Source organism: Cyclopterus lumpus, chromosome 1 (genome assembly GCF_009769545.1).
Source record: "Cyclopterus lumpus isolate fCycLum1 chromosome 1, fCycLum1.pri, whole genome shotgun sequence".
Classification (NCBI taxonomy): domain Eukaryota; kingdom Metazoa; phylum Chordata; class Actinopteri; order Perciformes; family Cyclopteridae; genus Cyclopterus; species Cyclopterus lumpus.
The window spans coordinates 9,112,011-9,165,811 of NC_046966.1; the positions used below are offsets into that span (position 1 = coordinate 9,112,011).

Here is a 53,801-nt window from a genome sequence, read left to right on the forward strand (position 1 = left end):
TTTTAATTCTAAGAATTGTCAAATCCTTCTTGCTTATTGGAATGGAAGTTCAGCTTGCAGTGTATTGCGTGACTATTATAACAAACCAGAGTCAAGGAAGCATAACAGCACTAATAGAATTATGCAAAAGATGCGCTGCAAAATGAAATAAAAAACAAACATCTGTTTAATAAAGTCAATTCCAGCCAAGTTTAAAACCACAAAAATACAAATCAGTAAAATAAAACGATTATAATGTATGAATTGTTTTTATCTAAAGCAGATAATTCAGGAGATGTAGGTGCAGAAATAATCCTAAAGACAAAAGAGAAGAGTGGACCAATGAAAACCACACATGCACACAGTTGTGAAACAAACTGCTGCTGTCCTTCACTCACTCAGTCAATTACCTGTTTTATGACATACTGACTTTTCTCTGAGTAAACAATGTAATCTCTCTCAAATCAAATATCGCTGCGGGCCTCGTCGAGAGAAGATACATCCACACTACTGAAAACTGCCTTGTCCAGCCATGTTTATTTGCTTTTTGAAATAATAGAGTTATTTCTCGCCACGTTTACTCCAAAGCTGCAATTGTTTTTCTACCACAGAATATCTAGCTCGGTGAAGCCTTGCAATATTAAGTACTCTTTGTGAATGTGCCCGTTTATATTGCGTCTCTTCAGCGTCACATCGGAATGATAAGTTTATCATCCCCCTGCAAAATAACTGTAATGGGAGTATGGGTGCAGCACCGTTAGGAGGCCCTTGAAAATTACGCACAAGGTCCCTGCAATTGAATCCCCCTCTGGTAATACTATAATTCCTTTTCACCACATGCAGCAGCTAGTTGCCTGCTGCCGTACTTATAGCGTTTCTGTGGCGTTAAAGGACTCCAAAAGTCGCAGACAGTTTTTCTCTTATCTCCAGGCAGCAGTCACGTCCCTCTTCCTTGTGTGTGGCTTGTTTTCATATTTCTGCAACAAGTTCCCACTTAGCCAAACGGCCGCTGGGGAAGAGAGGTCACCAGATGCAAGAGGAGGAGGGAGGGTGACGATAATATGTAATGACAGGGAAGGAAAGTAAAGGAAAGTTCGAGGAAATAAAAAAGAAATTAGGATGAAAATGGAAGGAGAGGAGGAAATGAGAGACAGAGCAAGTAAAGAAGAGCAAAGGAAATGAAGAGAAATGAGACACGGTGAGGAAAAGAAACAGGAAGGATAGGACAGCAAAGGAGAGGAGAAAGAAAGAAAAGGAATGACGAGGAGAGAGGAAAAGGAAAAGTATAAGGAAAGGAAACAAGATTTAAGGTGCTTTATACAAGAATGGGACCATTTATATTGGCTCTCAACAGCTCTCAACATTGCTGTGATAAATAAGGCAACAGTGCTGTAACAGTGTTTACCTGAGGGGAAACCACATGCCTTGGAGGCAGCGCCACCATTAATTCCTATGAATTTGATCATCCATCCATCCATCCATTATCACCCGCTTATCCGGGGTCGGGTCGCGGTGGCAGCAGGTTCAGCAGGCCGACCCAGGCTTCCCTCTCACCCGCAGCACTTTCCAGCTCATTCTGGGGGATCCCGAGGCGTTCCAAGGCCAGCCGGGAGATATAATCCCTCCAGCGTGTCCTCGGTCTTCCCCGGGGCCTCCTACCAGTTGGACGTGCCCGGAAAACCTCTAATGGGAGGCGTCCAGGAGGCATCCTAACTAGATGCCCGAACCACCTCAGCTGACTCCTTTCGACACGAAGGAGCAGCGACTCGACTCCAAGCTCCCCCCTGATGTCCGAGCTCCTTACCCTATCTCTAAGGCTGAGCCCGGCCACCCTACGGAGGAAGCTCATTTCGGCCGCTTGTATCCGAGATCTCGTTCTTTCGGTCACGACCCAGAGTTCGTGACCATAGGTGAGGGTTGGAACGTAGACCGACCAGTAAATGGAGAGCTTTGCCTTCCGGCTCAGCTCCCTCTTCACTAAGACGGACCGGTACAGCGCCTGTTTTACTGCTGCAGCCGCACCGATCCGCCTATCGATCTCCCGCTCCACCTTACCCTCACTCGTGAACAAGACCCCGAGATACTTGAACTCCTTCGCTTGGGGTAGGCAGTTTGCCCCCACCTGGAGGGAGCAATCCGCCGGTTTCCGGCAGAGCACCATGGCCTCAGATTTGGAGGTGCTAACTCTCATCCCTGCCGCTTCGCACTCGGCTGCAAAACGCCCACTGAATGCTGGAGGTCACGGTCCGAGGAGGCAAACAGGACCACATCATCCGCAAACAGCAGAGAGGCGATCCCGAGACTCCCGAACCGGATCCTCTCCGCCCCCTGGCTGCGCCTAGATATCCTGTCCATGAAGGTCACGAACAGGACCGGTGATAAAGGGCAGCCCTGGCGGAGGCCAACACCCACCGGGAACGTGTCTGACTTACTACCGAGGAGACGAACACAGCTCCTACTGCAGGCATACAGAGACCGGATGGCCCGTGCCAACGGGTCCGGCACCCCATACTCCCGCAGCACCCCCCACAAAAACCCCCGAGGGACCCGGTCGAAAGCCTTCTCCAGGTCTACAAAGCACATGTAAACTGGTTGGGCAAACTCCCAGGACCCCTCCAGTAATCTTGCGAGGGTAAAGAGCTGGTCCACTGTTCCACGACCGGGACGGAATCCGCACTGTTCGTCTGAATCTGAGGTTCGACAAGCGGTCGGAGCCTCCTCTCCAGCACCCTGGCATAAGCTTTTCCCGGGAGGCTGAGCAGTGTGATACCACGATAGTTCGAGCACACTCTCCGGTCCCCCTTCTTGAAGATGGGAACCACCACCCCGGTCTGCCAGTCCATGGGCACTGTTCCCGACCCCCATGCGACACTGAAAAGGCGTGTCAACCAAGACAGCCCAACAATGTCCAGCGCTTTCAGCATCTCAGGGCGGATCTCATCCACCCCTGGCACCTTGCCACCAAGGAGCTTTTGACTACCTTAGCGACCTCTGCCAGGGATATGGGTGAATCCACCCCAAAGTCTTCCGGCGCTGCCCCCTCTCCGGGGGACATGTTGGCCGGGTTTAGGAGTTCCTCAAAGTGCTCTTTCCACCCGCCCGACGATGTCCCCAGTCCGGGTCAGCAGTTCCCCCCCCCTGCTGAGAACAGCCTGGGGTAGACCCTGCTTTCCCTTCCTGAGCCGTCGGATGGTTTGCCAGAACTTCCTTGAGGCCAACCGAAAGTCCTTCTCCATGGCCTCCCCGAACTCCTCCCATGCCCGAGTTTTAGCCTCCGCGACCATCGTCGCTGCAGCCCTTTTGGCCCGCCGGTACCCGTCAGCTGCTTCAGGAGACCCCTGGGCCAGCCAGGCCCGAAAGGCCTCCTTCTTCAGTTTGACGGCTACCCTCACCCCCGGTGTCCACCACCGGGTTCTAGGGTTGCCGCCACGACAGGCACCGATGACCTTCCGGCCACAGCCCCGAGCAGCCGCGTCCACAATAGAGGCTTTGAACAAGGTCCACTCGGATTCCATGTCCCCAGCCTCCCTCGGGATTTGTGAGAAGTTCTTCCGGAGGTGGGAGTTGAAGACCTCCCGGACAGGATCCTCTGCCAGACGTTCCCAGTTCACCCTCACTACACGTTTGGGCTTGCCAGGTCTCTCTAGCCGAGTCCCCCGCCATCTGATCCAACTCACCACCAGGTGGTGATCAGTTGACAGCTCTGCTCCTCTCTTCACCCGAGTGTCCAAGACATACGGCCGCAGATCAGATGATACGATTACAAAGTCGATCATTGATCTCCGGCCTAAGGTGTTCTGGTACCAGGTACACTTATGAGCCACCTTATGTTCGAACATGGTGTTCGTTATGGACAAACTGTGGCTAGCACAGAAGTCCAACAACAAAACACCATTCGGGTTCAGATCGGGCAAGCCGTTCCTCCCAATCACGCCCCGCCAGGTTTCTCTGTCATTGCCCACGTGAGCGTTGAAGTCTCCCAGGAGAACTATGGAGTCGGCAGGCGGCGCCCTTTCCAGGACCCCTCCCACCGACTCCAAGAAGGCCGGATACTCCGAAATGCTGTTCGGTGCATAAGCACAAACAACAGTCAGAGCCTTACTCCCCGCAACCCGTAGGCGCAGGGAGGCGACCCTCTCGTTCCCCGGGGAAAACTCCAACACAGCGGCGCTCAGCCGGGGGCTCGTGAGTATCCCCACTCCCGCCCGGCGCCTCTCACCCTGGGCAACTCCAGAAAAGGACAAAGTCCAACCCTTCTCCAGGAGCTTGGTTCCAGAGCCCATGCTGTGCGTGGAGGTGAGCCCAACTATATCTAGCTGGTACCGCTCCACCTCCTGCACCAGCTCCGACTAGAGCTAGTCTATGCTGCCGGCGATCGGCCCGCCCAGGTCTCCCGCCTGGCCCGCCGCCCGGTCTACATAGCACCCGACCCCGATAATTCACCCTGCGGGTGGTGGGTCCACAGGGTGACAGCTGCTCCATGTTGTTCTTTCGGGCTGAGCCCGACCGGGCCCCATGGGCGAAAGCCCGGCCACCAGACGCTCGCCGACGAGCTCCCCTCCTGGGTCTGGCTCCGGGAGGGTGCCCTGGTTTCCCTTGTCCGGGCAAGGTGGCTACAATCCGTGGGCTGCTATTCATCAGGGTTTATTGAACCGCTCTTAGTCTGGGCTCTCCCCCGAGACCTGTTTGCCTTGGGAGACCCTACCAGGGGCTGACGCCCCGGACAACATAGCTCCCAGGATCACTGAGCCACTCAAACTCCTCCACCACGTTAAGGTGGCGATTCATAGGAGGAAATTTGATCATTCAGATGAAAATGTCCTGATCTTCTAGGGATCTTCCGCAAAATGGGGATCGAACAAAAGCACATAGTGTTTCCTTTAACCCCGTCTCCCAGTCCAGCCTCATTCACTGGCTCATTCACATGAACAAAGGAAGAAAGGAAATGTGCTCAATTGTAATTCCACTGATGGCCACTAAGTAAAGTTTGCCTCAAAGCCCGGCACTTCCTGGGGGCTTGGGGAACCGGAGGGTGGGTGTCAACTGTCACCTTAAGCTGAAAGGAATTGTGAGAATTACAGAAGAGAAGAGAGTTAGAGATGAGGACGAAAGGAACAGTGGAGAGGAAAGAGGAGGAGGAGGGAAGAAGGAGGCGGAGAAATGATGGGAGGAGGAGAGCAGAGGAAGAGGGCGAGGAGTGGGGGTCGGCAGTTCCAGAATAAGCTTCACTGTTTATCGTTTAATTCCCCCGGGATGGTTGAAATCCTGTGAGAAGTGACTACTGTGGATCCCTGGACAGACTCCATGTTGAGAGGGTGGGAGACAAACACACACACACGCACACACACACAGACACACACACGGACACACACACACACACACACACACACACACACACACACACACACACACACAAAGAGCCTGAAGAAGCCAGCCATCACATCTCAGCAGGGTGCTAAGTGTTAAGAACTTTAATACAGCAACTTGCCACCTGCTCAGTCAAATCCATTTTGACAGCAGAGATATTGATATAAATATGCTCAGCGACAGTTTTATCAAGGCGTTAAGTCGTAAGAAATGGATTTTTCTCGCTGTCAGGAGGTTAATGATGAATAATGATGACTGATAGTCAAAGCGTAAACATCCGCTCGCTGGGCTTGATCGACGTTTCAAGAAGAGCTGGGTGAGATTGTGACATTTTATGAAACGGAATACAAGTGTTGTGAACAGTTTTCCCATGCATCTGTAGTAAGAGGGCGTGTATTTTGAGTGTCATATCACGTAAAAGAAAATGTTGAGAGCCCTCCTTTGATGTGTTTCTATTCCTCCTGCATGTTATGGGAGATAGATGTCTCTATTTCCATCAGACAACTCCCCGACGGCTTGAGTAATTCCCCCAAAAACAAACAAGGACCCGGAGAACGTGACGAGGACAGAGTGAGAGGCCACGCCAGATGTCGTCCTCCCCGAAGATGGACTCCCGCTGTCTTTTTTCTTCGTCCCCTCCTCAACGCTGGCTAGCTCTTTTAAACACCATAGAAAATACAAATGATTATCCCATCAGTATTCACAGCCAGGGCCTCTCCCCAGTGCTGTCTCTCTGTTGCCTATGCATAGCCATCTCTTTCAGTCTCATTTTTCACATTTTTCACATCTTATTCAGCCTACCTCCAACTCCCCAGCTGAAAGGCTGGATAAATTAAAGCATGAAAGGTTTGCATAAATTAAAGCCGAAGTTTGACATGAAATCTCCGCTCCTATGTGTCGGGTATTTTGGAGATTCCCTACATAATATATCCACATGGGAAGGGAAGGAACGAGGCCAATGGAGGAGAAGGTTAAAGGGGAAATACAGTGGGCATTCTTCAGGGCAGAAACACAATCCTTTCTTTCTTTTACTACTAAAATCAAAATGCAAAGTCCCACATGCACGGAGAACTGAACACACCAAGACACCTTGTTGTGTTGATTTATAATGCCCTGTGAAACTGAGAGCAAACAATGTGGCTCCCCGCATACTTGCTCAGAGAGACATTTGAAGCAGACTTTTGTTGGGAAAGGGATGCAATGAAGTCATTGACAAAGTGTTACATGTTTTTTGTTGAGCAATACCTGAACATTTCTCAGATGTGGTTATGTAATTGGCTCTGTGACCTTAGAAGACTGTTGTGTAATAGACAACCGTCTCCTTTAAAACAAGCACTTCTTTGAGTGAATATTGGGTTTTTGGAACAATGCTGCATGTTCTCTTTCCCAAATAATAGCCGATTATTTACACAGTGTAATGCAGTCTAATGTGCTGCAACAAGCCTGTGTTATCACTTCATTTGAAAGAACAATGCCGACATGGTGGCAAAGTCCAGCTGTAGCCGCCACTTTTCCCTTGATCCAACAAAAGAATATTTGTCTCCCACCAGATTTCTCTTAAGCAATTGTGCTTTGGCTCAATATTTACAAATGCACAGTCCCAGGGGAGCATTAGACTCCATTTAAACGCTCTCCAGGAGGAAAAGAGTTTTTGTGTGTAATTTTTACAAAACACAACACGGGTGCTGTTTTTGCTTCAAAAAAAAAAATGAATGAAGGCAGTCAGGCAGTCAGAGTGAGAAAGCACAGATTTGCTGTTGCTCTATTTTGACACACTACGATATGCAGCTGTTTTTGTAATGACTTTTAATAGTGCACAATGTCCCTGGGTTTCCAAACCATTCTCCCAGCCATGCCACTGTTTAATGTACACATGATGATTCGCTCGGAACGTTCCAGAGAGAATACCGCTGGTTTTCTGCCATTTGTGTTTGCCAGCCACATAACCCAATTCACCCATAAATATGGGCTATCATGTCCATTTTCCATGCCTGGGCCTCAGACTAATTTACCACTGGCAATGATATGAAAGATGAGCCTTTAGTCTCAGGGAAATAGGATTATTCGTATTGATGGGCAGAGGCAGAATCACATCAGCTTTGACAAAAAGGGAACTGCTACATGGGAAGATGGCAGTCAAAATGCAGTTTGGATAGGGTGCAATACATCCAGCATTAGCAAGCCAGAGCTTGTAGAGGTCTCAACATCTTGTAATGCAAATAGAGCGAAAGGCTTTAGCATATAGATGAGATAGACTTTGTGTTCCAGCCAAAGTGGCTTGTGTGCCACTTCACTCTCTCTGAATTTCTTTCGCCCACTCTCTCAGACACACAACACACACCTGCTGCTCGTGCACCTTTGGCTCTCACTTTATTAGCTGTTTATTTTCTCAATATTGAATCAACCCTGGAGTTTACCAGGTAGTCTGTCTCCTTTGTTCTGTCTTTCTTCTTCCTTATCCACTGTCTCTGTTATCTCATTATTTCATTTTCATCAACATTTTCATCCATCCGCCTCCAATGAAGGAAATGGGATCTATGTGATATAACACCCACATTTTAGATCGGGTCTACACCAGTTAGATTCATGCCCACTGGTACACCCCAACCAATTTTCCATAATTATGATAGTTACCTAAAATGCATTTATTTTCTGTGATTTGCCGGTTCAAGTCAGTCTAGTTCCGTGGGAATGTCACTCAAATTACGTGGGAATGTCACTCAAATTAAGATTAGGAGCTCAGATACAGCTGCCGACTAGAAAACAGTGAGCCTGCTCTTTGTTAGATGAAAGTAAGAACAAGAATGTGGAGTCAAACAAACCACAAAAACTTGGCATCTACAAATGTACTGATACCTGAACACAAAAAGGCTTTTTTTATGGTCATGACCATACCTGATGAGCCAAACAGTATAATCTACTTTATTCACCTAATATTGTCTTTCTGTTGCTCTGTTTTAATTATACTGTCTGCTACTCCAGTGTTAAAATGGACTCTGAACTGTTTGCCGTGGTTATTTGTATAGTTAAAAAGGAAATGTGGATTGTTGTGAGCTGTCATGGTGACAACACAGCTCAGTAAAATGTGTCACGCTCACACATTTGAGAACTTTGTTTCGGCCTACCGCCCACAATTTTCTTTTGTCCGTCTCTTGTTGATGCTCATCATGTAGCCTTAATAATCCCATTCATAATTATTAATGCTTGTGAGTCGAGGTGTGTTACCGAGCCAACAATAACCCAACACTATCTCACTACACTTATCATGTGCAATATGTGACATATTATTACTATCTGTAATTTAAAACATATTATTATTATCTGTAATTTAAAACTATTAAAAACTGTACATATTAGCACCTTTCTTGTTATTGTACATATTACCACCTTTCTGTACACACTACCACCTTCTTTACAGTGTTTTCTTTTATATTTTGTATGTTTTCTTTCTTATTATAGTGTTATTTCTAAACTGTTGACTCGGAGAGCCCTGCACAAGATTTCCAATGTGTCTGGACCGTTGGTCTAGACATAAATTGCAAGTATAAGGGTAAAAGGTGTTGTGATGTTTAAGAACTATGCAACACAAATGTATGCAACACAAATGTATGATTCGACTTGTACAACCCCAATAATAATTTACAATGAACTGGAGATTTACAATGAATGAGAAACATAATTGATCATTGTTCCTATGGCAACTTTCTTTCCGCCTAACAAATTCTGTTTTTCAATGCCTCTTCATAGTTCTACAATTCAATTCAATTCAGTTTATTTTGTATAGTCCAATATCACAAATTACAATCTGTACACATACGACATTCCTGTCCCAGGACCTCACATCGAATCAGGAAAAACTCCCCAAAAATAACCTTTCACAGGGAAAAAAGGGAAGAAACCTTCAGGAGAGCAACAGAGGAGGATCCCTCTCCCCGGATGGACAGAAGCAATAGATGTCATGTGTACAGAATGAACAGCATTTACAAAGTTACATAAACACATTACATGAATATGACAAGCTAGGTTTTGGATGTATTTCATGGCTACATCTCAAAGGCCCATAATATAATGTTTTGTTGCCAAAGTTAGAGCCCTGTTGGTTATTTCACATGAGAGATGTCCTTGTTTATGGTAGTTTCTCTGTGCCGTTCCTTGCATGTTTAAAGTGTGAGCAAAGTGATGTAATGACATATATGCATCACATTTAAGCAGCTTTTGAATCAGAATATAATGGAAGTTGTGTTTCGCCACCATCATTGAAATCGCATCAAACCTCAAAGTGCTAAAACAGATATAGCTTTTTAAAATAAAAAAAACATCACTTCTCTTTAAGTTGAATTGCTTATTTATTCATGAATATTTCATGCTACAGAGAATAGTTAGATTTCCCAATTTTTTTTTTGGACCAAAAATTTGTGAAATACAACACAGTGAGTGAGCTGGACTTAAGAGATGTTAAGCATGGAGCATCTATTTGATAGAAAACACCACGGCCTCGTCAGGTTGTATCTGTGTGTTCAGTTTAGGCAAACCAAAGTTAGCATTTTTTAGTAGCCTGTCCTTTAGATCCATAATGGATGTGATTTCCCAAAGTGGCTTTGAAATGTGATGACTTTTTCATAGTAAAGAATTTACTTAGAAAATTACAAGCACTGTAGTAGACTCCCATACGTTGTAAGGAGGTATAGCCCCTCTAAAATGGCATATTCTGATCTATTGTGCTGCACAGGATATTATGCATTCGTTAGTGAACGAACACAAATGATAAACAATTTTACCATTCCACAAGAGAAATCCATTCAAAATAACCTGCAAGCACCAGACAGCAGAAGCGTAAAACAAGTGTCACAAACCGTGCCGCACGGCCATGACAGAAGAGGGAGCTGCACACAACCAAGCAAATTATTTATTAACTAGGTTATTAAGTAGGTTCAGCAGTGTAGGTGGGTGCATAAGCGGAAAGTGTGTATGCAATGTAGTATGGTGTCGAAAAACATACCATAATGTCAACCAAAAACCAAATGGGTGTCTCGAGGAGGAGCGAGGGGCCGGCTGAGCTCAAATAGTGTTTCTGTAAGAGAGCACTGGCACAACCTCTGTTTCCAGCGTTGCTGATGAGCTCAGGTGTGTCCACGCTGCCGGTGACCCTCGGCCACGCCCACCTCCGATACCTGCTGGGAAAGCAGCCACACAAACAGTAACATACAGACAGGGCAGAGAGGTATGAATAAGCTATTAATAACATCAATAAAGCACCACTGTTATGCTGAGTTCTTCTCACATAATTAAAACACAATAAATCCGTCTTGCAATGATCATGTGATTATGAAGACTCGTCGCAGTCAAAAGATCACATGATCAAGTCAGTCCCACATCAGCACACAAACACACACACAAGCATTTTGGTACAGCTTTGTGGTGTTGTACATTTGTGTTAGTTGTGTATTGTGAATATAAAGTCTATATAGTGTGTTGTCTGTATGAGTTGAGGTGTTAAAAGATGTTTAACATAGTTCAAATCAATAAATTAATCAAGTGTTCTAATCCAATCTACACACACTGAAACAGTCCAACTGGCAGAGAAGCAATAAACTGTAGAGCTGCAGTATGAAATAACCAAAGATAAACATCCAAATAATCAGTTGGCCAAATTCCCAACAAGCTCACTGACCATCTTACTCACCATCATTAAGTGCTGCGGCGATGAAACATCAGAGTACTCGGGTATAATCTCCTTGAAACGCCCACTGGCCTGTCCATCGGTACACACTAGACAGTCATCACACACACTACAGCAACCCACTTCCACTGCCCTGCCTGCCTCACACTGACTTTGCTGCTCCTGTGTCACCAAACAGATATTCTTCTCTGCTGTCCGCCACTCATTGAGGGACATAATTCCAGAACAAAGAGCCTGAATAATGGACGGCTCAACTCCTTGTCTCTTTTATCTGCCATAATTACAGAGCCGCGGTGTGCCAGGGGCTCTCAATGTGTTGGTTGTTTTTTCAATCTTCCACCTCTGTTAAATGCTCTCTTGTGAAACTTTTTTCAGATAAATAAAGGGACAAATACAGGTGACGGAAAATGCATTTACTTTTAAAGATAAAATAACCAATTAAAAACAATTTTCATTATTTAGTTTTTCTGAGCTCATATTCAAGTGTACATTTTGGAGAAATATGGACAGCAATGATTCAGGTACAAATTAGAGCCCCTGCAGCTCTGGTAGTGGAACCACAAACCCTGTGCTGTCTCCTTTCCTTCAACCACCAGCGAATTACCTCGCAGGTCTAATAATCACGCCGCATAATGCTGTGAGGTCTCGGGGGAATGATGGGAGCTGATTGCTCTCGATCATAATAAGCTCCTGGAAAATAGATTTGTCTACACAACTTATTTCCCAGGGAAATATCCACAGCCCGGCATAGTTGTGTGTGTCCAATCAGACCCAGAAACCTGACAGCTAATCAACCCCGTCGTCAATGAGACTCCGTTTTAAATTATACCTCTGAAACACTTTAAAGAGTAAGGAGCTACCATCACCATCCAAGTGATGGTGATGGTAGCATGAGAAAAAAAGAGTGAGTCCTCAGTTTAACTGGGAATAATAATGTATACCGTAGCCACCTCAAATAGGCGGATGTCACAGTAAAAAAAAAAAAAAAAGGTGGGTGCCTCATCGTCATCATAACCTCTTCACCCGGCCACCACGTGTACAAAGCGAACGCGCCCATCCTCCCACATTTACATGCACACACACAGACACGCACACAAGCAAACACAGACTCTCATCTCAAATGCGAGGCAGCCAAGTCAAATGCAACTTCATCCCCACACAACGCGCACACCCCCCAACTAAAAAATAATGTTTGTCCTGTATAATTTTTGCGGCCACTGACATTTTGTCCCTGTCTCTTTGAATGGTAGCTGCACTTAGACGCCATGATGAGCCTTCTGGAGACGGATGTGCACTCTAACCTGATGATCCATGCCCCCTATTCCCAGAGGCTAAGTGTGTGTGTGTGTGTGTGTGTGTGTGTGTGTGTGTTGAGAGACTTCAACAGCTGGATTCTTCAGGCTGTCAGCAAGCACATGATAATGATATCACTGCTGCTTGTTGATTTGTGAGGTACAGAGAGGAAAAGGAAGAAAAGACGACACAAACATATTTTTCACTAAAAGCCCACCTCCCTATGCTGCATCACATTTTTTAAGTTTTGGTTTATATTTTTCTCAAGTACGTCTTAAAGCAATACTTACATGCCCATATGTACTTGGAAAGTTTTTATTCTTTGAAATTGTTCCTCCTGTCTACACAGGCCTGGGCGAGATCGCTTCTTAGCCTTTTTCAAATGTATGTGATGGGGGACCAAATCAACAGACCTCGTCTGTTGATTTGGTCCCCCATTCAAAAGCCATTCAAACTGAGGCTTCAGACTTGCTTGAAGTTTTCTCTTTGCTCTCATATCCCCGTGCCACAGCCAGGGTCAAACTGGGAACACATTTTGACCGAGGCAATTTTCGCTTGGACCAGCCTCATCCCTAATTCACCTGTAACGTAACAGGATTTACATAGTACTTCGGCACAATTAACGCCAACATATAAACTAAGACATTCCCCTGTCTCAAAAGGCATTACAGTAAAGGAGCATTTAAAACCAACAGCACAATAACTAGGAATAAATTCACCTGTCTTTCAACAACACAGGATTTACAGTGTAGGTATATGCTACACTCAATTAAAGCCAACAATGCATTAACAAAATAGACACAAATAGGAGATAAGTTTAAGCCACCTGAATGGCACAGCAGTGGCAGTACTGCTGCTTTGTGGCTGGCTCTGTTAACAGTCACCACATGTATCACCTGCTGGGTGGTCCGCAGCAGCAGTCGGCTCTTGTTCTGCTCATCTGCCCAGACTCTTTCCTCCTCCTCCTCCTTTGATGCCGACTGACTGTTAATGCCACCACTGCCGCAGCAAGCAGGATTTCCCATGGCACTGGATCAAAGTTCTTTTTTAAAAATAAATGTATTATCGTAAAACTATTTTTTACATTTCTTTTCTCTGACCTTTTCTGCTTGACCTTTTTTGCTTGTCGGTCATTCTTTCTCTATTTAATCTGTATTTTCATTCTTTCTGTCTTGATTTCATTCCACTCAAGTGTTTTCCGGCTTGGTGAGGTTTCTTTTTACACAGAGAGAAATGCATCACTACAAATCACGTGAGATTGTTCAGATGCACCTGGGCACACAATAATGCAGTAAAAAAAAATACAGGAAGAAGGTCTTGTGTTTTGGATGAGTGTATATTTCTGTGAGCAAAACATTACAATCAATTTAACTTGCAAAAACCGTGGAGTTGGATTTCACTCCACGGTAATAATCTGGGAAAAAGACCCAGCAGAATGCTAAATGCACTTAAAAGCAGGACCAGGTGAGACCTGCGTTCATTCCCCAGCTAGCTGCTATTACCCAGAAAGCAAAGCACACCTGGTTACAGGAATAGTTTAGCCCAAACTTGCAGAGTACACCTGGTAGTTGGGTCAGATCACATTCCCACCACAAACAAGATGCTCCAGTCAAGGGTCTCAGTGGTTGTTGGTCTGTTTCGCACTTGCCCAAACAAAAATGAACCATAATCAAATTTAATTTGACTAAAGAATCCAGGTGTGAAAAAAATGCTTCAAGGCTTTTACTCCGGAATGAATTTGCTCTTTTTTGAATGGGGATGTTTCACATATCAGAATATCAGACTTCTATCTTGTCCCACAAGATAATTATGAAAGTACAAAAGTACATTTTTTTAATTATGTTTTTTGCAGTTGTAAACAATTTGCAGATGCTTTTCTCGTCTTTAAACTAACGAGATGCCAATCAAACATGTAAACAGGAGTAATATACCCTGAATTGTTTTTACATATCTGATGCTGTATTTTATTGTATTGAAGCATTGTATCGAAAACATTATCCCACTAATTTGTAATAACTGACACTTAACTATAGTAATGAATATAACATATACAAGTTATGTTGTGTGCACAAGATAATTAACTTGTTAAGATAAAAAATATATTTTGGGGGACATTAGGGCTCTGGGAGCTCCTAATGTTTAGAGTAAGTAATCAAGGATATTCTTTTTCCCCCACAAGATCTTCCACAACACTGGACGCGGAGCGTCGGCACAACTGCAAGCGTGTCTGTCCAGTGGGAGCTCACCTCGTCTGTTTATATGCACTGCAAATACACATGCACATTCTCACACACTCCCTCTTTCTTTCTTACAGACTCAAACACTTACACATGTTGTGAGCATGCTGGGAAACACTCTGCCAGCTGAATACGAACACACACCGGGCCACGTTGGACAAAGTGAACGAATTACTGAGAGAAAGATTCCCAGGAGAACCATTCAGCTTTCTGAGGACGGCGCTGTTCACCTGCCTTCCTCGCTGTCAAAAGGAACGCATTTACTTACACTCCCTCCGCTGGGAGAAGCTGCACTCTCTGTATTCACGCACAGATGATAGTCGCTCTTTTGTTTTATTCACCCATTCTTCTAGACTTGAGCAGAGAGCAGAGAGGGGAGAGAGAGAGCAAGAGAGGGAGAGAGCAAGAGAGAGAGAGAGCAAGAGAGAGAAGGAGAGAGAGAACAAGAGATAGAGAGAGAGGGGGGGGGGGTAAGGAAAGAGAGAGAGATAACAAGAGATAGATGAGAGAGAGCAAGAGAGGGAGAGAGAGATGGAGAGAGAGAAGGAAAGAGAGAGAACAAGAGAGAGCGAGGGGAGAGAGAGAGAGAGCAGTCGATCAGGTTCTGGTTTGACAGGCTCCGTGTCTTCTTAACGAAGCATACCGTGGTAACACAAAGCAGCAAATGAACCGTTACTTCTCCACTGCCCATGCCTCGCATTGCAACTGTATGTATCATTCGCAATTAATTTGGAAACTGCCTCCGAGAGCCGAAGCAAACATACACTTGTAAAATTAAAAAAGGTAAAACATGGAATTCAATTTTGGGAATCTGACATCTCAGATTAAAGAACTCCAACATTAATCTGAGAACCGAAGAACATTTGTGCGAATTCCATTCGGGGCCCATCACGGTAAAAACTGAGCTCCTTGTTAATCTCTTGCAAAGGTCAGATTCAACCAACCTCTCAGTGCGCAAGAGGACTCATGGGTCCAAAGGTGTTCACACCTTCCCATGGATCACAGTTAAAACAGGTCGGCATTTTGGGAATGTTCTATAACAGACTCTACTGCTGCCTTTCCGCATGTCCTTGTCTTTATAGCGTGTGTGTGTGTGTGTGTGTGTGTGTGTGTGTGTGTGTGTGTGTGTGTGTGTGTGTGTGTGCACGTGATGGAATGCACATATTGTTATGATCATGAAGTCTGTGTGTGACCACTCAGTACAATAAGATAACTCAAATTGATGCTTTAAATTGCTGTTGAGCCTTGAGACCAGTTCAGGAAATTGGTTTTATTCTTTAAAGAGCCAGCTTTCTTCCCCAACTGCATCATAATCATCACCATCATCATCATCATCATCATCAACATCATCATCTTTATCGTCATCAACATTGTCATCATCGTAATTGTCATTGTCATCCTAACCATCGGCACCATCATTATCATCATATTATACAAAATGGCAATACTGTATCCGTAACATCGAAAGAATAGACAAATATTCAGACAGGTCAATTTTCAACAACATGTTTGTCTTTAAGTACAACACCTAGCATGACTTCACTATGTGTGTTTCATTTATAAAAATAATAATAACAATTTTAAAAAAGCATGGGTTCACTGTGGTTGTGTGATCTGTTCTAGACTCTCTCTGTGATGGTTGTGTTGGATGTTTTGAAAAGATGCTGCACGTAAAGCTCATCCTGGGAAAACCTTTTCAAGCAGTGACACCGAGAGCGTACAAGCCATCGACCCATGCGCAATGGTCTATGTATTTTATATTTGATGTACAATATAGTAAAAAAAAAAAAAAGGTATGTACATGAAGATCAAGTCCATCATACATATCTTCTAGTGTCCCTCCTGTACAGTATCTTTTTGAATGACCTCCTGAAGTCATTGTTGAAGATGGTGTAAATGATGGGGTTCAGCGCACTGTTGCAATAGCCAAACCAGAAGAAGAACTTGAATAGGGTGTCGGGCACCAGGCAGGACTCGCACAGCGTCATCAGCATGTACGTAAAGAAAAAAGGAAACCAGCAGATGACAAACACGCCAATGACCACGGCCAGGACGAAGGTGAAGCGTTTCTCCCGATTCTGTCGACCCTTCCAGCGGCTGCCCTTGGTGCTTGATGTCCTCTTCTGGACGCCATCATCCCCCGGTTTGATTTGGCTCACTTTGGTTTTCCCCTTGGCCACTTTCTTTTTGATGGAGCAGGGATTGTTCACTTTGTGGTCAGAGGAGGATGACTCTTCAAGGTCCCCGTTGACCTCATCTTTCTCCTCATCGGCTCCTCCTTCTCCTCCCACTCCCTCCTTCAGCTCGATGTCCCGTTCCCCATTCAGATTCTCGTGGCACAGGCGCTCCTCAGTGTCACCTGCACCCACGCCGTTCTCCTTCTGGTTGGCGGCAGCAACCGTCGCCGTCTTCGGCCTCTCCTTCCGCTTCCGGTCTCCCGGTGGCACCCGCGTCCTCTTCTTGGCGATCTGGTAGATCCGCACGTAAACCAGGACCATGATGACACAGGGGAGGAAGAAGGAGCCGATGCACGAAGAAATGACGTACCATTTATCATTATTGATCTTACACACAGGCTCCTCCTCGCTGTTTTCTTTCTCCATGGTGATGAGAGGCGGGAAGGAGATAACTGCCGCAATGACCCACACGATGAAGATGATGCACTTGATGCGCCGCGGCGTCCTCTTCAGGTTGTACTCGATGGCCTGTGTGATGGACCAGTAGCGGTCTAAGCTGATGGCACAAAGATGGGCGATGGAGGCGGTGCAGAGAAGAACATCAAGTGCCAGATATATCTCACACCACACCTCGCCAAAGTACCAGTATCCCATAAGCTCATTGGCCAAGGAAAAGGGCATCACGAGGGTAGCAACCAAAATGTCTGCCGACGCCAAAGACACTAAGAATAAGTTTTGCGGAGCCCTCAGAGCCCGGCTTGTAAACACAGCTATGACCACGAGCACGTTGCCAAACACTGTCAGCGAGATCATGATTCCCACCAGCACAGTGAGCGGCAGGGAGACCCGGAGGCTGTATGGGGCCACGTCTGGAAGAGTCTGGTTGGTCTCGTTGTCAAACCCCATTGGAGTAGATTGGCCCACTTCCTATGTGAGTTCCCCTGAGGTTAACAAATATCATCACCTGGAACGGCAGAGCTAGTAACTCCCAGCAGGGCAGTGAAGGGAAGGAACCGAATCAGTCCTCTGAGGCTTTCCCGGATTTTTCTCTTTCATCATGTACAATCTCCTTAAGGGGAAGCTCTTATCATTAATAAGGCTGTCAATTCATCTGAAAATATGAGGCAACAAGAGGGAAAATCAGATAGCTTCAACGCTATTTACACTTTTCAATCAATTATGACACACTTTGCATTAATACAACTATAATTATAGCTCAAGCAGCATATCAGCTCTTTTTTCCCCTGAATATTTTAAAGGACATATAAAGTGCGAAATGATATTACCTGAGCCAGAAAGCGGTGACACAACCTCTCTGGTGCCAGAGACGCGCCGGCATGAAAAAAAGCTGTCAGTATGTAACTTCTTTAAACAGATCAATAGGAAGCAAATAGGATCCATGGAGCGGATCAGCCGTGAAGTCTCCCCCACCCCCCAGCGTGTCCTCTCTCTCCCGACACAATGGTCCCTGTGCCGCATCAAGCGGTGCTCAGTCGCGGACCTAATGGAGCGCTAATCATGTTATCCCGGGCGCTGCCGTGCTGTTGTCTGCGTGCGGACACTCTCTCCTCAGTGTTCACCAGTGCGCCACTCCCTCTCTTTATAACCCGCACGCTGCAAAAAGTGTCCCGCACACCGCGGGTCACTGTGCGTGTTGACATGTGGGTCTATCAGCATGTGACGCCACAGACACACAACGCCAATAGTGCGCTTGTAAAGCAGTGAAGGGGTTGCAGTGAGGAAAACACCATACAAAAATGAAATCAAGAAAAAACAATAACATGCACACACACACACACACACACACACGTGGACATACATAAAGGCCACATGCGGATGCAGGTGTTGAACTAACACACGTGCCACAACATGCCGTTCAACTCTGAATGTGTGTTAACATGTCCTAAAGTGTTTCTGTTCTTGTGTTCCTCCCAGTGCATATACTTCTGTAATGGCTACAGACCACGTACATAAATAACTAATGGAGAACTAAGTACAGGATCGAGGCAAGTGTATTTACATGAGGTAAAACATAATCGAAACCAAGTAGAATTAATATAATACAAATTAAAAATACAAAATAAAATACAAAAACATAACCAAAACAGTGCAGGCACATTCAAACAAATATTTAAAACATGAATTAAAAGGTATTGCTCACAGGACACAGGAAGAATGAAGGGTTTTTATTTGAGATTTGAGAGAGGATTAAAGTAGAGAGGTGTATTTATGATAATCAATAATAATGTACACCCTCGCCTTTAATTTAATAAAAAAATCTCTGCCAAAATGTGCTGGAATCTGTCTTTGTTTGTTTTTTTACACTGAGATGTCAGTACTTGATTGTTTCTGAAACTATATTATTATATGGTATTTCTGAAACTGAGCTGAAAACAATAAAACTGCTAATAAAAATAGACCATAATGAAAGAGTAAACTACAGGATCTGTTGGGACAGATATTTTTTGCAGTGCAGGTGCTCAGTTGCTAAGCAGCAGCCAGAGCCACACCACGTGGATATCAAGAGAGGCTCTTTATTTATTTATTCGCCTTTTTTTACACTTCATATACAACACAGGAGGGAAACTTTGTCAGGAGAAGACCTCAGACGGATTCTCAGACCTTAGATGAAGATTTGATCAGGTACTTTGGTGTTTACAGATCTGACTTGGGAGCAGTGATATTATTCATCCACACTTTACTATGGAGCCTGTTTGGGGAATTTGGATCTTCCCACTGTGTGCTTTTGCCAATCTATTTCCTTAAAACTGCTTTAAGAGTGCAGTTGAGACAACATTGTCATTGAACAGACCAAGAGGAGCCGGCCTCAATCGTAACCTTTTTGTTTACAATATAGATTTCATTATTATGAATGCATTTCTAAAGCAATGTGTGTCTTCTCTGTACAAATAGCTGTAGATTATGGTTTTTTTGTTTAAGTCAGTGTAACAATTGAAGACCATTTTAAGAAGGCAAATATTTAACATTTTCTGACGCTTCACATTATTTGCCCAGTGCTGCTTCACTGGGTGATATTTAGCTGTCAAAATTAAATAGTTTTTTAATGTTTACTTTCTCTGCATGCGTAAGGCGTCAGTGATGGCAGCAGACATACAACAAGTACATTTAAGTTTCTTTTCTTTGGTTGGTTTTGTTGGTTAAATAAATATGAAATAAACCAGCAGTATGTGAGACAATATGTTGTCATTTTTGTATTAGTTCTTATAAAATGGAGAATGTAAAACGTGCGTACAAACACAATATAATAGTTACTTCTTTTTGTATTATTGTATAATCAACTGAAACTAAGAAGCCTTTTGTTTTGTAACCTTTCAGTGAGCCGTTTATATCTAGGGAGCGTGTTATCGTCACCAAGTCGGCCATGTTGCAGAACAAACACTGGCTCTAGCGAGAGCCTTTCCCCTTTTTACGCTCCCTGCTTCTTGTGTTCTCCGACACGCTTGGAAAAGGAAGGGTGAGTATCAGCGCCAAATCGCTGCCAGCTGCTCCATCCATTCTGCCCATGTGCGGGCGTGTCTACCTTGTGGGTAGACCCGCCCCTACTCTACCCTCTGATTGGTTACTGGCTGTTAAATGGTCAAATTAGCCTAGCGGTGATGCTAACAGGCATGGTGAACTTGACAGGCCCGGGTTTCTTGTTTTTCTTTTCTTTTCACAATTTGTGTATGCTATTTTATCAAGAAATTAAATGAAATACTGACGGTGAGCGGAGGGTTATTGAGTCGGATGCAATCTGCACCCTCACCGCTAGAGGCCACTTATTCATACAACTCATGAACAGGTTCTGTTTTATCACAACTAATATCAGTGTCAGCCATGATAGGTTTTAGTTTTAGAGTGATACCAAAGTTGCTCTAAATTATAATCGCAAATACAAAACACTGCAAAAAGTACAGAACATGCAAATACTAAATTAAAAAGTAATTCCCATCCCTTTGAAAGGTGGAGTCCACTGATTGTTATTTCCCATCATTTTAGCAAATCAACCAAAAGAAAACATTTCTTCAAATTTCATCCATCAGGGGATTTATCCTTTTCCAAACTCCCAGCGTCTTCCTGGAACTGAAGCCCCTTCTTACCACAAAAGCTCTGACTCTGTCATACTAATTAATGCCCTGTTTGTGGTCTTCTCTGGAAAATTTAAAATCACTCTGGGAGGGTTACTTGGAGGGGGAAATTCCTGAGTGGGAGGCTGTGGTGTACCCTTTGACATCTGCACATGGTGTACACGACTTAGTGGTGTGTCCACTGGATCAGAATGCACTCTGGTTTTGTCATGACGTTGAATCAATTTAGTGCCGTTTAAATGCTGCCACTCTTTCACAAATCTTTGCCCCGTCATGGTCCAATACATTTTCAAAGCTCTACTGCAGACGTTTATGTTGCACGTTTTTTGTGGCACAGTTTATATGACATTTGTTATGACACTTACAATATTATTTTTCATTATGTTTTTTTTAATTAGTTATGACATACTATATGTGAAGCCTGAGACCCCAGGTGGATGGTCTGGGGGAAAGGCAGAGAAGGGAACCCGAGGCAAGCGGCCCGGGAGCCGGGCAGAACTGGCCCACGGTTGCTGCAGCTTAGCAAGAACGGGTGTCGGCCTGACCGCCGCCTGGAAGCCAGGAACAGGTGTCGGATCGCCAAACCTTGAGGCTTGAGGCTGACAGGCTAGCAAACTAGATGCTTGCAAGCAGAAGAGTTTACTTTCTGGTTGTTGGTGGGCTGGAGGTCAGCTGACTGGGAGACAGGTTGGTGGCTCGCGGACAAGGAGGGTCGAGTGGTTTGCAGGAAGCTTCTCATACGACATCCAGCTGGGAAACAAAGCGACTCACTCTCGGCTTCTCCTTGAAGTGCTGCCGCTGTGCCATAATCTCCTCCGGGAGCAAAGTACGCTAAGGGGGGATGGTGGCAATGAGATGGCCACAAATCGATCAAATTCAAAAACCTTTTGAGAAAAAATAAGTTGTTGCTCTGCTAGAAACATATTTTGTCAGTTCATTCTCTCAAGTTTGAGGAAGCCAGATGGACTCAAATGGAGAGGGCAGGCAGGTACAGTTCAATGATATATTAAATAAAAGGCTTATTAATTAAAGGCATCAGGTTGGTAATTGGCATAACGGTTGCACAAAACTCCAAACAACAATGATGCCGAAAACCAACTGACAACAGACAGGAGGAACGAAGAGACTAGGGCCCCATCCCAATGTCCCCCCAAAGGCCTTAAAACCCTGAACCCTCACAGACTTTGCGAGAGCGCACCTCAAAGTCTGTGAGTCCGTGAGGGTGGAGATTGAGACTGGGCCTCCGCACACAAGGAAAGGAGGGAGATAACGAGGGACAGGTGGCAGCCGGGTTGACAAGGAACAAGAGGGGAGTCAGGAGTCTTTCAAACTAAAACAGGAAACAAACTATAACAATAACCCCAGGAAGAACAATACTATGCCTTTTCGATTACATTTTTTTTAGGCACACGTTATATTATTTTGACTTCTTATGGCATATTATGCTGTGACTTTTCTTATGACATTTCTATGACACAGACAACATGTTTCATGTCCCGGCACCCACTAGCTTACAGTTGCTTACAGCTGCTCAACTCCAGAACCTGTAGAGGCCATATCCGTCCATTCCATTAACTGTATCGCTTATCCTGTCCACGGCTCACGGGGGAGACGATTCTTTATTGCAAACTATATTATGATTTTTTTTTAAATGATTTTAATGGCATGACATGTTTTTATGATATGACATTTTATATTACCCTTTTGGGACGTTCATTATTATGAAATAGCTTTTTACAAACTATAATGTGATTTTTATGCTATCCAATGGCAATTTTTGTAAAATGTTTATGGCAAACTATTTTACATGATTATTTATACTACACAATAACTTTGTTTATGATATTTGTATGACATTTTATGCATTTAGGAGTTTTCTGTGACATAGTATAGTATGACATTGTAATGTGACATTATTATGTCATATTCTATATTCAAAATGGTCCAATGCTGCTAACTTAAGGCTCTTTTTTGTCGGTATGGCTGGACTGTTGTATGCTGGCAGCAACCCTCCAGGTGAGACTCTTAAAGATCAAACCGGCCCACATAAGATATATCTTCAATTCTTATTTTTATAAAACCGGGACATAGTTATATAATTAGTATCTCTACTTGGCCTTTGTGTGTATCCCCCACCCCTACACACTATGACTTTTTTTATAACATACTATACAAATACTTTTATATTTATAAAGTGTTTGACACACTTCCCCTTTTTTCGACATACATTGGTCTAAGAGAAGTTACAGTAGCTTCTGTGTAAAACAATCAAGGAAAAAACAAATATAACAATTTTGAAAAAAGTGTTAATGTGTCTTTCTTGTCAACTTCCTGGAAACATTTTCGGAAATTATCTAACCTAACCTGTAAAACTCAAGCATTACCTCAATTTTTCAGACTTATAATATTATTTCCCATTGGCGGTGTGTGACGTGCACCTGAGCATCACTGGACTGAGCAACATCACTCACAGCTGTTCCTGCAGAAACAGACCCCGTTCTCCCCCATTGACCTGGCCTTTCTCATTGGTAATGGACAGAAATTCCCTCTTTTGGGAAAAAAAAAATACCTTCGTGGATTATCTGATAGTCAGTTGTCCAATGATGACAATCTGGGAAACGTGTGAGAGTGCTTTAACACTGTGAGTGAATATTCAAAGCGCTCACCTCAGTGCTCCATATCAGCCTGATAATCTCGTCTTTCCGTGCTGGTAAAATAACATCGACCGTTGCAGCCACTGGACTGACTCCGACTGTTTTTGGGTAAACAGCTGTTTGTCGTGGCGCTCGTTGACGCATGAGGGTGCAGACTAAGCGAAAGGATACAGTGACACCTGTCGTCTCCTGCAAGAGCATCCCCGTTTTAGGAGGATGACGCCGCCGTGGGAAACGCATGTTTAAAGAGGCATGACAATTTAGAGGATGAAGAATAATCGGAGGTCAGAGCACTCGGGCTCTATTTTAAAGTACCTACTTTGGCGTTGACAGGTCATTTGGAGCCCCTTTGGCCATATGGCCCAGACACACAGGTGGAGGGATTCATCCGCAGCTGCACCCAGTTCAGTGAAACGAAGCAGGACGATAGACAGAAAGGACTTTCAGATGGTGGTGTTATACTCTTCCTACTCCTGTGGCGGACAAAAACTCAGTATTAGAGAAATGCAGGCGGCTCTGGTAATATTAAGATAATAATATCATACTATACTACTATAATACTTCACCAGCAGGGGGCGGTGTTGACTGAGAGCAGAGACACACAGCTCGGGCCTCAGGAAACAGGAATAAATAATACAACGCTGATCTGAACTATGCCTGTATCCCATTGCTCATTGCACTTTCTTTAATTACATATCCTGTATTCCATATGTGTAAAATAACAATGGAAAGCTGAATCAATGACAGGAACAGGATTATTGACTGATTGATTGGGCGATTGTGAAAGAGAAGTGGAACAGCACCCATAAAAAGGATCTTGGGGACCTTTGTGATGTTGGGTGTATGACATGCAAATCAACCATCTAATTTTAACCACGGGTTGTGTAGGTATATGGGAAACATGTTGCATATACAATGCAGACAGGACAGTTATGACTTAGGAGTTGTTCTATGTGTATTATCTGAATTATGTTTTTATAACCATGATAATGAATCACAACAATAAATCCAGTTTCTTGTTTTTCTGTGATGGAAATGTAAAGTCAGCAAGCCCTGAATGTTACTGTAAGTTCTAACAAGGAAAATACCAAAGACCAATTCATAATTGATCAGATCTTAAAGTAAAAAAAAAAGATTATATACATTGACTTCACTAATTTTAAATCGGTCCAAATAGTATTGGTACTTGTGTAACTTTGTGTTGTTTTAAAACTACAAAGCATGATATAATACCAATATTTGTTTGTGAAACTGAAACATAAGAGAGTAACACATGATAAATGTGTAAATATGTATCGGTTTATTACAGTTAAAAAGATGTATGTACATACAGAACATCACCAAACATGGTCATTTTCACTCATTTGCAAAGTAGCACTCTCCAGCTAGTTGGTTTCAGGATGTCTTACAATGGGGCGGCATTAAGTTTGTCATTTACAACCAAGCACACAATTATTCCCTCTTTATTTGCCAAATAATACTGAGTAAAGGCATATGACCAAAATAAAACAGAAGGATGCTTAGTAAAACAAAACTGTGGTTGAACTGTTAGTCCAAATCCAAGTTCCTGCTGCCAACACACAGCTGTGTGCACAGGTAGAACCGCCTCAGACTGGATCTTGGTCACTGTGGTTCGCAATGAAGACTCACAGAGAGGTAGTCGCGTCTGCATCTGCTCATCCAGTCAAGAGACAACCGAACCAAACACTTTGCTTCCAACATCTGCTCAATCCGTGGACCCAGATCCCTTTGCTGACATTAAAGAAGGAAGAGAAGAAAAGTGATGATCTGTCATAAAGGTTTTGCTCGTTGCGCATTAGGCAGTCAAGTAAATGTACGGAGATGCTATAGCAGGGGTGTGAGCGGGTGAGATTCAGGTCGGAGAAAGAGCCGGCAGCCACACATTAAAAAAGGGCCTTTCCACCAAAATTTGGTCTAATTACAAAAAGCGGACATTTATGTAGTTATGTGCTCTGAAGATGAAGGACATGTGTTCCTACAACATCGACCTGAACCATCTAAAAAGTGTGTTGTTAAGATGTCGTAAAAGTTCCAACAATCTGACTATTAAAGTTGCTGTCACATAGCTTTACTTCCTCTGATCTTGCAATATTATTACTCAAACCTGATATTACTTTTGAAAAACATGGAGGAAGAAAGACAAAAAAAGAAAGCAGTAATTTCTATTGAAAAAGCTCCTTTGCAGAATGAAAATGCAAGTCAGTTTTGGTGGAATTCCCCTTTAATGCCAAAGACAAGTGAGACGCAAGCTAATGCGTAGTAAAATGGCATTATCTTCCATTGCACTGTCTTTATGTAAAACTCTCATCACATTACAGATTTTGTAATACTGAGTCTACCGTAACGTCAGATCACTGTACAGAGTAAAAGGAAAAATAAGACAGAAAAGAAACTAGACCCAAATTTACATTGTAACGACCAGTTGCTCTTCATCAAGTACAGTCAGTGGCCATAGACACAAGGAATAGCCAAACAAAACACATACAAAAAGATCATTAAGGCTGCTTGTCAATGTCGATTAAGTAGGATAAGCATTGCCACACAATGCTTCGATACTCTTTGCAATATACAAAAAGGGAGCATTTGCAGATACACCAAATAGCCACTAAATCCAAGTCCTCTATGCAAAAAAACGCCCAATTCTGACCCAGACAAATCATGTCTAATATGTGTTCAACATGCTTGTTTCCTGTACAAAATAACCAGGCAAGAAAAAAGAAAGGTTGTATGATCAAGAATAAAAAGCAAAAGGAGCAAAATGACAGATTCTGCAATGCTCTCCACTGCCTAAAATCACAGACAATATAAAAATAAACACCAATTATACTCCAATTATTTTGGATGCACCAGTATCCAATACGTCATCATCACCTTTGATCCAACCAGTCACACCTTTAACTGACCTGGTCAGCCGGTGACCTCCATCTCCTCCACAACTACATTCCAGGATCTGATAAATGCTCTCTGGTCAAAAAGCCCAAGTTCATTTTCTGCCCCACCTCCCGTCATCCTCTGCGTCTTTATACATTGGCATTCTCCATCTTGCAAAATGGCACATGACGAAACTAAAAACAGAGAGACTGAATGTAAAAATGGGTCACAGCACTCTCTGCATACCGAATGCACGTCTCACTTTTTGAGTACTCGTTGAAGGCATTTTTCACACAATTGTTTACAGCTAAAAGTAAATACACAAAAAAATGATTTCCAAAGCTTTTATAGAAAACCCAGGAATGCAATGCCTCCGGTGTGTTTGTTGAGCGTGAACACAGAAAGCCCTTTTTACAATTTGTTTTTTGTCTTTTTCCGACAGTCTTGTACTGTAACTGCGGTAAGCTCACATATGCACCTTGTTGTGTCGACTCATCGTTGTGTCCAAACGATTTGATCTGGGAGAAAACCCGCCGGCCTGACGCCAAATCAGAAAGGTCAGCGGATTTGTCTCGAGTCGGGTTTTCGAGTGAAGTCTGTATCAGTTTTGGGAGTGGATCGTCGTCCCCCCCCTCGCCACCACTCCCCTCCCCCTCTGTCTTGTACAGCACGTTTCAGTCCACGAGAAGCAGCAATGGGTTCTGCTGGTAAATTAGAAGCAGCGTACATCTCACCCCCTGACCCGAGGTCAGCTGTGGCGCTCTCATCCCTCAGGAGACCAAACCACAGCCCACTAAAACACACCAAGCTGCTGCAAACAAATTAAGTAGCCCCACACGTTTCAATACAAAAGAGAATCATGATTGAATATAGAGCTGGGATGCAGCAACACATTTTATATATATATATAAAAAAAAAAATAAAAAAAAAAAGTTTGGCTTGATTACATTTTGTTGGGATTTTTAATGTACAATCACTTGAAATAATACTAACTGAATACACATTTCATCATTTTGAAAACAAACAAAAAAGAAAACACTTAATGTAAATTGATTTAAAACAGTGCTGATCTGAACTGCAATAAGCCATTTCACTTGCAAAGAAGAAAGCAGGATATGGGAACTTTAAAACATCTCGTAGCCACACAGAGCCTTTTACAGTTCACGAGAGCAAGTTCCTTTCAATTAAGATCGACAGGATACAACTTCCCCAAAGAAAGTTACTAGTATATTGTGAGCCCGCTAAACTTAACATTTATATTGATTCAAATTTACATGAAAAACTGTTTGTTTAGCTGATAAAATACTGAATGAAACAAAATACCCCCATTTAAAATAACCAATGAGAGGCTACTGTGTTTTTTTATATAGAGGATGCCAATGTATTTTTTTTAAAAGTGCATAAGAGCAGCAGCATTGCTGGGACAGTGTGGGACAAATGAAAAAAAAAAAAATTATATATAAAAAATTTAAAAAAAAGTATGACTCTAAATAAAGGGAACATTTTCCATCAGGTGATTAGGTTTCGGAAACCTTGTCAAAAACTAATAACTACCAACAATTAAGGATATTAAACCAAAAACGGAAGTGTTACCGGTCAATGATTTATTATCAAACCTTATTATTAGAAGCTCTGACACACTCGCCACTTGAGACCCAGATAACGTCTTTTAAAAAAAAAAAAAATGCTTGATATGTTGGCCAATGATCAATTGAATGACAGCTATGCAGCCCAACACTGAAGATAATAGCAAACCAGTAAACATAACTAAAATTGCACTCAAAGCAACCACCAGGATTTGTATACATATATAAAAACATCATCATTTATCCCATCACCTGTGTAGGTTTGACTTTTTTTTCAATACCCTTTTGTCACACAAAAGCAATATGAGGGGTGGTCACTGCACCCTCATATTGCTTTGGAGAAACCGTTTTGTGAAAAGTCCAACTTGCTTCTTTTTCTTTTAAGCATGTGATTGGCATTTCTCATATGTATACATTACTAGCTCAATGTTTAACAACTACTGCTGCTATTTGTTAAAAAGATCTCCAATCACCTTATTTTACAACCGATATCGCTCGTTTTAAAACAGATTAATGCAACAGCAAAAAGGAACATTACCAATAAAGAAAAGAATTAAGTAAAAACAACAGCAGTAAGAAAAAAAAAAAAAGTTTTTTTTTTTTTTTAAAGAATTTTTGAAATAATTTATATCTTTGTATTCTCATGGACAATTGTGTTTAGAAATGAACCACTGGATCACTCTAAACATAGGCACAGTATTTAAACAAAAAGGTTAAAAAAAATATTACAAAAAAGAAAGTATAAACAAGCCATCATTAGACCTTTGTTCTCTGTGGTCAAGAAGCAGTTAACATAAGTTATCTTGAGTGAAGGTGATGTTAAAAGAAGTGAATATCAAAAGAAAATACAACAAGATGACAAAGTTAAAATTACAGCAGCAGCAGTAAATGTGAAGTTCCAAAGACTTTCATACAATTGTATCCTTGCTCACATAATAGATGCTTGTAATTACTGTAAATATATTGGCAATGGGAGTACGGTTTATATGGTTAAAAGACTTGCCACTTAGCTCACAGTTACTCAATATATAGAACTTTATATATCTTCAGTTTTGGCAAAGAGATGGAAATATGTTCCTCTTGTATGATTCAGAATGAAACATGAGTGGGGGTGGCTGGGGTCCTAAAATGACCAAGATAAACTCTAGAGTAACACAGAAGTCAAATCTCCAATGATTCGCCTCGTTTCTATCTAAGGATGGTGAAAGAAACTTTTTTTTCCTTCCACCTCCTCCGCCTCCTCCTCGTATTTGCCCCCGACACTGATTGTGGCGAGTCCGTTTTCTTTACAGTGTATGATACACGTAATGGGGGCGGGCAGGCGAGAGGAGGGTTTGGAGTTAAGCAAGACTGGGGTCGAGCTGCTCTTGGCTCAGACCATGGCACGGTATGGTCCTTGCATCTTGAGGAATTGGATGATGAAGGAGGGGCCTCCCGCGACAATCTGGGTTGGCAGGTGGCTGAGGGGACAGTTCTCGATGCTCATGATGGACAGCTTGCTGCAGAGGGCCAGCTCGAACGGTAGGCTGTGCAGGTTGGGATTGTCGTTGAGGTACAGTTCCTCCAGGTTCTCCAGTGTACCTGAGGACAGACATCAGTTACTGTTAGTCGAGGCATGCACTGAAGCTGTCGTCCAAGGAATCAAGGTCTGAAGGAAACAGCCTCGGGGCACTCCATTAGGATTGGTCGCCTGGTTACGTCTGTCCTAGTGGAACCCAGGCTTAATGTAGGGCTTCATAAGGGCCGTACCAAATGTTTTATTTGAGCATTCAAAGAGATTGAAGCTTTGTATGCATGTCGTCATATTTTTTTGGGTGTTTATTTATGCGCGTGTGTACACACACACGGAAATTACAAGAGTCATTTAAAACAGACAGTAAAATTACAATAGCCCATACAAATAACCCACACATTGTATCTACAATTTGAGTGGTTTTGAGGGGCAATAAAGTTTCTAACTAAATAACTCACTCGAAGCCGTGATATTTTCTAGTAAGTTTACCCGAACGATGCCTGCGCATCGTTACTACACAGCCACCACTGGATTATAATTCTACAAATTGTGTAATCCTCACAATATCAGAGTAGCCTCATCTTTATCTGCAACTGTGCAGAAATACCAGCTTTTAACAGAATAGATGTGGCATAAAAAAAAGTTGTGCACCATTCAAATGTTGACTTTGGACTGAAGGGTCAAACTATTTGATAAAGTCCTACTTTTTATACTGGCATAGTAAAAAAGTACTTCAATGTTGTCGTTTCTAATGGCAACTGTAACATCCCAAAGCCACACGTATATTTCAATTCTGGGTCCAGTCTAAATACTCCACCTTTAGCTTCTTCTTCCTTAATCTCCGATTTAACTCTTCACCTCACCAGTGTAGCCATGCTGGACCAATCACTCGGAGGAAGGGTCAGAGGTGGGGCAGACTGTTAAGCTCTTAACGCCTAACGGTTAATTAAGTTCAGCTTTTATCAAGGAAGCAATGTTACACTTTAAACACATTTTTTAAAAGTTACAACTAATTTGTAAAATAGTATTGTTTCAAAAGTGGCACTAACTCTTTAAATATGTTTGATAACACAAAAACAATTCTACATATTAGAGGTTAGCCACCTTGTGCCCTTAACTAAAAGACCAAGAAGATGTACATGGACATACAATGTCCAAATTACATATCGTCACCACAGAATACTGAGTTGGTTGTATTTATTATAGTTTTATTATGGTTTAGTTTAATGCTGGATTTAATCTTACACTATTTAAAACCAGTTTTGACTGAATCTTGTGCCAAAGTTCAAGATTGTGGTTTTAGTCAAACAGCCCAGCAGAAGAAATCATTTCCTTTTCCACTCGTCTCCTCGACAGAGTTCACCCACAATGAAGCATCCCAGCATCAGCTCTGGTTCCCCACCATCCCTGAAGGACACTGTCCTTTGAGTATTAAAGTTACATCCAGCCCCGAACAGATTAACGGAGCAAGTTACTAATCTGTTTGAGGGAAGTACTTACCAATCTCCTCTGGGAGGTGTTGCAGCAGGTTCTCCCCCAAACCAAGATGAGTCAGGTTGGTGAGGTGGCCGATGCCTCTGGGTAACGTGGTCAGCTGATTATTTGTCAACACCAATTTCTAATGAAAGAAGTAAAAACACAGTTTATAATGTGCTCTAAAAGGTTTGTTGGAATGAGAATAATATTTACCAATCGTATAGTATAATTACAATCAAACCGTTGATCACCCATTTTATCCAACACCATTGTCCTTTCAGAAAACAACTGTGGATGATTATCTAATTGGTAGACATTTTATTACATGTTCCTTTAAAACTATTCAAATAAAGCCATGGATCAGGTTCCCAATGTTGCATCTGCTGTAACCCACTAATCCAAGTCTGCATTGATACAAATTTTGCTTACTGATTCAGATTCTCATTGGTTAATCGTTCCAATTACTGCTCCATCCAAGCAAAAAAAACAAAATCATATTAAAAGCCAAAATGCCTCTTTATTTACAGCAACATTAAATGACATGCAACGTCATCTACTGCAGTGTATGATACCACAGGAGTAGCCAAAATCAGTATTCCCACTTACAGGCATCATCAGCCATGAACTGAAGAGGAGCCTTATCACAAGCCTTTAAAAGTAAAAACAAGATAATTCTAATAGATGTTGTTTCCCATTACGACAGATACAGAACAGACTATAATATTCTGTCACAATCGAAACCAAAAGCCTGATGTGTTGTGTGACTGAGAAATGCATTTTTGGAAAACGTACCTGTAACTCTTTCAGATAAGCAATTTCATTAGGTAGAGATTCCAATTTGTTTTCCTCCAAGTCGAGCTCCCGTAGCTTTCTCAAATTTCCAATACCATGTGGTAACTTCTTGAGAAGATTATTGGACAGTATTAACACCTGTGAAGACAATGACAGTTTCTCAGAAAGCTGCTCAGCTTATATTCATGTTAAATAATAATTACAACATCTTAAGAAAAAAAGAAGTGGATTTTAATTGTCAGCAATATTTGTGGAGCAGTGCAGCAGTAGTTATGCGTTTTTAACCAAACCCCAAACTTATAACATGAGTTAGAGTTTCTAAATAAACATATCTATTCCTCATCACCGGTTGCACAAAAAATAAAATGTATTGAATGAGACGTTCTATTTCTTAAACTCAGTGAGTACTGCATTTGCAGGTCAAATTCCTACTCTGTATGAATAAAAGACTCACCTCCAGAGAAACTAAGCCACAGACGTCCTCTGGGATCTTTGTCAGCTGATTGGTTGCCAGGTTAAGCTCAACCATGCTAGTCCATGTGCCAAAGTCCAATGGCAGAGATGTTAATTGGTTGTCCTGAAGAAGACAATGGCATACCCTTAAGTGACACAAGGACAGTGAGGCTAAGTAGACCAGTGCACTATGGCAGCTCCGATACCTGGCACTAGAAACCAATGTTTCCAGTGGGGAGCCAAACTACATCCAGTTTGGACATCCAGTATGCGGTTATGTTCATGTCTGACTTCAGGCCAATACAAACCTCAACAGTCAGCCGTAGTTCTGAACAGTTGAGATAAATATGAGCAAATACGCGTTTCTTCGATATAGTTCTGCTCCACGGTGTTGAATTTAAGCGACACAACTGGCATTTAAGACATACTATGAGATGCAACTACCTGTGTATTACATGTGAATGCAGGGTATGCACCACGTAGCTTCTTTAAAATAATAAAAGATGCATCAATGTTCTGTTTTAAGTGTGCGATTATATCCACCTTTAAGGTGGATATACAATATAAAATGCACAATGCTAAAGAGCTACAAGACAATAGATTTAACACCTTAGATTTACATTCCTCACTATGTAGGAGTTTAAATTATAATCGTCATGTGCATAATTATTGTTCCTGACACAGTATAGCGTAGGTATGACAAGAAGGCCGAATTCAATCTCACATGTTCCCAAAGGCCTTTTTTGACATATCACAGCAAGATATGAAACAAGTGTAAAAAAAACAAATGAAATGAATGAGTGAAAATTCATGATCGTTAAATCAGTTTCTACTTTGTTTAGAAATTTTAGAATCGGCTGACTTTAACTCACTCATTTCACAGACAAACATGCATGTTTGTCATACATACATACCTTCATGTTAAGCTTGCTTAAGACTTTGGCCCTGGAGAAGATGCCAAAGGGGATCTTGTTGATGCGGTTGTGCTCCATGTTGAGGGAATAGATGGTGGAGAACTGGGATGGTCCACCCACAGGGTACGACTGAAAGCAGTTCCTCGCCAGTGTTAGACTAGTCAGGTTGACCAAACTTGACAGTAGGCCCTGGTAAAGCACAACAAATGGTAAATGGACTTGTATATTGCTTTTCTAGTCTTCCAACCACTCAAAGTGCTTTAACATCATTCACACACACCACCATGAAAGGTGCCACCTGCCACCTGAACTATCTGACCATTCATACACCGAAGGCAAAGATTTTAAGTAGACTACAAAAATATTTTGGGACCCATCTGTGAGTCAGTGGATTAGTGCTATGAGAGGCGAACAGGTGTTTTAGATGTAGCGGTATTAGAGCACAGGTAGAGGGCTCGATGATCACGTGAATATCTTGTTCGTCAATTGTTTTTTGTATTTTCAAGAGCATTGCAAGAAATAGCTGATGTCAGTATAATAGAGAATAAGACTGCAAGTGATGATTGTTATACTTGTTATCTTATAGAAATTGTATTGTTTCCACTTACCTCTGGCAAAACCGAAATGTTGTTGTTTTCAAGGTTTAGCTCCTCCAGTTCTCGACATTTGGCTAATGATCTGGGGATGGCTGACAATCTATTGTATCGCAGACCTAAGCGATTTATGCTTGCCAGGTTGCCTACAATGACCAAAGACAGACGTATCTATAGTTAAATTGTTTACCGTAACAGAACAAAAACTTTGCTTGAAAAAATATAAATACATTACCTATAGTCTCGGGGAGGTCCAAGAGCTCATTGTGCTGCAAGTCGAGGTTGGTTATCTGTGTGCAATTCCCAATCTCCTTCGGTAGGTGTTCCAACTGGTTATGGGCAACATCCAGAGTTATGAGGTTGCATAGCTCCCCTACAGAAAGATAAACACCAAATTCAGATATTTAGCTAATTTGAGATGAACGCACTTTCAGTTACCCACTCTCTGCTGAACTGAAGACATACATTCATGGATCTCATTCTCTATACAAAATCAAAATGGCGCAAAATAATATGAGATAATTCTTTGAGTGTGGAGTTTAAATTGGGGAGTGCATGATCAATGTGTCCCCGAGTAGAGAAATCTACAACCGTCTATTCCATTCCCACCTCCAATGTCTCAAAAGTCAACTTGACCGGCGAGTATTGCGCATTTGTTTCTCGTGATGGTGCTTGGGCACAAGTTGAGACTAATTAAACAGCGTAGCAGTGCAGAAAGTGTGGTGTGTGTGCACATAGAGGCAGAACACTATAAAACAATCTGTTTAAGTGTTACCGTGGTCCAAATATGAAGCGGTCTGGCTGCGCGGAGGGAGAGACAACAAGGGGTTCAGACTAACTTGCCACTGATGATGAAAGTGATGGCCGGGGAGAAAGTGACTGAGCCAGTGACATCGATTAATACCGTTGGTAGAATAAGTACTAAGACGTTTTACTTAAGTAAAAGTAATAATACCACAAACAAATACAAAAATTAAAAAAATAGTTCCAGGTAAAAGTCTGCATTTAAAATCTTAATTGAAATGAAAAATGTAAGTATAGCATCAAGAAAAAGTAGGCTTACTTTAAGTGTAAAAGGTACTCAATTTGCAACCAAACGGGCTCTTTGGTTGTAACATTATTTAATTTAATTTATTATATATATATATATATATATATATATATATATATTATAATGTTAGATAATTAAAACTATTGATGCAGTAACATGCAAGATACATTTTAATGTTGTAGCTGGTTGCATTAGATTTAATTTGATAATTATTTCTAATCGATGGGTGGTTCACTGTAAAACATTATAGTTCATATACTCATGAATAAATTTAGTGAAGTAAAAAGTAAGATATTTCTCTCTGAAATGTAGTGGAATAGAAAGTGGCCTAAAAATTGGGTACTTCAGTAAATGTACTTGGTTACGTTCCACCAACAGTTAATACCATGCTGTTCCAAAAAGGTCTTACTACATAGGTTGTGCTCACCTATCTCCGCGGGCAGCTGTTTAATCTTGTTCTCACGAATGCTGAGCATAGTGAGCTTGGATAGGTTTCGGATGTCCTTCTCCACTGCTGTGATGCGGTTGAAGCGCAGGTACAGCGTTGTAAGAGATGTCAGCCGGTAGACAACAGCTGGTATCTCTCTCAGCTTGTTGTGCCGAAGGTCGAGCATTCGAAGTTTCTTAAGAGAGTCCAGGGAGTCAGGCAAACTGGTCAGGGAGTTCTCGCTTAGGGCCAAAGTGACCAGGCCTGATAGGCAACCCACCTCAGCTGGCAGGCTCTGCAGCTTGTTGCTGTATAAGTAGAGTTCAGCCAGCTGTGTCAACTCCTTAATGGAGGTGGGCAAGATGTGAATGGACCGTTTAGATAGGTCCAGTCTCATTGAGTTCTCCTCCCGACACTTGTTGAGCTCTTTGATCACCTCGGCATTGCTGGACTTCTTACGTGTACCTGCTGCCGGGTTTGGCCGCTTTATCGTGTTGTCAACAGAGAAAGCCACACCCGGCGTTGAGCTGCTGGTGTCCTTCTTTCCTTCTTTGGGATCTTTCCCTTTGGTCTTTGTTTCTTTGCCACCATCCTTGACTAAGCCGGCTAGAGCCCTGGACTCCTTTTCCCTTTCTTTCCCCGCTGGACCACCTTTGGGGTCCTTTTCTTTCGAATCTTTTTCTTTGCCTAAAGTACTACTCATGTCGACGTTATCGAGCCTCCTGCAGAGTTGCTCATGGGAGTCTCTCTTGTCGGGTTACTTATTCAAGAAAAAAAAGGGACACAGTCAGCCAAGGAGGCTTTTAAAGAAAACATCCCTTTACAGGCCCACACAATTATGATTATCTTGGAAATAAAAGGACTTGTGATCCAAAAATGTTTTTTTAGATACTTAAGATACTTTGTTCCTTTGTTAAAATGCCATGGGAAAAAAAATCCTTTGAAGTAGCTGGACTGTGGCACCCATGGGCCACATGCTTTAGTGTTTGAACTGCATACAATCCCAGGACCTTCAGATACAAGTTCTTTCAGGCTGCAAAGGTCATCAAGGTTGTTTTAATTCCTCGAAGATTTGCTGTTGGGGAAAAGAAAAAAAATATTTAGTTTGCATTTACAATTTCATTTAACAAATATGAGTTTCAACAGTGGAGAGGTATGCCTGGAAAAGTTTCTAGTCTACGTATTTGTCATTGCTTCTACAATTTCAGAATATTGATATGTTCCTTAGGCTCATCCTTTATTATTTTCTGCCAATTTCCAGAGAGAAATAAACTGATCGGTTCCAAAGGGAACTAAACTATCTGGGTTTTCTGTCCTTGTGTATCCAAAACGTATTATGTTTCTTACTTTAAAGGCACTGCTCACCACAATGTAAAGTAAACAAGGTCTGCTTGTGGGGAAAACTGTTAGAAAATGAAGGACATTTTAAAGTAAATACAAATAAGCTGCAAACAGTGCATCAAATACCTTCATATAAAAACTGGCGATAAGAAATATCCTGCCAACTTTAATATTGGGATTAATGTATACAATTTAAAATGATAACGATGTGATTAAAAGAGTTTAACTGCAGATACATTTTAACACTGACATATATACATATACATATACATATATATATATATAGATAGAGAGAGAGAGAGAGATAGATGATTTTCTACGATGCAAATGTTTAATTGTTTTGCAAGAATGTAATGCATATCGTCTTCAATACATACAGCTGTGTCTTTATTATTTAGGTGGAAATTGCATAGATTCGACACGGCTGAAAATGTTTGGCGACTAAAATGACCATCCATCATCATAACTAGAGTTGTAAATGCATGGGATGGTATGATAAACATCAAAGTTTGTTTCTAGGTTTCACACCGACATGATTATTGTTATTATCAGTTACAATGATCCTAAAATGTTAGCAGCAGTAGCATGTTAAATTAACAAAAAAATGAAAATATCCTAATAACATAAAAACTATGATTAGTAATATTTAACACTGTAGGTGCATGACAGCAGTTGGACTTCTGTCTGTACTTTTAACGAACAAACACTCACTTATGTTAGTTTTTTCAATACCGTAGATAAGCAAATGCCCAGGATATGCTAACCATCAATTTCTTTATTTATTGTGATACCGGTATATTGTTACAACCCTAAAAACAAAAAACCTGTCAACATTGTCTGCCGAATTGGAATCGCTCCAAACACTTTTTGATGGAATAGTTTTGGCTAGGTTAAGCCAATTATTGTCTGATCAGATGCATGTTTGCTCTGTTCCCCACTTCCCTCCGTTGAAACAAAAAAAAAGAAGTACTGCACAGCAATGACAACGAATATGGGAAATCAAACGGCCATAAGCAGTTTCAAATACTTTAGATAACATTGTGCCGCAGTAAGTGATGCGTGCAGACACACACCATTGGCAAGTTCCTTGTTTTCGTCTATTTCAGCAGCATTTCGCAGGTGAACCACACCTCTAATGAACTGCTGTTAGTTGAAAATGTTTTCATGCTGGAAAGAATAAGTCTGAAAAAGAGCTTGTTTGGGCTTTTCTGCAACAACACATTCACACAGACATTTCTTCTGCTAAATATTACAAATAATAAATAAACATTTGAACAAATTTAAACTTGGGCCATTTGTGGGATAAAGGTGCAATGTAAGCTGCATTCTGTAAGAAAAAAACACAACTAGAACAACAAAGGGAACCTTATTCCCTGATAATAGTATTCCTTGTTCATGAAAGAGAGAAGAAAGCACTTGAACAGGCCAGTCCAAGCAAATCTGTTGAACGAACTGCACATAACCTCACACCAAGTTACCCCGACTAAACAAACATGGCCTAGCGGGTGTTGACATTGCTGTTACCCGACAGCCCCACCTTAACATGCATTTAGCCACTTAACTATACCTTATAGAGCCCGCAACACAATCACATTGAATAATTGTAAGTCTTAAAAGCAAAACTCTTTGAATCCTTACTTGAACATTTTGAGCCATAATGGCATTGTCCGTTTAGTCTCTGTTGCTCCTCTCTGACTTTTTAAAGCTTCCTTGCACTAGTCCAGGATAAGCTGTGCCAAAAAGAGAGGCAGGTTTGGTTCAGGATCACATCTGAGGGAAAAGGTTAGGACTGCTGAGAGTAATCTTTAGAAGTGGCCTTCAAAGCATGAAGTCCCCACAACAACAGGTCATATGACCTTTTGGGTAAAAGAAATGTTCGGTCAATAGCAGCACCCCTAACATGACAGAATGCCTGACACTGTGTTCTGTAAATAAAAAGGTCTCCGCTGCTCTTTCACACCATCATAAATAAGAAGGTTAACATGAAACACTGACTGTAATGGGCATACCAGTGTACAAAATTATTATTAACACACAATGAGAATAACCAGGCCAGCCCAACTGCTGGAGCTATCTAAACCAAACTGCAAGCAACTTCCTTTTACGGTTGTACTCTCAAAGTCCCTGTCCTGGTACATCATATGGTTTATAGCAAGCTGCATGTAAGCATTATCTATGTAGATTTATTTCTGTATTTTAAAAAGTCTTCTACTTTCTGCTTGAACCTAAGAAAATACCAAGAAGAGCAGAAGAAACAGTCAACAAAAATTGCTGATTCAATTTTCACAACTTGTATTGACATTTATGACAATCATATCAATATTGAAAGTTTAGGCCAAAAATAAATAAATAAAGAAGCAGGAGCTCTTGATCGTTGATTGGACAGATCATAAAAATTTACATTTGCCAAACCAAAGCATACAGAGGTTTCTGCAAAACAGCACAGCCAAAACCATCGGACAATGTCAATTAAAGAGGCAAGTGCTAGGACCAAACTTGCAGGCATTTAAAAAGAGTTATATTACATTAATACTAATCATTTATTCTATACAAATATGAGATTTAACTCATACAGCTTCGGAGAACAGCTAATGCATGTCCATCATCAACACAAACGCAACACCACCATAAAGTGTACTACACACTTCATAGCACATGCAACCCACATAAAGTTTCCATTAAGCATGTCTTGCCCCTCTGACGATGCATCGGCCCAAGCATAACTGTCTGTTCTCCTGCTTTTGTTTGTCCGTAACAATGCCTTTTGGATTCAATGAGGAATGCACCACTGTAAGCCTATCAGAGAATACAACAAAGCAAATGTTACAAATAGAGGTGCTATGATATGACAAAAATGCACTAACGATTTAACAACACAGCTTTCTGATTGACAGTATGCTACTACAGAAGTGCAAGAAATTACTAAATACAACCTGACATGTCAGTGAAAGTGGTTACCTGTATAATATTAGGAAAGTGAGAAACCAGAGGTGAGCTGGCATCTATCAGCTAACGTTACTCCACAGGACGCAGCTAACAGTTAGCTTGATGGCTCCAAAGACAAATCCTTGGGAACAGATTATCGACTAAACGATAACGTTACCAGGTCGGGAAATCAAGCAGCCTTTTGAGATTAATACATACATTAGATATGCAACATGGTGACACAAGGAAACCACATATGGGTGGGTGTCACCGTGTAAATGCTCACTGGTGTGACACAAAAAATCTTGACGAGAAAAGTAATGAACGTTAGGTTGTGACTGTGAACCTCACAGCAACCAACGTCAGCGAACTGATTGTTGTTAGCCGACTCACAGACGGTGAAAATGTCTAACGTTAGCATGTATAATGCTAAACCAGCTTGAGAGTGACTGGGAGAGCATAATCGTTACAATACATATCTCAAGCGTCCACTCTTTTAAAAAAAAAAAGAGGAGGGGGGGGGGCGGAACACACTGGCTGAGCTAAACTAAAACGACTGACAAGTGACAACTAGGCAGAAAATAAAGGCAGCTTAGCTAAACGTCAACAGCAACGCAAACGTCAGTGTTGCCAGACCGCTAGCTCGCTAACGTCAGCTAGCAAGCCAGTTAGCCCGCCAGCTAACGGCTTTCTAACCAGCGACATGACCATTCAAACGAGGAAAAGTCACGTTAACGGCTACGATGGCGTAATAAAACAAACACGTATTACTCCTCGACGTTTACGGTAATAATGGTATTGAGACTTCCCCGTGACATATTTACTCACACCCAGCGGTTAGCTTTAAGCTGAGCTAGCCGTGTGTAGGCCCGAGCTGAGCGGCTGTCGCGGAGCGACCCATCCGCCGTGAGTCGGACCGAGAGGGGAAATCTCTGCTGCAGCCAGCTGAACGCAATCGGACAGCAGACACCCGGACAGAACAGCCGGTTGGACGCGTTTGGTATCCCAGCTCAGCGGCCACTTAAGGCACACACGGTGCGAACTAACCGCAGTGCAATATACGAGCCCCTTTCCCGTAATAAATATTAGCCGAGTAAAAAAAGAAAACACTCTGAAAAACAGCGGCCATTCCGAAGCTGAACAAAAGAGTGCGTTCGTACTCACCGCCGCAAAATGACACGTAAACGTTACACGCGCCGCGACAAGAGAGGGACGAGTGTTTTATCTCTAGATAGTTGCGTAACGGTGCTGTGGGGGCAAAATGTCCACTGTTAATGTGATAATCATATCACTGTTTTTACCTTCAGAGGTGTGACTCCGCCATCCTTGCTGCTTCCTCCTCTTTTCCTACACTACTGCTGTGCTCCCTCCCTCCCCTGCCACCAAACTGCGTCATTCGCACGCCTAACCAATGTTATCACGAGACTTTGAAATACAATCAAATATTCGCGGGTTAATTTACATAATATATTTTACACAAGTAAAGGACTTGTTTCGTGTCAATTTGTATGAAATAATATTATTCAAAGGAATAGTAATAATACAAGTAAAAGTCCTACGTTCAAAAGGCCCCCTACAGACCTGACAGACATAACATAAATGCTTGTTTGTTTGTATTGATTTCTCTCATTGGACATTATAGATATCTCAATATGCAAACATTCTGTTTTGAATAACACATTATATTCTGTAAAATAATTCGTAAATGTAGCTGTACAATAAACATATGAGTAAACAGTACAGCAGTTTCCTCTGAAATGCAGTGGAATATAAGAATAAAGTAGGGTAGACTGGAGGTAAAGTACATACATTGTATATATCTTTACCACATGCACTTACTACAAAAAAAAGTATGCACAACTGGTATTTAAACAGATGAACAGTGGAAAAGCCAAACATCAGTCATGATTCTGAGTTATGTTGCTCTGTGAGCCGCCTGTGGATGGCAGTAAAGCACTGTGGCTGAGAAATATAGCGAAGATGGAAGGCTGTAGTATGAAGATGGCGCAGTCAGGTCTAGATCCAACAGGTGGCAACAATGCATGAAAACGGAAACCGACTGCCGTAAAACACCAACGAAGAAGAAGCTGAAGCGAAGGAAAAGTCACGTGATTCTCCTTGACTTGACAGCCGTGTAAATCTCTTCCTGGTGCTAAAGGTGGGATTATTTTTTCTCTGGGATTGTCAACAATTCATTAAACAAAATCTATTTCACGTGTTTACACACGTCAACAGAAATATATAGCAGCGTATTGTCAATTAACTGTATTTCACTGGTAGTATAAATACATGTACCGTTACTTAAACAGAGCTTAAACTGTGTCGTTACGTTATAAACCTAGCTTTGTGTTGAGCTAACAACTAACGTTAGCCAATGCGTTATAATATATGGGGTCCGAGTTTGAGCCCAAATCTTTAAATCAGTTCAACGTCTCAGTCAGTAAATTTACTCCAAGTTAATGTTAATATAAACTTCCTCGGGAATCAACCAACTGGGTTCAGCTAAGCACTTTGAATGGGATAGAGACGTGAACATGTACAACAGCTAAAGTTCACAAATACACCACAGGACAGAAAGGGTAACAAGCTATTTGTTCCTTTCACGTTAGGCTGGTTTATTATTATCCGTGTCTGACAGTCTAACTGATGTTTTACTGATATGTACTGACTGATAACACAAGGCTGCAACCAGCGTTAAATCTTAAAGTGTATTTCACTATCCTGCCTAACCTCTTAATAGTATCACTGTGCGTGTAAACATGCTTAGGTTCAAACTAAATATGTGTAACGGTACCCGCAATCTTGCCATGATGTAATCTCTCAATTTACTTCTTTCTTGGTGTTCATTCAGAAAATTAAGAAATATAAAACATTAGCGGCTATCTTGATGACTTCCCAGTGTCAGGTGGTTTAATCGTTGCCTTCTCTTTCTGAACTGAGCGGTTTGCATTCACATAACGTTATATTAAAGTTTGATGCTTTGTCAGTCTGTCAGATCAAACATGTTTAATGTAGTAAACTAATGTGTTTACTGTACCTTTCAGCAAGCACTCAGAGGACACAATGCCAGAAGTCAAGTCAATATTCAGAGAAGTTCTGCCAAAACAAGGTTTGTATCGCAGCAGTTAGCTATTTGGACAGCATAGTTCCAAACAAAAGGCTGTTTGTGGTGCTCAATACAACATGTGAACTGTTTAGAAATGTGCACAGGCTTGCAAAATGAGTCAGTGGGTGCACTGTGCTCTGCACTCGCTCTTTACAGTCTCTATTACAGCTCAACATCATAGACATTGTTGCTGTGTAAACAGTTATATTATATGGGTCGGTACTAGAGCTGGATGTAGTTCTGGTGTTATAAGTGTGATGCTTTCTAATGGATGCAAGATGTTCAGGGACAGAGCAACAGATAAAGGTCCAGATGTTACATACAGTGAGAGTGCTCATTAAAAACAGACCGTCAGTGCAACAGGAAAGAGAATTGGCAAGTAACAATATTTGGCAGTGACTCTCTCACAACACTGTTATTTATAACTTGTCGGTAGATGAAACATTTCACACTAATACGCGAGAGGCTTCTGTGAAAAATAGCAACAATTCAGCCAAGTTTCATTATATTGGTATTTAAGCCAAGATTAGTTGATGAGAAAATGTATATTGGAGTTGAGTGTTTTTTTTCTTTTTTTTTGGCAACATCCACAGGGCAACTTTCCATGGAAGATGTACCTACCATGGTTCTGTGTAAGCCAAAGCTGCTCCCACTCAAATCAGTCACTCTAGAGAAACTGGAGAAGATGCAGATGGAAGCTCAAGAGGCTGTCAAGCAGCAGGAACTGGCAATAAAGGAGCAGTTGCAGTAGACGCCCAATGAAATATTCAAAACCGCAGGAATGGTCAAACTGGGAGCAAACTCCTTTAGATGGATGGCATAGATCCAGAGTTTTCACACACAGATAAGAGAGTACTTGCATGGACAGCCAAGTGCAATTTGAAGAACTGACTGTTTTGCTTCATAGAGCAGATAAGGTAAGGAGCGAGCAGTCACCTGAGCTTAACCACTCAACTCTTTTGAAAGTAAGGATTACATCTATTCCTTGCCAGATTTACCAGTGTGGCTGGCTATGAAGATCGGTGTACTTCTTTTCTACTCTGTTTGTATTATTGCATCTGTAATTTGGAATCAATGCATACAACATTTAACAGCTTTCTTTTTGAGTGAATATAGGGCACCGCAATTGATGTGTCGGATCAAAGAAGTCGTAAGATGTAGTTTGTGTTGCGTGTTGATAGTGTGACAGTCACAAAAACACAGTCTTGGATTTGTTAATAGTGATTTAATGAACAAACAAGGAGCAATACGTGGTACATTTCACACACCAGTATGCCCCAGATATAAAAATAAACATTCTAAACACCATTTTGTGAAGTTACCCAATTGGTATTTGTTTTTGCACTTTACTCATGTCTTGATACCTTCAATAAATGACATATTTGTGTAATTTAAAAGGGTTTAAAGAAAGAAAAAAAAAAGACAGCACAGCATAGAAACAGCAGCTAGTTAGGGGGCCAGTATTGCAATTAACCAACGGGCTCCCCCTTTCTTTATTTTTTGTACCCCTTTATAAAGCTTTTGACACAAGCCAGTCATCTCCGTACAAACACTGCTTTCTAGAAAAACACAAGAGGAGTGGCAGTAAAATCAAGAAAACATGGAATGACTGACACTGTGAGCTGTGGCACTTTAAGGGTTAGCTTATGTAAGTGTTTATTTCAAACACCCTGAAGAAAGTGATCCACTTTAGTTTCAAGCAAAAGTGCAGTTGTTGATTCTTTACCCTACTTCGGTTTCAGAAGCTGACATTCTGTTGACTGTTAGAAGGGAAAAAATATACAAGTAAAAAAAGTAGCTTCATCCTTTTCTTTTCAGGAAATCTGCCACATAAAAAAGGGCTCCTCAGTAACTTTAAACTTTGACAACACCACCATCTCCCTCGCTGACAAATCTCTTCCGGCCTCTGACAACAGACAGAACATATTAACCCGCAGTTTAAAAACAACAACAACAACAACAACAAAACAAACTGGGAAACAGGAGTGTAAGGTGCGTGTCTGAGAAAGCATATAGCGTGCACTTACCGACAGGGACAAAGATCTCTTATCTTTACATCAATGATTCCCATACTGAAGCTCTGATCAACAAATTGCTCCAGGATGAAGTATGCACGAGGGACATCAATGTTGATTTCAGAAATTTCCATATAAACTCTTTCATAGCCCTATGAAAAAAAAGACACTGTCAAGGGTGTAGTTTTGCACGAGGACAGTATGGATATGTCCCAAACAATATTTTGGGATGACAGAATTGTCCCTCCTAATATTTGAGCAAACTTATCGTTTCACGTTTGCATTTATCTTCTATCGCACATGCACAGACAGACTGAGGAGCAGAGTAGAGTCACTTGTTGATCGGCGCAAAGAAATGCACTTCTGGTGTGATCATTGGTTGTAGCCATCCGTGAGGTAATTATAAAACTGTCTCCGCTTGAAACTGACAGCTGTCAATAAGGCCGCTATCGCTGGTGGTGAGGTGACTGGAGAAGGTAGAGAGTCAACCAATGAACCAATGATCATCATTTCACGTAACAGACTCCGCCCAGAATTTAATGGTGAGACAGAACTGATGAAATATAAGATTTGAGTGGGTTTATAACTTTTACAATTGTAAAGGTGCTTACAAGTGTAGTTACAAGTTGGTGTATTTATTGCTCACAAGCACAAATAACACTGCTGGTTTTAATATGTATGATCAAGTGGATCTAGCCTGCACTTTATCAGAGTTGGTGAATTTACAATTGTGTGGACAATAAGAGTTTTCTGTTCATATCAGTTTTACAGGGCAGGTAGATTATTCTCTTGAAATATTATTACTTTATTCTCGTAATATTACAAAATATTTCCCGACTTCCCAGGGAACACAGATATGTGGGATATGTTTTGAATGTGAAGAACATTTTGAACAAGAGCAGAAATCTTGCTGGAATGCAAATGAGCTTTTAAATTCCACAGGTTTACAAAATAATTAAAATGTATTTAATATATCATTGAGGTTAAAGACACAAGAGGAGGAAGAGAAAAAAAAGGTGTTTTGACTCAGCAGAGATATACACAGAAGAATACATATTTGAAAACAATACAGAATGCCTGAGAGCCTTACTGCATTATGTTCCATTGTAGTTTTATATGTTGAATTGTCACCTGGTGCCTAAATGTCATGTTTTCCTTTACATAAATAAAGACCAGAATGCAGGAAATTAGGTGTTATTTTCCAGGGGGGGGGGGTTGTATGTGTCCCTACCAATGTTGAAACTAAACCTACGCCCTTGCTGTCTATAATGCAGCATATGTTAGGGCGATCAAACAAATGAAGCGGCTGCTTTGTCAAATAATGATGGGCATTGCTTAGTTCAAACACTAGGTGGTGCCTTACCCTTCTCATTTGGTCGAGAGTGATGACTGAGGACACAGACAGCAACTCCAGTAGCTGCAGAACCATCTTCAATGTTTTCTCTCCTTTGGACTCCAACACCATCACTATCGCCTGAGGGAAACAGAAATATTTACAGCCTTGTATTAGTACTCAAAACCCGTTGCTGCAAATCTACAAGAAATACATCATTTTCAATCTACATATTTTAGTTGAGACCAAGAGGTGTTCACACTCTTCAATGGGGATTCAAAATGAAAAGATTAAAACAATTTTTTTAAATTGAATTGAATGAAAGAATAAACATGGTCTTTTTGTTTTTTTTCTCATGTGTGGCCTCTGACACACCTGTTGTGTGATGCTTTTAGGAAAGTCTGAGTTTGGGCTGTTCTGCTTCCAACCAATGCAAAGCCTTTACCTCATATACAAACTCATGGTAGAAGTGGGGGACTTCCAGATCTCTCAGGCACCTCTCAGCCTCCTTGCTGTCTCCAGATAGGATGTACTCCTTCAGCAGCAGGTTCATCTGACAATACAAAGAAAAGGACACAACAATTATTAATCTATGGCAATTACTCTACACTACCAATATCTTCTCTTGTCTGCCTTTGTACTCTACCTCTTTGATGAGCTGTGTGACAGGTCTCTGTCCCCCGCCTGTCCCCCACTTGCTGTCTATGCGTAGGCCCTCCATACTCATCTTCAGCAGCACTGTCGCCCGGTCCAGTGACACTCTGCAGGACAACAGAAACAGACAAAGTTGTCACACTGCAACACTGTGATCAAACTGTGTCTCCTCCTGATGTACACAAATCATGTGTTTTGCTTGTATTGTTTGAGAAACTTTTGTTTATCACATTGTTACACTTACTGCAAAATACTTTGGACTTGATTCCTATATGTTATCTCTCATACTTACAATGTTTCCTTTACCTTTAATACATTTCAACTCTTGTTTACATGAATTACTGAACACGTCAAAGAAAGGTCCAGATTCGTCTGCAGTCTTGTGACCACTCTTTCTGCTACATATAATGAGAAGACTAATACATCTACACACAATCTATATGATATTATTGACTGAATACTCTCATCTTTAGGGATTTGCTAAAACCTCTGAGGTGATAATCATAACACCGGAAACTAAAATCACAGCAACAGCAGCGCTCAGCCAACAATAAAGTACCTTGTGTATTGACAGCCAACTCTGCCTTTGTAGGCCTCGATGTAGCTCTTTGACAATATGTGGTCGCTCACAGCTCGTGCAATGAATTGGCCCACCAACTGGGAAATGAACACGGATGGAAAAAAAAGTGTAATGAAACAAAATATTCAATACGGCAGAGTTTAATAGAAATGTTATTATGCCTACTCATCACGTTTTTGTTGCTGCCGTTTACATTCCTTATGATGCAAATTCAAAAAGTGCACAACAGAAATGTATTGCTAGTTTGGTTTGTGGCAACAACTGAGTTTCGTTGTGCCTCCGTCTATTGCACAATGACAATAAATGAACTATGAATAAAGCAGGTCACCTTGTAAGCAAGTCAAAAGATGATAGATGTAGCGTCTGGAGCCAAAAGGCAAGGGTGTTCATTATGACTCACACTGAAATTCCAAGAATGCAGGAATGCATAACAATAAATCTGGGAATTCATTCGTATTTGCTATATAGTAAATACAAATACATTTTGTTTCTATACATTGAAAATACAAGACAAGCCATATATCTATGAAATCAAGGATTGAAGGATCAGTGTCCTGTCTTTAGTAAACAGAATACAGTTGTGTTGCATGAGAATACATGAACTCTGATTGATTTAAGTCCACGTATATTTTTAAGTAAAAAAAAACAATTATTTATGTAGTCGCAATTATAAAATTATTTCAGTTTGAAGAACTGGTCCCACAAAGTCACTGACAGATGACTGACAGTGACCTCAGAGGCTTGTGAGTTTCTGTTGGTTTACAGTAGTGTTAGCACGTGATTTAGGGAAACGAAAGAGCTGGCTTTGCACTTCTGGCCTCGACAAAGCCTGCGCTTATCACTGATCATTGTTCCTGTTCAGACAAGAGACAGCTCTCATTTGACCTGTGGCTGTGGCTAGACTCACAGGCACATGAGTAGAAAGAGAGGGGAATGCAGTGTGTGTGAGAGACTGAAAAAGAGAGAGTGAAAGGGCTGACGGGAAGGAGGTGGGGGGCTGGGCAAAGTCATAATACCCCTTTAAACCCACAGAGAACTGTGAGAGTGGAACAGAAATGACTAGTGAGCCCCAATGAGACAGTGACAGGAGGGGTGTGGGGGGAGGATGACCAATAACGCTTCGAGCGTTTGCTGAGCTTGCATTTTGTGAGCAGACAGACAATGGACAGAGATCTCATGTCTGTGCAGGCTGAAAGAAAGAGAGCTCAAACATACCCACACACACACACTAGCTCTCTCACACACAGAAACACATCAACCCACAGTGTTGTTCCCCTCTGCTCCACCACAGACTGTGTAGAAAACACACCACCTCAAACAGAGGCACACTTTCAGCTAACCATTCTGACTAAACGTGTGTTTACTGTAATGGGACTGACATCAGTTTGTTAAAATGTCCTTGTAACATGGTAGTAAAAAGTTGGAATATCCTAAAACCTATATGATAACACTTATCTCCAGACCCTCAGGAGACTCACCTGCGGGGCTCCGGGTGTATCCAGGACCAGATCGGGCAGCTCTAGGAGCAGCTTGTCAAAGGAGTTTTCCATGTCGCTGCAGGACAGCACCGGCCCACACAGGTCAGCCAGCAGCCTGGAGGTGAGCTCCCGGTGGCTGGCTTTGGCCTCCAGGGCCAGTGACACAGCCAACGAGGGAACCTCGCTCCGCATGGGTCCCAGGTTCAGTTCTGCAAGCAGCTCCTGGATGTAGAGACAGATGTTGACTAGCAAATGTGCTTCATGGATGTGTTCATGTCTTTCAATGTGTGTTATTTTCTATGACTTTCTATTAAGCATAAGAACATGTTTACTGACGGGTTGTTTCCTGCACACTTACCGCTACTTCATTTGTGTCTCCATGTTCAAAGTACTCTTGCACTATGGGGATGACTGTGTTCTCAAAGTCCCTCTCATCCAGCGGAGGAACCACAGTCTCATACACACAGTTTTCCTGTCAAAACACAATCACATTCCAGGTCTATTGTTTGAGAGATTAAATACGGATGCACTTCAATATGTGATGGTAATTTCATCAGGCATTACCATATGTAGTTTTTGGTATTTATGACAGATTAATACCACATTTAGTATTTTATCCACTGCATGGTCAACTTACATTATTATGCAAGTTAGTACAGCAACACACAAACTAAACCTACAAAGAGTGTACAAGTGATCATGCTGATCCAAACACGCGTACATGAAGATGTACAATATCAATACCACAGTCAGTACCTGAGCTTCGTCGTAGTTGGGGTCTTTCTGATCTACCGCCTGCTGTTCATAAACTTCACCAGATCGGCCCCACACACCTTTTCCTCCAGCCCCACCTGCAGACAGTGACGATATTAGACTTGACATCTGACGACATCACAATCGTCTATTTTAAAAGGTAATATGGTATAAAAGTCCATGAGCAGTGTCATTTTAAAACAATTCAGTGGCACATATGTCTGGTTTATGTTATTGTTAAAGATTTTCTTGTATCTAATAGTTCCCAATTAATTCATAGAAAGAAAGTGATGGGAGCATCAGATTCTCTGAACACGAAATCCCTGAAATATAACTCCTGAAAAACAACGCCAAAGCCTTTTCAATGTGAAACAATTAGGAGTTATGGTGGTGAAGGTTACACAGCCTGATGTCACGTGACAAAATATTGAGACACCGAAACAGAAAGGCGATGCTGATCTATAGGCCGTTGAAATGGAATTGTACTGTATGGAAACAGCTTGGGTCCCCGTCTACTTCCTGTCAGCTGATGTCATTTATATGCACTGCAACAGGAAATAAACTGGGACACATTTGAAATGTTTACTTTTACAACTGTGAAATGGTCCACAGCAGGAAAACATCAAACTAGCACTGTAGGGTGCTAGTTTCAGATACATCTCGGAGTGTGCAGGCAGTTCCTCAGTGGTTTAGTCTGAACCACACCATACACTTCAAACATCTTTGTATGATCTCTGTACCCAAAGGAACTTCCACAACTCTCTTTCAGACTTCCTCATCTCACACAGCACATCTCTCGGCTATAGTTTATAGCACAAGTTAGACTTCATAAGAGACATTGTTCCTCAAAACAGGTAATACTATAGTTATAATAATATTACTTAAATGATATGGATCATTATCTGTTTGTGTAATCCGTACTCATGCCCAGGCTACAATGTTAACCAAAGGACCAACTATGCTGTGATATAATCCCTCTATCTGGGGTGGTGACGTCTGTGTAAGTGTTACACAAACAAACATCTGCTGGGTCTTAGGTAAGCACTGACAGATTGAAGACAGTTTAGGAAGACCAATACCAAGCAGCTTGTGTGAGATGCTTTTAAACCTCCTTTAGTCCTATATGCATGCCACTATATTTAGCACAGCACACATTGCTTGTGCACAGCTCTTCCACTTCAGCATATAAAACATGGTGCATGCTAGTTTACTCAGGCCACAGAATCTGCATATCCACTGTATCTGTATTGCAACTACGGCGATACATGGACGTTTAATGCAGGAGAGCTCAGAGCTCAAATAACAGAGCTCCACCGGTGTGATGGTTCTGTTATGCAACCCCCAAAAAAACGGAGAAGCGCTGTGCCAAGAAAAGCTCTACTTGCTCCAGTTCAACTACCCATGGGAGCAAAGTGACTGAGCAAAAATATCTGAAGTGTACTGCAGTCTACTGGAACATGCAAGTATGCATTGCATACTTGTATAATGAGGACCTATAGTGAGAGACAGCTGGATAGAATCATGTTGACACTTGCTAAATTCTGATCTACTTATACATTTGTGATGTGTCAGTGTTCATTTAAAATTACAAGAAGAAGACAGGTCAGAGGAGCCATATTTCATGTATAATTTGGATTTTTTTAAAAAGCCATGATGCAACATCAGCTGAATGCTGTTATAAGATGGGTCATCAACAAAAAGAAAAGGATATATCTCTAGCTACCACTGTGCCTTTCAGTGACTCTAAAACGGATAACAAATGCTCCTTACACCTTAATAAAGTCAATTTACACTTATTTTTGTTAACACATGACAGTCCAAAAGGTGAAACATTCACCTCACATCCAATGCATTGACAGGTTAATACTATCAACAGCTTCTGGTACACCAAAAACACATGGATTATTGTTTAACCTCTAATGGGAATTTCCAGAAAAGCTTGGCTGAGCAAATGGTAAGAAAAGAAAAGGGTGCTTTTAGATGGGAGTGACCTGCTCAAAATCGCCTCGCCATTTGTGTACATGGTAATTGGTTTAAGGCTGCTCGATGGAGGGCCACCAGGCCACCAGGACAAGTAGGTCACACAATGATGAAGGCCTCTTCTAACATTTACTCGCCTGTGGTAATGACCAGCAAAAGGTTGAACATGAGGGAAACAGAGACATTTGATCTCTTTAGTATATGATAACATTATTGAAATGTGAAATCTTCTCACCCTTCTTTGGTAGACCTCTGCCTTTGCCCAGTCGGGACTTTCTGTCCAGCAGCTTGCTCTTAGGGCTGGTGGGTGCCACCGAGGTTCCCCTGACCACGTCCCCGTTATCGCTGAGAGAGTCCCCCCTGCCTGAGTCCCTGGAGGAGTTCTTCCTCAGCCTCCGCTTGGCCTTCGCCTTGAGACGTGCTTCATGGATGCTGTTGCTAGCAGAGGACAACCAGTTGCCATTGATCTCGTTTTTGATGTTTTTGTTGACAACCGATCCTGCATTGTCTTCCTCTTCAGATACCAAGGAGTCACTCAGGTCCTCTGCCTCTGTTTGATTTCAAGGACAAAATGGGGAAAGGGTTTTTTATGTTGACGAACTATGAGTAAGTAGCTTTCTATCTGCAGAACAGAGAGAGACTCGAGCTGCTCTATAATATTTATTTTTCTTTCTTATCTTCATTGCAGCAGGGGACATGTGGAAATACAATAAACTCAGGAAAGGCGTGTTACGTCAGACTGGCTTACATCCTAAAGATAAACACACATGTATGAAGTGTGGCAGAATGATATCAGTGCCATATTCAACATCACGAAGCCCGCAAGCAATGCAAAGAGTTGACACACTTACCAACGGGGTTTGCGTTCAGCCAGGCTGCGCAGTCAGTTGCCATGTTTCACAATATAAATGAGTAGTTGCAGCTAAACAGGGTGCAAAAAAAAAAAAGAATGCCAAATGATACCTGCAAAGAGTAGCTAAACATAAATGGTATGTACGCAAAACAAGAGCTAATAACATGTCCAGACATGCAGCAGCCTCCCCTCCCCCCCCCCTCTCATTCAAAGTCGCTCTGTTGATAAACAATGGAGAGCGTTGCGTTAGCTCCGATCTTAACTGTCACAATTAGGAGCTGCGTCAAAAGACCAAACTCCATGTTATCTAAATACACATACAACACGATCTAGCTACGTGTGCAGTTTACGGGGTATTGACCCGTTGTCATGTATCGCTGACTTGCCAGTTGTTGAAGACGTCAGGAACGTAAAAAGATTACATTGACGTTAACATATAACTAGCGTTAACTGACTCGGCGTAACGCTTCATCTTTTTTTTTAAAGGTTAACTACTCAACAACACAACTTGTACAAAGTGAATTTCTAGCTCTCTTGTTGTGTCGATTAAATAACTCACAATAAATAAAGTCACTGACCGTCTGTCGCGTCCAAGCTTCAAACTCTGACACAAATCCTGTTGTTTTGGTTTTATCTACCCAGCAACGCAAGCGCGTAGGTCTGTGTTCGCTTTTCTGATTGGCTGGAGTTGCGTCGGTTTTTTTAAACAAAGAACCAATGAAAATGCAACACGGACTTTTCTTCTCGCATGTTCCGTGTAGTTTATGTGTTTTGTAAGTGTTGCCCCCTATCGGTGGTACTGCACAGCTGCTCTTTTTGTTTGGGCTTATTATCATATCGGCGACATCATTCTGGTTTAATAATGATGATGACGATGGTGATATTGATGATAATGATTGATTGACACAGTCTAAATGATAACGATTTGTTCTTCTGGCCAAAGCACGTTGACCATCCTAATCAGTTGACTTAAAAATAATATGTTGTGTAAATCTTCTTTGTAAGTAAGCAGACTGAATGTGTGACAGTGTCATTTTTAATAAAAGTCCTTCTGGACAGGATCAGTGTGAAATAGAAAATCACAACAACTATTTAGTACCCGGATGTGTTTTTATGCCTCAACACGTGGGGGAGCTCTTTTACAACACTCCCATTCAAAGGGTCCCATAAAATGGTAAATTACAGAAAATGGATGAATGTACTGTACTCTGCGTGTGTCATGGTTGTATAGCCATTATACTATATATAGCATGCATAATATGTTAGACTATACACCTTTTTTATTTGAGAATAAAATACCTTAAACCAGTTTAAAATGTTTATTTACGTTTTTTGCATCAAAAATCATATGAAAAGCTTGTCAAAGAAAACAACACTATTGATGTCACAGGATCAGTATTCACAGTATACAATAACATAATTTGGCTTGATAATCCCTCTCAACAAATCACTGTAACATGAAACATTGCATGTTTAACTGATAAATTAAACACATGGTCCTGTTTAAGGTCTTCAATATTTAAGGCATTACATATGTTGGAAAATATGACCAGGATTGCTTTATGAATACAATCCGACATTTTTTTAAATGTATTCTTTATTATCAATCCG

General features: G+C 41.7%; 3 protein-coding genes and 1 long non-coding RNA gene across 6 annotated transcripts; 1 reads left to right on the forward strand and 3 right to left on the reverse strand.

Moving 5' to 3' along the window:
- Positions 1-15,848: 15,848 nt before the first annotated feature.
- adra2a (adrenoceptor alpha 2A) lies at positions 15,849-18,263 on the reverse strand. The gene is made up of 2 exons (XM_034537695.1): positions 18,020-18,263; positions 15,849-17,844 (listed from the first exon to the last, which is right to left on the reverse strand). The coding sequence occupies exon 2, from the start codon at positions 17,637-17,639 to the stop codon at positions 16,374-16,376; it is 1,266 nt and encodes a 421-aa protein (XP_034393586.1). The 5' UTR covers positions 17,640-17,844; positions 18,020-18,263; the 3' UTR covers positions 15,849-16,373.
- A 9,047-nt stretch (positions 18,264-27,310) lies between these two features.
- On the reverse strand, positions 27,311-40,820 carry shoc2 (SHOC2 leucine rich repeat scaffold protein). The gene is made up of 9 exons (XM_034532328.1): positions 40,740-40,820; positions 35,173-36,247; positions 33,930-34,067; positions 33,710-33,840; positions 33,102-33,290; positions 32,189-32,311; positions 31,735-31,872; positions 30,967-31,084; positions 27,311-29,534 (listed from the first exon to the last, which is right to left on the reverse strand). Exons 2-9 carry the CDS (start codon positions 35,873-35,875, stop codon positions 29,326-29,328), a joined length of 1,749 nt encoding a protein of 582 aa, XP_034388219.1. The 5' UTR covers positions 35,876-36,247; positions 40,740-40,820; the 3' UTR covers positions 27,311-29,325.
- Positions 40,821-41,512: 692 nt separating this feature from the next.
- On the forward strand, positions 41,513-43,852 carry LOC117729852. Its single transcript, XR_004609392.1, has 3 exons — positions 41,513-41,596; positions 42,483-42,547; positions 43,138-43,852. It is a non-coding gene; the product is annotated as an uncharacterized LOC117729852 (long non-coding RNA).
- pdcd4b (programmed cell death 4b) lies at positions 43,750-52,870 on the reverse strand. Of its 3 annotated transcripts, none has more exons than XM_034531211.1 (12): positions 52,769-52,870; positions 52,189-52,259; positions 51,573-51,887; positions 49,361-49,455; positions 48,963-49,076; positions 48,605-48,826; positions 47,106-47,203; positions 46,539-46,653; positions 46,338-46,445; positions 45,923-46,033; positions 44,572-44,711; positions 43,750-44,450 (listed from the first exon to the last, which is right to left on the reverse strand). In XM_034531211.1, the coding sequence occupies exons 2-12, from the start codon at positions 52,229-52,231 to the stop codon at positions 44,399-44,401; spliced, it is 1,413 nt and encodes a 470-aa protein (XP_034387102.1). In that variant the 5' UTR covers positions 52,232-52,259; positions 52,769-52,870; the 3' UTR covers positions 43,750-44,398. The 3 variants fall into 3 exon arrangements, with proteins under 3 accessions (XP_034387102.1, XP_034387116.1, XP_034387110.1); XM_034531225.1 differs by having other exon boundaries at positions 43,980-44,450; positions 52,189-52,300; positions 52,769-52,806; XM_034531219.1 differs by having other exon boundaries at positions 43,980-44,450; positions 52,750-52,785.
- Between the last annotated feature and the right edge of the window lie 931 nt (positions 52,871-53,801).

Bases quoted from the DNA above. Each gene is read 5' to 3' on its own strand.
- adra2a (XM_034537695.1), bottom strand. From the start codon at position 17,639: ATGGGGTTTGACAACGAGACCAACCAGACTCTTCCAGACGTGGCCCCA.
- shoc2 (XM_034532328.1), bottom strand. From the start codon at position 35,875: ATGAGTAGTACTTTAGGCAAAGAAAAAGATTCGAAAGAAAAGGACCCC. The intron at 32,312-33,101 runs GTATGTATGTAT...TGTCTTCTTCAG, and splicing joins TAAGCAAGCTTAACATGAAG to GACAACCAATTAACATCTCT. The intron at 31,873-32,188 runs GTGAGTCTTTTA...TTGTCTTCACAG, and splicing joins GTGGCTTAGTTTCTCTGGAG to GTGTTAATACTGTCCAATAA.
- pdcd4b (XM_034531211.1), bottom strand. From the start codon at position 52,231: ATGGCAACTGACTGCGCAGCCTGGCTGAACGCAAACCCCGTTG. The intron at 49,456-51,572 runs GTGAGAAGATTT...CACTGTCTGCAG, and splicing joins CAGAGGTCTACCAAAGAAGG to GTGGGGCTGGAGGAAAAGGT. The intron at 46,446-46,538 runs GTAGAGTACAAA...TTGTATTGTCAG, and splicing joins TCACACAGCTCATCAAAGAG to ATGAACCTGCTGCTGAAGGA.